This window comes from Lactuca sativa, chromosome 4 (genome assembly GCF_002870075.4).
Source record: "Lactuca sativa cultivar Salinas chromosome 4, Lsat_Salinas_v11, whole genome shotgun sequence".
NCBI classification, from domain to species: Eukaryota; Viridiplantae; Streptophyta; class Magnoliopsida; order Asterales; family Asteraceae; genus Lactuca; species Lactuca sativa.
Genome location: NC_056626.2, coordinates 68,093,368 through 68,158,367, shown reverse-complemented (window position 1 = coordinate 68,158,367; position 65,000 = coordinate 68,093,368). Strand labels below are relative to the sequence as shown.

The 65,000-nt window shown below is 34.7% G+C and overlaps 4 protein-coding genes and 3 long non-coding RNA genes across 11 annotated transcripts; 1 reads left to right on the top strand and 6 right to left on the bottom strand.

The window, feature by feature from the left end:
* Window positions 1-243: 243 nt before the first annotated feature.
* Window positions 244-2,212, bottom strand: LOC111906994 (uncharacterized). Of its 3 annotated transcripts, XM_023902775.3 has the most exons (3): window positions 2,076-2,212; window positions 1,565-1,635; window positions 244-1,491 (listed from the first exon to the last, which is right to left on the bottom strand). In XM_023902775.3, exon 3 carries the CDS (start codon window positions 1,487-1,489, stop codon window positions 407-409), a length of 1,083 nt encoding a protein of 360 aa, XP_023758543.1. In that variant the 5' UTR covers window positions 1,490-1,491; window positions 1,565-1,635; window positions 2,076-2,212; the 3' UTR covers window positions 244-406. The 3 variants fall into 3 exon arrangements, with proteins under 3 accessions (XP_023758543.1, XP_023758542.1, XP_052627323.1); XM_023902774.3 differs by having other exon boundaries at window positions 244-1,635; XM_052771363.1 differs by lacking the exon at window positions 2,076-2,212 and having other exon boundaries at window positions 1,565-2,043.
* An 18,792-nt stretch (window positions 2,213-21,004) lies between these two features.
* On the bottom strand, window positions 21,005-21,546 carry LOC122197648 (uncharacterized). The gene is made up of 2 exons (XR_006191260.2): window positions 21,428-21,546; window positions 21,005-21,270 (listed from the first exon to the last, which is right to left on the bottom strand). It is a non-coding gene; the product is annotated as an uncharacterized LOC122197648 (long non-coding RNA).
* Window positions 21,547-21,570: 24 nt separating this feature from the next.
* Window positions 21,571-22,246, top strand: LOC122197647 (uncharacterized). Its single transcript, XR_006191259.2, has 3 exons — window positions 21,571-21,696; window positions 21,806-21,875; window positions 22,004-22,246. It is a non-coding gene; the product is annotated as an uncharacterized LOC122197647 (long non-coding RNA).
* An 8,795-nt stretch (window positions 22,247-31,041) lies between these two features.
* Window positions 31,042-32,297, bottom strand: LOC128133840 (uncharacterized). Its single transcript, XR_008232126.1, has 2 exons — window positions 32,101-32,297; window positions 31,042-31,505 (listed from the first exon to the last, which is right to left on the bottom strand). It is a non-coding gene; the product is annotated as an uncharacterized LOC128133840 (long non-coding RNA).
* A 14,117-nt stretch (window positions 32,298-46,414) lies between these two features.
* Window positions 46,415-47,290, bottom strand: LOC111906983 (uncharacterized). Its single transcript, XM_023902765.1, has 2 exons — window positions 46,875-47,290; window positions 46,415-46,787 (listed from the first exon to the last, which is right to left on the bottom strand). Exons 1-2 carry the CDS (start codon window positions 47,288-47,290, stop codon window positions 46,415-46,417), a joined length of 789 nt encoding a protein of 262 aa, XP_023758533.1.
* Window positions 47,291-49,961: 2,671 nt separating this feature from the next.
* On the bottom strand, window positions 49,962-52,027 carry LOC111906990 (uncharacterized). Its single transcript, XM_023902768.3, has 2 exons — window positions 51,895-52,027; window positions 49,962-51,277 (listed from the first exon to the last, which is right to left on the bottom strand). The coding sequence occupies exon 2, from the start codon at window positions 51,273-51,275 to the stop codon at window positions 50,205-50,207; it is 1,071 nt and encodes a 356-aa protein (XP_023758536.1). The 5' UTR covers window positions 51,276-51,277; window positions 51,895-52,027; the 3' UTR covers window positions 49,962-50,204.
* A 1,526-nt stretch (window positions 52,028-53,553) lies between these two features.
* Window positions 53,554-55,941, bottom strand: LOC111906995 (uncharacterized). 3 transcript variants are annotated; one of them, XM_023902779.3, is made up of 4 exons: window positions 55,713-55,941; window positions 55,359-55,570; window positions 54,662-54,770; window positions 53,554-54,589 (listed from the first exon to the last, which is right to left on the bottom strand). In XM_023902779.3, exons 3-4 carry the CDS (start codon window positions 54,766-54,768, stop codon window positions 53,671-53,673), a joined length of 1,026 nt encoding a protein of 341 aa, XP_023758547.1. In that variant the 5' UTR covers window positions 54,769-54,770; window positions 55,359-55,570; window positions 55,713-55,941; the 3' UTR covers window positions 53,554-53,670. The 3 variants fall into 3 exon arrangements, with proteins under 3 accessions (XP_023758547.1, XP_023758546.1, XP_023758545.1); XM_023902778.2 differs by having other exon boundaries at window positions 53,554-54,770; window positions 55,685-55,941; XM_023902777.2 differs by having other exon boundaries at window positions 53,554-54,770.
* Between the last annotated feature and the right edge of the window lie 9,059 nt (window positions 55,942-65,000).

Here is a 65,000-nt window from a genome sequence, read left to right as displayed (position 1 = left end):
CATCCCTACATAAAACATAAGTAGGTTACCCTTTCTAAAAAAGTACATTTCTTTTTCCAAATTCAAAGATAAAACCAACTAAATATACAAGTAATCCCAAAGCATCATCTGGATGTTTTAAAAAAAAAAAAAAAAAAAAAAAAAAAAAAAAAAAACACAACTAACATGGTCTTTCTTTTATCATGTCAACTAGCAACAGTGTTGCAATTTAAAATTTGAATTTTGCAAGTTTTTAATCCACCGTTTCACACACATCAAATGGAGATATAAATGATAGTTGTGCCCACATGAAACAAAAGGGTGAGCAAGAACCAAACTGTCCAACAATAAACTGCAAAATGCATGTCTTGAAAATATTCAACATATGCAAAAGATAAAAACGAGCTAATTATTAAAATGTCTAGCACTAATTAATGTGATCAACATTCACACACTCATGGGGGAAGTACCACATGTTTGCACCAAAAAACCCGCCTTTCTGACTTTCATCAGTAATGTAACGCATGCATTCATAATCATATGAATATCTCTTATATTTTGACGGGGGTTGAGCAGCCGAAGCCCATGACTCTGGTTTAATTGCAGCACCACCATTCCAAGTGCTAAGAAAGAAAGCATATTCTTCAATTGTCTTTTTTTCTGGCAACACCCATTCCATTTTGCCAAAATCTAGTTCCTCAACATTACATGAATCTTGTGAACTTTGATCCATCACATACAGGTTTTCACCCGAACTTATAAACACCAGATGAGAGACATATAGCTTTGAGATATTCTTCATTTCAAGAAATGTCAATTTGGGCTCTGGATTGAGTGTCATTTCACACACACGATATTTGTTGTTTTTGTTTATGGTATATACCTTCCCCTTGAAAGTATGTAAATCAAGGATGGGGTAAGACGAGGGGATATGATTCCATGCTCCTTTACCAGATACAGAAAACCACAAGTTAAAGGAATTCTTATGTGACACCACAAACACCCAATCGTTTAATGAAGATGAAAAGACAAGGGTAGCCTTGACTATATATAGATTTGGTAAACAGAAAGCAGGGAAATTAAGTTCATGCCTTGTGATAGGATTCACAAGCCAAAAGTCTTTGGTTTTCCTCCCAAACAAGATCAAATAACCACAGGTTAATCCAACACACTTCCTGCCAACACAATGGGGAATGATGGTTTTCAGCTTTCTTCCTTCAAAGTCCTCCAGGCAACAGAAGCCATGGGAGGAGAGAAGCATAGACATGGGTGGTTTGGATGCCATAAAACTCTTCCTGTTACAAAGTGCAAATGACCTCCATGACTTGCAAACTCTACTGAATGAAAGAAAATCAAAGATTCCCAGTTGCATCATAACTAAAAAAAGCACATCATTGCTGAGGTGTGACCAAGGTCCCACACCACCATTGTCATAAGTCTTCAACCTCTTCTTCCTGCTAGATGATGATGCTTCACCATCATCATGATTCTGGTTTCTTGTCTTCGTCATTCCTGCAATGATAAAACTTAAATACTACCTGGAAACTGTAAAATTGTTATTTATAAGCTAAAAACGGTATTACACATTCTTGACAAGGTTACAACCACAACATCTCTCCGCACCTATGGCCATGCTTCTTGTAATCAAAACCTTACCTGAAACCAAAATACCAAACTCAATCAAACCCTAGATGATCTAACAAACTTATTAAAATCAATTTATTTGTGCGAGTTATGACCCAATTACCAAGATAAAAAAAACATTAAATGAAATGAAACGATCTTAAGAAACTGAGCTAAACATGATATCCAAGATCAAGATTGACGGACATGTACTTCGCACAACCTTTCTTGTGAGCTGTGACATTGATGAAAGATTAAAAAGGAACGAAAGCAGTGTTAACTTTTTTTTTATTAAACAATATTAGAAAACATACTTCAATAACTTCTCTAAACATTTACGCTCTGATTTAATCGATTCAAGAAGAGCTATGAACGAGAACTGAGTCGCATGGATATAAACTATTAAACCCTAGATGATCAAGCAATCAACTAAGCGAAACTGAAAGTAAAACATGTTTGACAAAAAAATTTACTCTGATTGAAGGCGATAAACAATTTCGGGAATCTGCTTGAGTTTATGTAGGATTATGATTTAAGACATCTCTATTCCCGTGTGCTAATTCTCTTCGCTACTCGTTAACTGCTGATGGGTATCGATATTCGATAATAAGCCCCAATTTCTACAAACATTTGGGCCACACGCTTTTCGTTGTTTGAGCCACACGCTTTTACTTTTTCTGTTTTGTTTTCACTAGTGAAATCTTTAAAATCGATCACATAAACATAAAACAAGGTATTGTTATCCTATTTCAGTAGTCAAGCTAGTTTATATAAATCATTTTCAAGGTCTATTAGAAGAAAGAAATCAAGGATACTCTCATATCTATTGTCATTGTGGCTTGTACATTGTTTCTCATTATATATTGCCTTTCGGTGAAAAAAAAAAGTTATTTCATAATCATAAAAATGTGAAATAATGTTGTATCCCAAAGAAATCTTGTGTAATTTGTTGTTAAGTTCACATCTTGGAGACATTTTTGTCTGTTTATGTTTATTCTTCATTAAAAACAAGTTATTAACAACTAATTTCATGTAGCATAACCTTATATGAAAAGACAAACATTCACCTTCTAGACATCTATACCATAAGCTTATATACAATGGTGTTGTTTGCCTTAAACTTATATACAATGGTATATGTTAATTGGCATAGTTGCAATTTGAAAGGAATTTTTTTTTTTTTTTGTTAATCATGAAATTTAAAATTTGCATGTTGTTAATCCACCGATTTGCACACTTAAAAGGGTGATATAAATGATGGTCGTACAGCATGAAACAAAAGTGATTAAACAATAAGTTGCAAGATGCATGTCTTGATATGCAAAGAAAAAAACAGAGATAAATAGTGCTCTAACATGTCTCTCACTTATTTATGAGATTAATATCCAAACAATCATGAGGGAAGTACCACATCCTTGAAGAAAAGAACCTACCTTTTTTATATTTCTCAACGAAGCAATCATATATGTTGTATTTTGAAAACAAACCCTAGATAATCCAACAAAGTAATTATAATCATTGTATCTGTGCATATTATGATAGATCATATGTGCTATGGCCTATGAGTCATGACCCAATTACCCAAGTAAAAAAAAAACAAAGTAATGTATTGTATTAAACAGAAAAGGACCAAGAAACAAATTTAAGAAGACTATTTCATGATATAGGTTTGTATATCAATAAATATCTTATCTACAAAGACAATGTTGCTATTTTTATCAGCCAATATTAGAAAACAAAAACATAAAGAGAATTAATTACTCACTTACAAAATTTGTAAACAAAAGCAAAGTCAATTACTCAATTACAATAGCAGAAAAAGTTGTGGAGAATCAAATGAAGGGCAATTAAAGGATCAATTAACCTTGAACCAGAAAAACTATAATAATTTTTTTGCCAACAAGCACCAAGCAACTCAGAAGGAACAAGATTACAAGAATCGAGTGATACTTAAGAGAATCTAGAATGAGCAAAACAATAACCCACATGTCAAACGGATCAAATACCAGAATTTACCCAAAAATAAATGATCAATTAACAAAGAAAGGGGAGATGAAATCCATATAATAAAGTTTAAAAACAAAAAGCCATCAAGTGTTAATTTGTATAGTAACATACTTCAAGAACTTAATACACATTTAGGTCATGAACGAGTTCGAATGGCATAGATACAATACAAACAATTAAACCCTCTATATAATCAAGTAATTAACCAAGCGAAGCTGAAATTATAAAACTGAAAAGTAAAAATATTTTATTACCCGATTGCGGAGGCAAGCGAATTCAGAATAGGCTTGAGTTTATAAGCTTAGGAATTAATCGGTAGAAATAAAACTCCAAGACCAAGCATATCGTTGCTTCCATAAATCATAGTCGAGCAGTAGTTTTGGTAATGCATATCGATAATGGGCCCCAATTTGTGCTGAAACATAAAATAACTTTGGGCCCTACTCTTTATGTCTTTAAAAGGTCTTTTGGTTTTGGTAGAATTACGTTGATATCCATAGAAAGTTTAAATATTATTTTTATGTCTTTATAATTTTTAAAATTATATATATATATATATATATATATATATATATATATATATATATATATATATATATATATATATATATATATATAGTTAGTGTTAGGTTTAAATGTTTTTTACATCTATTGTGTGTTAGAATAGATCAATAAGAATTTAGTAAAAATTAAATTATTATTTAATCAAATAAACACATATATTAAATGATTTCCATAATTATATGTATATTAAATGATATCAATCATTATAATTCTTTTTTTCTAGAAAATAATTAAATTCATCATTAATGTCATCAATAATATTCTTTTAGAATGATGTAGGAGTTTATGTTTTTTTTAGAACTCACTCACTTAAAATACAACAAAGTTGTCTGGTACATGAAGAATGAGAGTGTATTCTACTAGAATACACTCCCATTCTGCTATAATAAACTTTAATTCTGCTAGAATACACTCTCGTTCACCATGTTTCATGCAACTTTGTTGTATTTTGAGTGGGTGGTCCTGAAACAAAACGCGAACCCATACATGAAAACCTAGATGCGAATTCATTCTGAAAAATATTATTGTTGACATTAATAGTGAATTTAATTATTTTCCATAAAAATGAATTATAATTATGGATATCATTTAATATACATATAATTATGGATATCATTTAATATTTATCTTTATTTGATTAAATAATAATTTAATTTTTACTAAATTCTTATTGGTCTATTCAAGAACACAACAAATGTGTTGGATATTCACATGATTATATGTTCCTACAAAATATTATTGTCCAAAATAAATATTACAAATATCAATTAATGATTACTATTTTGGGCAATGTGACAAAATGTAAATTGTATGCCTTTAGGGCTTTTCTTGTTATCAAAATTTGTCCCCAAGTGCAGGAAACAATAATGTACTTTACTATTTCTTGCATTTAAGCATCATTTACCACAAATAAGTTGAATTAAGTTTCTATTTTATGCATTTAGTGCCTTTTAGTTAAAAAAAACAAGAAATAGCAGCATACCGTAATTGATTTGACTTGAAAAAACATAAATTACTCTTTTACTATACAAGTCATTTTATGTCCCCAGGTGCAAGAAACTTGTAGAAAAAGAGTCGACACTGGTTGAGATGGATGCAGCTTCAAGTAGTAAAGTTGCAAGGCTTAAAGTTGTCATGGAGACTACCAAAGGAGAACATACTCACTTGTTCTTTTTATTGTTTTGTTTTGTTTTTCTATAATAAATATTATACAATATTATCAATTTATTACATTTATTTACCATTGGAATTATTATTTGTATTTGACATATTATATTTTTTACAATGAATTATCTTTCTTGTGTATGGTATTTTATTTGTATTACAAAACTTTAAATGTGCTATTTAATTTGAAAATAAGTAAATCTATTGAAAAAATATATTTTTTTCAAAACATTTAAAATTACGACATGCAAAAATGTGTGTCGTCTTTTGTCACCCCCAAACCAGAATGGTGGAAACGTCTGAGGGTGGATGACTTCATGAACAATATCATAACTTAATGAATAATAGTGATCAAAGCAACACACCCATCATAAGTATAATTGGGGAAATTACAATGCATCCAACTAAGGTTGTTTGTTTCAATTCCAATTACATTACGACCAAAAATGAATAGTGTGACGCTGTAACATCCTTCCTCACAACCTTGTAATTACCTTGATTAACGATTCCATGAGAATACAAGTAGTTTTGAAAAAGTATCAACAATTAAGTTAGTGAGTTCATAAGAGTTTTGTATGCAAAAAATCTGCAACTTTTCCTTGTAAAATGATAGTGTATGTTTCCAGAAAATTTAATATTTTCTTAAAAATGAGTTGTAGTCTTAAAACCCCATGACCAAAAATATATAAGTATTATTGTACTTGAAAATAGTATTATGTAGTTTTATTATTATATAAAACCATTTGAACGTATGTTGGCCCCGTAAACCAAATGTATTGTTAATCCCCTATGTGAGTTATTACAACCATGCTAAAACCATAGTTGGCCTGCTGCGACGTTCTTCAGGCCAGGGGCGCACCTTTTTTAGGGCCAGGAGGGGTTGTGCCCCCCCCCCCCTGAATTTTGGGCTAGAAGTGAGTATACATGTGTAATTTTTGGAATTATAGGCCCAGCAACGTGAGTTTTGGGTTGTGGCCCCTCCTGAGTCCTGAGTAATCCAATGTTTGTTCAATTGTTTGCCAAGAAGCGATCCAAGACCAAGAGAGAGACCTCGATCGTTCAGTAAAGCTTCCGCCTTCCCCCCAATCTCCCAGGGCCCGTCCTCAATCTTCGCTCAATCGCGACTCCACCAAATCCAAGCTAGTCGTCGCCACTCACCTGCTCGTCGCTGCTGGACGCTGGCTGCTGCGGACCTGCGGTGCTGCTATAGTGCTACCTGCTGCTACCGGCTAACCTGCTGTTCTTCAATCTGCACGATTGCGCAGCTGCAATTCTGCTGCAATCCCCAATTCCCTTCCTCAGGTATGCTTTCAACTTTGAGTTTTCAAGTTTCAATTTGGTTGCTGACCTGCTATTCAGCATGTTCTTGATTTCTTTCCTGTTGCAATTGTTTAGTTGTTGGATACTAAATTTGATCTTAAAAGAATCGAACATCCAATTATTGGTTGAACATATATAATTAGGAATAGAAGTAGGAATTTATGAAACAATTAAAGTTAGTATCATTTAAAAAAGAAGGGAAATTAACACCACCTTCCAGTTTCAAGTCCTTATTTACAGCCTGCAACTTATTTCAGTTGGCTCTGTTTTGTTGGCTTTTATTAATATGTTTGCATGTGTGAGCATATTAACATGTATAATTAGGAATAGAACTTCGATTCTTTTATTCACATACCTATTACTAATTGTCATTAGAAAGTTGGAATTTTTCTGACTTTTTTGCCTGTTTTGTTGCTATTGTCTAGAAGTCGGTAATTGATGAATTCAAAGACCTTAAAGGTCGTCGGGCTGAGTTGTAATTCTTTTTCTAGTTATTTTTTGTGTTTATTTGCAAAAAGAAATTTGGTTTTTTTTTGTATGTAAGAACGTTAATTTTAGTTTATAACACTTTCTGCAAATTGCCCCCCCCCCCCCCCAAAAAAAAAAAAAAATTGTTCAAGCTCCGCCCCTGCTTCAAGCATCAAAATGTTAGAAAATTGTCACCCAGACCTGTTGGTCTAGCTGTAGCTAACAGCTTAGGTGCGAGATTGTTAGTCTTGTATAGATCTATACACAAATGTCACGCTCTCTTACCGATATTCTGGTTATAATTCAGGACTTTAGTGTGTAGTCTAGTAGGTACAGTGAAGACTATGTCTCACAAAATTGTATTAACAGATTTACGTATAGTGTAATGAAAACCCTTTTGTAAGTGGAAATATTATCTTTCCATAGTAATTACATAGTGTCAAATAATTATACATTTAATAATTGTTTGTTCGCCCCAAAAATGGTAAAATAGTGCTAATGACCTATAAACTATACCCATTATAGTTTATCAAAAATGTTTTGTTGTGTCCGTATATATATATATATATATATATATATATATATATATATATATATATATATAGGTTAGCATGTTTAGATGTTTTTAAAGATTATATCATATAATTTTACATCTAACACAAGTAGGGCTGGCAATTCTCGACACGACACGCGACACGACCCGCGACACGACACGAAATAAACGGGTTTGGGTTGAATTTTTCAACACGCCAACCCGCCAACCTGCCAACACGTTTATTAAACGGGTGATATATGGGTTTCTCAAAAAATAAATGGGTTGACACGCCAACCCGTTTATATTTTTAATTTAAAAAAATATTTTTTATTTTTAAATGTATTTATATTTTGACTTGTGGTCCTGCCTCATAAGGTCGTAAGTAAGTTTGTAACCAATTGATTTTCCTCATTTTTTCCCTAAATCAAATGGCGTATCGACATATGGCTGTATAAGCGATTGAGGCATTGAACATGTTTCTATGAATGTTTTTAATTTTCATTTGGATGTTTAAGACTTTAAGACTTAAGTAGTTAAGTGTCTAAAATTTAGATATATTTGCATCAACCATCAAGAATTTATTCATGTTTAATTGTTAATTTTATTTATGGAATCTGACCCACGAACCCAAATCTAACCCACAAACCCGCCAACCTGTGAACCCATATAAATAAATGGGTTCGTGGGTCATATATGGGTTTATGTTCCAAACCCTCCAACCCGCGACACGCCAACCCGAACACGACACGATTGTCAGGCCTAAACACAAGTATAAGAACATTTAGTATTATAAAACCAAATTTTCTAGTTTTCGGCTTTTTTAACGTCTCTAACCAGTAAACATTTAGTTGTAAACATTGTAAAATTTATTTTTACCCTTTTGTGGATATTAAATCAAACTAACCTTATATTTTTAAAATAATATACTTTAGGTCAAATCTCACAAAAATGGTACCATAACCTAATCATAACCATTTTTGCTAGAAAACCCCTATTTTTGCATGAAAATGGTGGGTTTTTAGATCTTTTTATAAAATCAAATATTTGGTATTTTCAACTAGTTTCATAAATAACACTCATGGATGGGGAGAATCCCCACCCAAAAACTCTCTCTATCTTTCTCCCTCTCTCTCTCTCTAAAGTCTACATAGTGCACTAATATACTGGTGGAGGGAATATGCTTTCCATATAAAATAAATCACTCATCATTGTAGAGAATTTTTATGCTCCAACACAAATCAGGTCATAAAATGTGGAATACTGGTGGATACGGTGCGAGCATGTCGGTCCCTTCCCTTTCGAACTGGAAGTACCTGAAATCATAAACATAAAACTGTACGCATAAAGCTTAGTGAGTTCCCTAAAGTACCCCATACCACACATACATAACAATATAAAACTATGATGGGTCTATTTCACCCCTTTACCGAACTCTTTTAACCGATACTGGCATTATTTCACCCCTTTGGTCTCATTCAACAAGTACTGGATCTATTTCACCCCTTCATTCTCTTTCAACCAGTAATGGGTCTATTTCACCCCTACAACTAAGCATACAATCATATCAGCAAGTGTCTCAAAGAAAACAAGCACATACAGGAAAAACAACAAGTATCACAAAGACAACTATCATCCTACAATCATAATTCAGTGGACCAGAATTGGTGCCTTCGACCCACGAGTACAGTGAAGAAACTCATCTCAATCGATAATAGACGATAGCTAACTGCTATTGCTCTCATTGTTGGAAAACAGTGCTATACCCCACCTAGACAATCATACAAGGTAAACCCTTAGTCTACCTTTTAAAACTACAAGTTGGCTAAAAGTCAATTCAAGTCAAAAGTCAACGCCTAAATTCAATGGTAAAAGAAGTCAACACGCCATAGTCCTCCACGGCATGGGCACAAACTGACAAAATAGCAGATTTGACCCCAGTCACCACGGCGTGGCAACCTGATGCCACGTTGTGGGAACTGGGTTCCAAACAACTTAATGGATTAAGCTGTTTTATTCAACCCCATGAGCTTCAAAGGTCAGATCTAATTAAAACCATGGTCTAGAAGGATAAAGTTTCTAACTTTACCCATTAAGACCATCCAAAAAGTTGCAAAACACAAACCTTAAGTTCCACAAGGCATGAACTTAAACATTAAGCACTCATTCCTTTAAGTCCGAAGTCCATCTTTTCCAAAAGTGTTTCTAACACTAAAACCAACATAAAAGTGGGTGCTTTATGGACATGCATGTCCAATACATTTCTTGAACCCATATTAGGTCAAAATGAGACTTTAAGACCTAAATCTCATGCATGACTTCAAAATACAAGCAAACTTCAAATCCAAGCCATAAACTACACCAAATGTCCAAAAGATTCATAAAGCTGCAAACTTTATTAGATCCCACAATTCTAATTAACTAGAACAAGAAGATTATGGGAAAAAGCTCAAGATGTAGCACCCTAACATGATAAAAATTGAGTCTAGGACACTTACAAAGGTACAGAAGAGTGCCAAGGTGAAGAATGGAAACTTGCTTTCTGGATCTTTAGCTCACTACTTCCTCCTTCATCCTTCAATAGCTTCCAAGAACACCAAAAGAGCTTCAATAATTGAGGAAATAGATTAGAGTTTCTTCAAGGATTAAGGAGGCTGATGGAGGCTGAGGATGAGCTAACCCTAGCCTCCTTATTCCTTTAAATACGGAGTAAACCCAGAAAATCAGGATTTTTGCCATCAGGTTGCTGCCACGTCGTAGCCACATGTTGTCATATCATGGCGGCTAAACGAAACGCGCGTTTTAATCCAGACCTGCCATGTCATGGTGGTCCTTCACCACGTCATGGAAACCCTAAACAAACCAAAAAATTTAATGCAGAGTACCTTAAAATTCGGATGTTACAGTAGTAATACGTGATCCCTTATTGTTAAGAAAGTTTGTTTTTATTTTGTTCTGTGTATCTTGAGCAATATTGTCGCTTTCTAGAATTCGAACCATGAGCTCATCAGAGAATGTACTATAAATCCAGTGCAAGACGAGGGCATCAATTTCACCCATTGAAGGTAAGTGGGATAAGTTTCCTTCGATGATGGGGTGCCATCGATATGATCAAGAACTTTGTAGGCTTTGGCGTGAAGACGAAACAGTTTTGTCCATGAAGAGTACGTGATATTGACACCATCCAGATTTTGTATCTTGGTTTGGATGTTTGATAAAGTGTGTGTTGGATGTAATTTTATGGCCTTTACTTCACTCGAACCGACATCATCTTTGCCCATGATCATGATAGCTTCTTGATAGAAACATGTGTGAAGCAAATGAGACAAAGCCATAGCTTTGGATGAAAGGTTAGCCGTCGATTCTAGGGTTTATGAATTTGATACCATAAAGTGATTGTCACACCCCAAAACCAGAACGACGGAAACGTTCGGGGGTAGAGGACGTCATATACAGTATCACAACATAGAATAATAGTAAACAAGCAAACAACATCATCCATTTCATTAATAATATAATTTAATACAAGTGTGTTCTGTATAGTTTATATGACACCAAAAATGTAAATCAAAATATAAGATGAGTCTTGAATGTGCTCCATCTTCTCAAAAGCTGGCATCGGTACCTGTCTACTGATGACATGAGAATACAAGTTATTTTGAAAGAGTTTATTAGCTCTAAAGCTGGAGAGTTCATAAGTATTTTAGTGTCATTGTTTGTATCAAAATGTTTATAACAGTGTTTGAAATATGAGTTTGTAAACGTTTGTAGTAAAAGTATGTGAATGTTTGTAAATGTTTGTAACTCCTAGAAAATCCTATATTTTCTACTAAAAGTAGCCTTCTACCAAGGCACGACTGTTTTGTATGTTTGTTTCTTGTAAAAGTGTATAATTTTCCCAAGTGTAACTATCATTATCAAAATATAGTTTATACATTATCGTTTATGTGAAGTGATCACAAAGTGATTGCAAAGGGGAAATTAATATAGTATTGTAGTGTTGTATTATAATAACTATTGTTGTACTAACTACCTTAAACCGGATTTTTTCAAGGTATTATGTGATTGATGGTACCATACTATCAACTATAAACACAACGATGTAAGACGTCGAAAGTAATGACATTTGACACCTGTAGATCTGCAGGTCCCACTTTAGCTAGCAACAAGGTGTAGGATAGTCAATCCAGTATAGATCTATACGCAAACTCATGCTCTCTCTCCAGGAGATTCTGACTACAAATCGGGCCATGGCAGTGATGACATGCCCCGAAATAGTGGTTCACATTTATGTTATAGTATACTTGTATATATAATGCATGTACTAGTGTAGTGGATGTATTGTTTCTCATCATAGTATTGTTGTATAGTTTCTCATCATAGTATAGTTGTATAGTTTCTCATAATAGTATCATTGTATAGTTTCTCATCATAGTATAGTTGTATAGTTTATCATAATAGTATTGTTATATAGTTTCTCATCATAGTATAGTTGTATAGTTTCTCATCATAGTATAGTTGTATAGTTTCTCATAATAGTAAGTATTGACTCATGAATGAACTGACTCTTTGTATGCTTCATTGAACTAGAAGTAATGAGTAGTATAACCCTAAACTATACCTATTATAGTTTACTAGTAGAATCGTTTGTATGACTTAATGTATTGAACTGAGATAAAAGTCTTTATATCTACACATATATACATAATATATAACTAAGGATCCAACGACACTCGGACAAACAACAGGGTACTCTAAGTCCACAACCAAACAAGGAACAGGAAATAAAGTGAGTTGGCAGTCCTAAGTCCCTCAATCCTTACTTATATAACTATATATGTATTAGACATGGTTTTAACAATATATAAGTTTGAAAGTTGTAACAGAAAGGTTTGATACATAAAAGTGAATTTGATAAAGAGTTTAACATGTAAAAGAGTTTGATAAGCAGTTTGAAGTAATTTTTTTGATAAAACAGTTAAAAGTATACTAAATCCATTGTTTGATAGTTATTAATCACATGTGATTGATATAATAACTATGATGTTAAACTTGTATTCCCCCATAAAAGCATTTAAAATCATTAAAAAGGTTGATTGAGGGGTATGAACTCACCTATAGTGAGTGGTTTGGATGAAAGTGCTGGATAAGGTGCTAGGTGTCAAGTGAAGACTTGAACACACACACACTGATCCTATTTAACATATAAAGACACATATATGTATCTAATTAGTGATTATAACACTAATTAAGCAAGTAAAGACACCCTAGAACACTAGGGTTTGCGCCCCTTATGGGTTTACGGCCGTAAACCCATGGCGCCTTGTACCAAATCTATGTTTAAGGTCCTTAGCTAAAAGGGAAGGTGTTCTAGGCCAAGTTCCAAGCCTTAGGAAGGAATGTAGGGCAACTTTGCACCCTCTATTAGAGTTTACGGCCAAGGGAGATTGCATTGGCCGTAAACTCCCTTGGTTGTTTGATTTTTGATGTTTTCAAGCCCCTAACTCATGATACTAACTTATAAATATGTAAAGGGGTTAAGGACTTACAGTTTGAAGGCTAAGAAAGGGAGTTTTCGTGTGACAACCCGAAATTTTCATTCTGAACAAACCATATCAAGCCAATAGAAGTTAGAACAGTTTTAGTAAAATTCCAAACTTTGGGTATAAGTTTGAGTTTTTCGGGATTTTACACTTAAGGAGATATCAGGAGAGTGGTTGCACTAGGGTTTTGTGCAACACTGTTATTTCAATACTCTAGGATATTAGAGTTCATTCCGGGAATAAAAATATTTTCTGCCAAAAGATCCCAGGACTATATATAGAAATCTGAACCAAAATAATTCATTAGTTACATTTCCAATTAGAGAAGAGCCAAAATTCTCTCTCACGGATCTTCGGATTTTTATCCCAAATTGTGAGTACTTCGATCTAGTTATATTATATAGCTTAGATTGTGTTTAGAAACATCAAAATCATGCCAAAACCCCAAGATTTGGGAGTTTACCGCCCAAGAACACTTGGGGAGTAAACTCCATTTTAAGGGCCAAAAGTGTCCCAATGTCCCTCAAATCCTTGGAACTCAAACTAGAAGCCACCATTGCATGTTTAGGACACAAAATCAATTAGAAACAAAGGGTGAAAGTGAGTTCACGGCCAAGGAAGTTCTTGGGCCGTGAACTCCATTTTTATGTGCCAAAGTGCCCTAAAAACCCTCCTTAAGCTAAGAGACTAAATTGGACATGTACCTAAATGAGTTTAGGACTAGCTAACACACTTAGAACACCAAGAGTAAGGTGTTCACGGCCCAAAAGGTTCTAGGGCCGTGAACTCCATAAAATGGTGCCAAATGGTGTCATAAACTCTTCTAAAGCCTAGTACAAAAGCCTAGTTTTATTCCTAGTGAAATTAAGGACTTGAAAACACCATAAACATCCTCCCAAGGGAGATTACGGCCGTAATCTCCAATGGATATGGTCCCAGGGCCGTAAAATCCTAAAAGGAGTTATATTATGCCCTAAACTCTTCCATAGACCAAGCCATTAAGTAGAAATGCTTATTTGGGGCCTTATAGAGCATCAAACATCAAATGGACACATAAGTATGAGTTCACGGCCGTAAACTCATGAGTTTACGACCATAAACTCATTTAGTAGTGTCTTTAGGGTCGTGAACTCCCTTATGGAGTTTTCCTTGAGCCCTACACACAATAGCTTCCCTTACAAACACTTAGATGCAATCCTAGAGGCTAATAACACTTGATAAAGGTGTTTAGCCTGTCCTAGGGTGTCTTGACTTGTTTATTAGTTGTTTATAGACTAATTTGTTACATATATGTGAAATTATATGTTAACTAGGATCATAGAGTGTGTTCAAGACTTCACTTGACACCTAGCGGTCCTACCTCTTCAGTTCATCCGTATCACCCACAACAGGTGAGTTCATACCCCTTAATCAATGTTTTAACTATTTTAAATGTTTTATGGGGGGGGGGGGGGTACAAGTAGAATCATGCTACTTATTATATCAATCACATGTGATTAATAAGCAGCATTTAAATGATTTACTACTCATTAGCCGTTTTACCAAACAGTTTCCTTCAAATGATTTTCATAAACATTTTATATGTTTTAAAACTCCTTATTACACTGTACATTTTACTCTGTATGTTTTATTTCAAACTTATTTACAATTGTGTTGCAAACAAATGTTTCTTTATACTAAATTGTTTTATCAAACCCATGCCTTCAAACCGTTTTATAGATCGACACCAAGTCGATCTGTTCTTAGATAATAATTATGTTCAAAGGTTTTACAAAACTTATTTTATGCTTTTATGTTATAAATTGCATGCCTCTATATGTATAGTTATATAAGTAATGTTTAAAAGACTTATGAAGGCTATCCACCTTGTTTCCTTTTCCTCGATTTGGATGTGGTCTGATAGGATATCGGGTACCCGTCCGAAGGTCGTTTAAATATTAGTTATATATCATGTGTACATATATAGTCATAAAGGTTCTTCCAGTTCATTCAATACCCTTGGGTAGCAAGGGTATACGCCCATGTTCATACGTACCAGTTATATTACTAGTAAGCTACCATAGGGGTAGTTTAGGAAGATACTAGAACTATTATTAGAACAGGATATAATACAATGATTCAGTTCATTCATGAGTCAATACTTGCTAGATAGAGAGAACATACGTTACAGCTAGCACACGCAGAACATTACAGTACATTACTATACTATTACATAGATATGTTTTACATGATTACGCTTACATGAGTACGTTTACATATATTCGTTTACATGAGTGCGGTTACATATACTTTGATAGGACAGACATCATTAGGTGTTATAGCATAGAACAAGTTCAGGATCTAACTATACCGATGAATCGCAACGCATTGTGATAGTTATATCGGGTATACATGATCATAGTAATGTGGATGTTCACGGCATGCATATATGCATGGGCGTGTAAAGGTCTCAAAATCCCTTTGACAGGGGAGCGTTTAGCCTGGGATCTAGCCATCACATTATGCCTTATCCCTCAAATAAGGCAATAGGAGTACATAGGCAGTCACTTATTACAAATACTGCAGTACTTACGAGATTACCCTAGACTTAAGGTAATTAGTACGGTCGTAGTTCGACACACACCATAGTACTATTTCATTTTCCCATTACATTCACTTCGTGAACTTTCACACGACGCACGGTAATGTAGAAACTATATTTTTGGTTAATGATAGTCAGACTTGGGAAAATACACATTCTCACAAGAGACACACACAGACACTAGATGCCTTGGTAGAAGGCTACATATAGATCAGTTAAGTCTTGGTAGAAGACTCCCTATTATAACAGTAGGAATCATAGGGATTTCTAGGGTTTCTCAAATGTTTACAGTTGTTCTACAAACATTTTCATACTTATACGAGCTTTCTTTCAAAACAATGTCAAGTCTTTAATTACAAGTTTTACAAATTAAGACACATTAATACTTATGATCTCACCAGCTTTAAAGCTGATACTCTCTTTCAAAATAACTTGTATCCTCAGGTCAACCATAGACATGTACCGATGCAAGGTTCAGGAAGATGGTGCTCGATCAAGACGCATCTTTCATTTTGATTTATGCTTTAGTATATATCATAATTTGACAGAACACAATTGTATAATAATTATATTATTAATGCAATGGATGATGTTGTTGCTTGTTTACTACTTTTCATTGTTGTGATACTGTACATGACGTCCTCCGCCCCAAAACGTTTCCGCCGTTCTTGGTTTTGGGGGTGTGACATTTCGGCCCAAAACACACAAGTGTTCTTGGTGTTCTTGAGGATCTTGAAGATCTAAGCATAAAAGATGGAATTGTGGGTGGATTCAAAGATGAATCAAGTAGAAGTGAGGTAATCAACACAAAGATGGAAGAGTTTGCTTACATTAGTGAAGATTGGAAGAAAACTTGAAGATCCTTGGGAGATATTTTCGAATTCTCTAGCTTAGAAGGTGAAGAATGGAAGGAAAATGACCAAAAGTCATATATATGCAAGGGGTTCATGGCCACATGGAGTTTACAGCCGTAAACCCATGTGTCTGGCTGTGAACTCCTCTTTTGATGGTCCAAGGCTAGTTTGACAGGTTACAAGTTCAACTCACACACTCATTCACTTGATCCTTTGATGTATTAAAGCTCAGAATGCTCAAACGGACACCGAATGTGCTAAAAGTTAGCAGAAGTAAGTTTGACTAGATTGAAATGTAGGGTTTGTATAAATAGAAATTTCGGGTTGTCACAGTGATAAATACGATCGGGTCTCCAAATATTGTGGAGGTAGGATACAATCGGATCTCCAAATATTGTGGGGGTAGAATAGGAAATAATACAAGAAAATCTTGACAACTATACATCATCTAAATTATATCCTAGAATATAATCGACTAATAAATTTGTGGGTATGTCACGAGCTAAGATATTTTCGGGTATTTGAGAGATTTTATGGGGTTCAAAAGAATATTTTTCAATCTTTAATTTGTAGAAAAGTCTTCTTAGGCATTTGGAAACATTGCACATGTACGTTATATATATATATATATATATATATATATATATATATATATATATATATATATATATATATATATATATATATTGGGGAGGGTTCAATTGAGAAAAAAAATGTTGAGAATGAGGGAATCATTCTCAGCCAATCATTTATTTTTGCCGCAAAAGCCTCCAACGTACCGGCGGAAATGAGAAACGAATGCACATGTGTTTTCCAAAATAACATATTTTCTTAAACTTTGCTAATCATTACCTTAATATATACAAAAACATAGTTTTTTTTCGTTTTTTTTTTTTTAATTTTTATAAGCTATTTTTATCAAAAAATGATTTTAAATATACCAAAATTCATGATTTTTTATTCTTTACAAATAGACATCCATATTGATATAGTTTTAAGATAAAATAAAAAAATTTATTTTTTTTATATTTTCAGCTATCGTTATTCGTAAATGAATAACAATGCATCAGGTTTTATTACAGTACATTCGTTATTCACTTATGAATAAAAAGTATGATTTTTTTTTTTTTTACAATTTAAGTATCATTCATATATGAATATAGCATATAATAAACATAATATATTTATATTTTAATATTGTACGATGAATTCACTTGTAAATATTAACATAGTATATTCACTTGTGAATATTAGATGGTATATTCACTTATAAGTATTAAATGATATTTCATATGTGAATATTACATAGTATTACATGGTATATCACATGTGAATATTACAGAGTATATTCACTTGTGAATATTAGATGATATATTCACTTATGAATATTACACAGTATATTCACATATGAATATTACAAGGTATATTCACTAATGAATATTGAAGGTATTTTGACAAATATATATAATTTTTATATGTTATTCACATATGAATAACATACAAACTTGCATATTTGTTTTGTGTTTTCAATAATCATATACTGATTCAGGTGAGAAAACATATTTATATGTGAATATAACGTGGTAATTTAGTTTATGCATTTCATCAAACAGTTGGAGTGCAAACAAGTTAACTATTTTAAAAATGTTAAAAACATCAAGTTATCAATTCCAAATCATCATATACTTCCAATTTCGACTTCAGATGCGACATCCTATCTCTGATCGATTTCTCAATTTGATTTTGATTTCCGAAAATCCGATTGGGAACCTGTGAGTACCGATTCTAAGTCCCTCAATGTCGACTGTGACTGCGAGTCCAGAACTCCGATTCCAATTTCATGAACATCGAAGAAATTCCGGTTTAGTTGAAGAAATCTGGATGATTATTGAGGTTAGAGGAAAAATTTTGATGATGAACGAACAGTTATCGAATTCTCTATAGTTACGTATTTGAGATTGAAGGTTATTACGATATTTACAAGTTTGCCACCGTGTCTTTTATGCTTAGATTAAATGAGTGGCTGGGAATGATTCCCCCATTTTCAACTTTTTTTATTTTCTCAATTGAACCCACCTCTATATATATATATATATATATATATATATATATATATATATATATATATATATATATATATATATATATATATATATATATATATATATATATATATATATATATATATATATATATATATATATATATTACCTGGCAAAAGAGTTAAAGTTAGTGTGAAACCTTGGTCTTTTAATCATTATAAATTGTAAAGTCCTGGCCTCCCTTTCGTTCTAAAATTAGGAGGATTGGGAGGAAATATTTGGAAGAAAAGTGATTATCTTTTGGAACGGCAAATCTAAAATATTCCTAATAAATTGCCGGGGTTGTGTTGTTTCTCATTATATATTGTCTTTCAAAGTCAACACAAGTTATGTCATGATCATAAAAATGTTGAATCATGTTGTATTCCAAAGAAGTTTTGCCTAATTTGTTGTTAGGTTTACAACTTGGAGACTTGTTCATGGATTTTGGATGCTTATTCTTCACTGAAAACAGCTTCTCAATAACTAATTTCATCATAAATTAGCAATCACCTTACAAGGCAAACGTAACCATACACGCATACCATAAGGTTGCAATGGTGTTGTTGCATTGACCTTACTTTTAAAATTTCATCAAAAAATGGTTTTGCATATTGTTCAATATTGACTACTTGAGAGCTATATACAAAAAACTAAAACTTTAAAATGAAATTATAATTAGTTCCTACTTCAACAAGTTTAGAGATATTACATTCTTCCATATAAATATAAAAAGCACAACCTATAAAATTTAAATTATTTAAACAATAAATTGATAGGTGCATGTGAGCATGTCTTGAAAATCTTCTAACATAAGCAAAGATAATAATAATAATAATAATAATAATAATAATAATAATAATAATAATAATAATAATCAGCAAAGATAAGAGTGCTACCAAGTCTATCACCCGATTATAGAATCAACATTCAAACAACGATGGGGGAAGTACCACATATGTGAAATAAAGAACCTGCTTTTTCGACATTTATCACGGAAGAAATCATCTCTCTTGTATTGTGATCGACCGGGGAACAACCCACAACTCTGGTTTGCCTCATGTCGCTACGAAAGAAAGCATATTCTCCTATTGTCTTTTCTTTTGGTGACACCCATTTCATTTCGTCACAATCAAGTTCATGAACCCTATCATGATCACTTGGAGAGCAATCCATCACAAAAAGCTTTTCATCCAAGCTTACAAGCCATGGAGACAATACCTTTGGAAAATTCTTGATTGCAAGTAAATCAATTTGGGCTCTGGAAAACATGTAAATCAGTGATGGAGAAAGTGGAGGGGACATGATTCCATGCGCCTTTACCCTCTATACAAAACCATATTTTATAACGGCTGTAGTCATCTAACACCACAAACACCCGCCTATTTATTACTTGTAAAAAGACGATATGATAGCATTGCATAAATAATGATAATCTAAACAGGGGAAAGCAGGGAAATGAAGGTAACGCCTTGTGATAGGATTCACAAGCCAGAAGTCATGGGTTATCTCCATGTAAAAGACCAAGTAACCACAAGTTAATCCAACACATGTCTTTTAGCAGAATGGGGAAGGTGGGTTTTGATTCTTCTTCCTTCAAAGTCCTCTAGATAGCAGTAGCACTCTCTCATATATGAAGAATTAGAGATACATGATATGGACATGGGTGGTATGGATGCCATAGACTTCTTCTTGTTAGCGAATGTGAATGACCTCCATGACTTGCAAACTCCACCGAATGCAACAAAATCAATGACCGGCAGTTTCATCATAACTAAAAACAGTACATCATGGATGAGCTCTGACCATGGGACCAAACCACCATTGTCATAAGTCTTGAACCTCTTCTTCCTGCTACATGATGATGCATTATCATCACGATTCTGGTTTCTAGAGACAATCCTTGTCTACACTTGCTAAAGAAAAGTAACTCTTGGTAAATGTGAATTTTGCTTAAGATATAAGAGTTATAAAAATGGGATAAGCATACACATATATGCATACACTACCCTTCTTAAATAGTCAAAGTTTACCATATGTTGCAAGAAAAATACAAGACAACCACAAGAAATATTAAAATACACACACACATGTATATATAAAATATTAAGGAAGTCCTAGATGACTCAAAGTGGAAATTAGCTGTTCTAGAAGAGATGAATGCTCCTAAAAAATAGTACTTGGAAATTGTAAAATTGTTCTTTATAAACAAAAAAGAGATACACTTTGTCAACAAGAGTACAACTACCGCAAGGCCATGGTTTAGGAAACGAAAAATCATCAAGGTGAGAATCTGTATAGTAGCATACTTCACTAAATCAATAAACATTTTGGCTCTGATTTACTCAACTACATAAAGCAGAAGAATCACTACTTCAAGAAAGATATGAACGAGTACTAAATCACATAGATATACGCAATTAAACCCTGATGATCAAGTAATCAATCAAGCGAAACTGAAAGTCAAAATATTTGACAAAAAATTTACCCGATTGACGGCGGTAAGATGATTTCGGTAGAAGAATCGGCTTGCCTCATCTGATGATGATATCTCCTGCTAAATTATCTAATTTAGAATTTGAAATTTATATAATATTAGATATTATAAATTTATATACATATGTAAAAAAAACCATCGAACTTATGAGCAGAGGACTTTTGTAATTAATGATTTGGCTACACTATTTTAAGGAGATGGACAGTTTTGGTACCTGCCTTGCTCCCACAGGTCACTACATCGGATCAGCTTTTTCCACACAGCTCTTCCCCGCCTCACAAGCGTATGACACGTATCTATTTTGACTTGAAGAAGAGGCTTTCGTGCAGAGCGTCACCACCGGCGATGCGGTTGTTCCTCCGGTATCTGCCACCAAGAAAACAGGTGACATCAATTATCTTGGCACAAACCATGATCGGGGCTTCTCTCGCATCTTCCCCAATTCCGCCGATGCACCCTTCCCCCTTGTCTACTGAAATCAAGGTTAGTGTGCGTCTTCTCTATCTGAACCGCTCTCCAAATCAATCGCAGACAAGCGTAAACATCGGAAGGTTTGTCTTTTCTCTGAAATTCAAATCGTCAATGATCTCAGTGATGGAGCGGCCGAATGATGGATGGAAATAGTTGGAGTAACACCGCCGGAAAACGTATCAGATGTCGAGGTAAGTTCTTCTACTCATGCTTCAACAACTTAAAAGGATAGAAAAACTATTTCAAAATCTGAAACGTCATTCATGTTTTCATGAGTATGAACGCAACGTTTGTCTAAATTTTTTATTTCGCACCCCAGGTATTCGATGGAGTGTCCCTATGTAGAAAAAGCCCTAGCTGGATCAATCTTCCGGTTTGGTTCTCCTCTTTCGAAGAAATTCCTGTTCTCATTAGACTAGAAACCATTTAATGTGATTTTTAACTATTCAATTATGGATATTTGTTGATTATTTGGAGTAAAACGCCTATGAAACTTTATAAAAAAAAAATTAAAAAAAGGAATAGCCGAAATAGGGTTACCATTCATTTATGGGATGCGTAGTTTACGTGATCATTTGGATGTATGTTTCTATCTTTCTCAAAACTTGGTATTCTCAGAGTAAGCATTACTCTTTTTCTTTTTGTTAAAAAACTTATCTTTACAGTAGTTACAAGTATCTGCCTTTGCCAACTGTTACATGTTTTCATGGGAGATTTACTCCATCTCTTTAGACAATGAATTACGAATTTGGGACATCATCCAACATCAGACTATCTCATCTGCTTGTTATTGACTACAATTTGTTTGCTTTAGTATTTTTTTCTTCCATTTCCCGAATATAATATTTTCTGTATTCAATACTTAATGAAAAAAAAAAAACCGGCTTAATATTTTCTATAGCTTTAATGTAGGGTACATAGTGCAAACACCTGTGATTATAAGTGTTTCAACCAATCCGTCAATTGGAAGTAACAGTGTTATGCTGTAATTGTTACCTTATTTCACATCATTTAGTTTCAAGAGTGAACTTTCTTGTGTCTTTTTCGGGGTAATAATTGTTTGCTAATATGTTTTAAGAGTGTTTATTGTCGTGCTTCTGCATGTATATGGGAACAAAGTAAAAGACAAGAGACCTTTGATAACAAAAAAGGAAGTCAGGTTGGTGTCGATTAATTTGAAGGTAGCAGATCAGCTTTGTTTGAAGTTGAGAAGTGAGATTAGTATGGACCTGACATGTCAGCTTAATTAACATGCAAATAGCAATTAGGTTACTTTAAAGTTCACAATCAAAAGGTAGAATCTGGCTCTGTGTCTTCAAGTAATTGATTTTATTTATTTATTTATTTATTTTTGTAATTGTTGTTTTCCTCTGTGGTGCCATACTACACTTGAATTCTAGTTATTAGTTTAAAACAAATAAACTTTTAAGAGTTACAAAACTTACAAATGTGAAACATCTATTATAAATATATAATCATTATAAATATACAATTTGAAGAATTTTCCATATCTTTTGTCTAATGAAAGTGGCGGTAGCGGTGGCGGGGTGGTGATCATGGCGGCAACGACAGTGGAAAAAAAGGTTATATTTTTGTCTTCTGGAAAAAGAGGTCAAAAAGTTTTTTTTTCATATCGTCTGAAAAACAAACGGTCTTTCACCCCACAAAAATAAGATGCCCAAAAAGACATTTTGTTTACAAAAAAAAACTCGAAACTGAAACAAAAAATTGAAAAATACCGAAACCCAGCCGACAAAATGTAGACACAAAGACCACGAGATTAGACCGAACCAGAAAAACCCCCGACTCAAGACCGTCCGAAAAACGATCGGACCATTTCGAAACCAACCTGATGCCGGTCCAGGACCTCCAATGTGCATCTCTACAAACAACTAAGGACAAGTTCCCCATAGTTCGGGGAGTAATCGGTATCTCTTTTACTTTCTATGTTTTCACCAATTTGAAATTAATCAAATGTTTGTTTAAATCGTTTACGAAATATATTAGAACGAAAAATAATCAAAGGATAATTTCATCCTATCTGCTGTCATTGCTGCTTGTATGTTGCTTCTCTTTATATAATGGGTTTCAAAGTGAAAAAGGTTATACCGTAATCATACAAATTTGAAATAATGTTGTAACTTTTGCCTAATTTGTTGTTAAATTCAAAACTTGGAGATATTTTTTGTGCATTTTGAATGTGAAGAACGTTCTTCACCGGAAACAAATTATGAATATATCTAATTTCATGTTGCATAACCTTATATGACAAACCAAACATAACCTAACACTAGTAGTATGCAGACACTGTTGTATATCAAACTAAAAGACACGCAAGGAAACCGACAAATAATATTGTGAATTATATGTCGATTAGTTGCGAATAATAAATTCAATTATTATTATTAAATTTATCAAGTTTCGTCCAGAAACCAGATCTATCCTTCTCGACTAGATCTGATTATAAGAAAGGTAGAAGAAGACTGTCATGTTATTGGACGAATTAAACACAAGACAGAAAAGTAAAACCGACCTGTTGATAGCTGACTTGATCTTGAAGCAACTGCACGGATCAGATTCCTGTCCTTAAAGGTTTTTACTTCGCTTGTATAGGCTGTAAGCAACAGAGTAAAACCCCAGGATTTAATGCAGCTAGATCGATATTCCAACAGCACTGGAAATCGACAAACACAAAGTGACTGCTCGGAAACTAGAAGAAAAAACGCAGAGAGAGGGAGAGAGCTTTGAGAATTCGTGTGTGTTCTGAATGGCTCTAGGGGGCTATATTTATAGGTATCGAAACCCTAGAAGGCATAAAACGAGCCCCCACAGGCCGGCCCCAGAAACCCTAGGGCGACGACTTGCTCTCTAAGCAAGCCATTTCCTGATCCTTCTAGAATGCCCCGATGACTTATCCTTCACGAAGTCAACGTCGGTCAACCATTTGACCGGGTCGGTCAAACCGGCTTGACCCGAACTCACCAAAAACAAAAGCTCCTCAACTCCCAGCGACCGATGCGTCGTGCAAAGTGCGCCTAAATCGTGCCATTTCGCGCACTCGCGGCGTCGGCTAGTGCTAGGCTAGGCTAGGCACGCGAGTGGGCTTGGCCCAATCCTTTGATCCACTAAAGCCTTTGAAGGCTTACCAAAGGAATAGGCTTATAAACCCTCAAAAGTTTCTTCTCTCCACCAATGTGGGATACAAAGGAAATTGCCAACTTGCAATTCCTTTATATATAAATTTCCAACAATCCCCCACCAAGTTGGTAAATTTCCTTTCACTCAGACAGATGATGTCACTCGGGTGTCATGAAGATTAAACCCTAGTTTAATGAGAACAAACAAGAAGAGACCGATTCAATGGTATCCTTATAGGTTTAAACCATGAACCTCAATGACCTCTCCGGTTTACCCCCACACACCACAAGTCATATTTGTGTTCTCCCTGAGCGCTATTATGGTTATGCGCTATAAATCCTTTTCATGACCCTTTAGAAGATAAACCACTAATCTTCACTTGAGGCGGCACCACCTCTAGATCATATAGGCATAGTTTTACAATATCTTCGTTGCTTAGATGTCTCCAAAACTACGTTAAGAGTCGTAACTCAACCTCGTTCTCGGCAACGACGCACTATCCTACCTCACATGGATCTATCATGAATGATAGTACCTTCTATCGTTAGTGATTTCGTTGTTACCCTTTAAACTTGAAAATTAGGAGCACTAATGTCAAGTTGGGTTTCCATCACTAAACGATTCTATTGTGGTTTTAGACCCATGAATCTCGTGGTAGATGTAACCATATCTCTCGTCAGAGGTTTGGTAAACGGATCTGCCAAGTTCCTACTTATCTTGACATAGACAACCTTGATGGTACCACTTTCAATTAGTTGTCTCACAAAATTGTGACGCAGACCTACATGTCTTGACTTCCCATTATATACCGCATTATATACTTTAGACAGTGTGGCCTCACTGTCACAGTACATGGGTATTGAAGGCATCGGAATATCCCACAAACGTATATCCATAAGTAGATCTCGAATCCACTCTGCCTCTTTGCCTGCTGCTGCTAAGGCAATTAGCTCAGCTTCCATCGTTGAATGAGCTATGCATGTCTGTTTCTTGCTCGCCCAAGAAATAGCACCACCAGCTAGAGTATAAATCCAACCACTTGTGGATTTTGAATCACTGGTGTGATCAATCCAGCTGGCATCAGAATAACCTTCAAGTATTCCATTAAATGACGAATATGTCAATTCAAAAGTACTTGTCCTTTTCAGGTATCCTAGTACTCTACCCACTGCTTTCCAATGCTCCGTCCCTGGATTAACTGTATACTGACTCAACTTGCTTACAGCGAATGCGATGTCAGGTCGAGTGCAGTGAGTAGCATACATCATGCTCCCAACTGCACTAGCATATTCTAGTTGGGCCACAGCTCGACCAGAATTCACCTTAAGTTTCACACTTGAATCAAAAGGAGTGTTAAATTCCTTAATGTTCAAATGTTGAAACTTTGTCAGAATTTTCTCTATGTAATGAGATTGACTCAGAGAAATCTGACCACCTGTCCTCTTCACCTTGATACCAAGAATAGTATCTACTTCTCCAAGATCTTTCATCTTAAAGTTCGAGGATAGGTATTTCTTCGTCTCAAGAATACCTTCTAGGTGAGTGCCAATGATCAACATATCATCAACATAAAGACATATAACTACTATGTAATCAGATGTATGTTTAGAATAAATACATCTGTCAGCACTATTGTGCTGAAAACCAAAGGCAGTCACAGTGGTGTCAAATCTCTCATGCCACTGTTTAGGAGCTTGTTTCAACCCGTACAAAGACTTAACAAGTCTACATACTTTGTTTTCTTGTCCAGGTATTACGAAACCTTCAGGTTGCTCCAGGTAAATCTCCTCTTTGAGATAACCATTCAGAAAGGTTGTCTTCACATCCATTTGATGAATGTACAATCCCTTCAAAGCTGATATTGCTATGAGAGTTCTAATTGAACTAATTCTAGCAACTGGGGCATAGGTATCAAAATAATCGATCCCTTCTCGCTGCCTATATCCCTTTGCAACCAACCTTGCTTTATAAGCAGATATGGATCCATCAGGATGATATTTCTTCTTGAATATCCATTTGGATCCTATGGGTCTTCTCCCCTTGGGTAGATCAGCTAACTCCCAAGTTCCATTACCCATAATTGAATCCATTTCGTCATTGATTGATTCCTTCCACAGAGGAGCATCCCGAGACGTCATGGCTTCAGTAAAGGTCTTAGGATCATCATCCAAATTAATTGAAAGGATGACCTCTCTCGTCACTTTCTTTTGTGTTCCTTCGACCAAATAAAAATAGAAATCATCTCCAAAGGTTTTCTCAATTCTAGCCCTAGTACTTCTCCTTGGTTCCTCCACAATGAGAGGAGGTGGGAGTATTTCTCGAGAGGTACTTGTAGGTGTTGTATGACTAGAGTTTTCTTCATCCTTAGAAAACTTGTCCTCAAAGAATTCCACATCTCTGGATTCAACAACAACACCAGAATCAATATCTAGTAATCGGTAAGCCTTGCTATTTTGAGCATATCCAATAAATATACTCTTATTAGCTCGTGCTCCCAATTTGGTTCGCTTAGGATCGGGAGTCCGATAATAAGCAACACACCCCCACACTTTCAAATAGTCTAGGTTAGGCTTTCTACCTTTCCACAACTCATAAGGGCTTGTAGGAATCACACGACTAGTGATCCTGTTATAAACATAACAAGCAGTTAGTAGTGCTTCCCCCCACAGATTGTTTGGTTGACCCGATTAGTTCAACATACAGTTGACCATCTCACAAAGAGTTCGGTTCTTTCTTTCAGCTAAACCATTCTGTTGAGGGGTGTATGGTGATGTTCTCTCATGTTTGATTCCATTCTCTTTGCAGAATGTGTCAAACTCTTGGTTGAAATATTCTCCGCCTCTGTCCGAGCGAAGAATTTTGATGTGTCTTTCAAGTTGATTTTCGACCTCAGCCTTATATCGTTTAAATGCATCAAAAGCTTCATCTTTTGATCTCAGCAAATAAACATGTAGATATCTACTGAAGTCATCACAAAATGTGATGAAATACCTTTTTCCTCCTCGAGTAAGGATTCCATTTAACTCACATATATCAGAATGAATCAACTCAAGTAAAGATGTGTTTCTCTTAACTGATGGAAATGGTTTCTTAGTGAACTTTGATTTTACACATGTTTCACATTTTTCAAAATCTTTTGTGTCATATTTTAACATACCTTTAGATTGCATTTTTTCAATGTTTTTAACATTAGTGTGAGCTAAACGTTTATGCCATAAAGAAATTAAACAAACAATATAACCAGAAAAGTTCACTTCATTCACATTAGCAACCAATCCATCAATTACATCATTACCAACACCCGACACACTAGCAACACTAGAAACACCACACTCAACACTAGGAACACTCACATTACCCTCATCACTAAGACACAAGCGATACATTCCCGAAGTATTGTTCGCCCTCCCAACATGTCTTCTGCCTTTAGTGATCACAATTTTGCCTCTCTCAAGCACCATCTTGAACCCACCCTTGTCAAACTTGTCCGCAGAAACCAAACCCTTCGAGATGGTAGGAACATGAAGAACATCTCGAAGAGTCACCCATTCACCACGTGTGAACTTCAACCGAACATCACCCTTTCCTAGAACTTCAGCTCTGTGGCCGTCAGCACAGACGACAACCGTCCCTTGTGGCATGGGGTGGTAGGTGCTAAAGCTTTCTCGATGCCCACAAACATGCACAGTGGCTCCAGTGTCCACGAACCAACCTCGAGCACAGATTGCTCGAGTAAGAGAGGAGATCATGAAAATCTCTCCAAGGTTCACACTAGCCACCATGTCAGTCACCTTCTCGACTGCGTGTGCAACCGGTACTGATTTGCGATCTTTGCATTCTCTTGCATAGTGCCCAATCTCTCCGCAGACGTGGCAAGGACCGGCCCTTTTTGGCTTTGAGTTAGGATTCTGATGACCCGGTTTCTTGAAGCTTTGTTTCTTGGGTCCAAAGTTCTTCTTGTTCTGTCCCCCAGATTTGCCTTTGTGGCTAGAACTCCCAGCTGACACTTGATGCACACTTTGTCCAACTTTACCTTTCTTGTCCCTGATGCGAGTTTCCTCCTCAATGCGGAGGTGTTTCATCAGATCATCCAAGGAGTAGTCCTCAGACTTGTGCATCATTCTCTTAGAGAAATCTTTCCACGAGGTGGCAGTTTTGCGATGATCGCACCAACCTGAAAGAGTTCTGGAAGAGAGATGGTGAGTGCGTTCAACTTGTTGACCATGACTTGGAGTTCATGCACTTGCTCCATAATCGATTTGTCATCAACCATTTGAAACTCAAGGTACTTGGACACAAGGTACTTGTTAGTACCTTCCTCGTGTGCCTTGTACTTAAGTTCCAACGCATTCCATAGCTCTTTTGGATCTTTGACCGGCGAGTAAAGATCATAGAGCCGATCAGATAGGGAATTCTTGATGTGACCCACACACAATTCCTCGGATTCTCTACGTAGAATCCTTTGCTTTTCCAGTTCTGTAATGACCGCTAGGTCCACAGATTCCCCCTCCTTGGGAATTGGATTTTCAGGAATTGGTGCCAGTTTTGGGTCCAACACAAAGGAGAGCTTCAAGACATGAAGCATGAACTTGACCTTTTCGGCCCAACGGGTGTAGTTCTGACCATCGAATTGGTCAAGTTTGGCAAACTCTTGGTTCATGAAGTGGAGGCTAGCAGTAGTGTCCATTAGTCTGTTGATATATCACAAATAAAAATCTTTAAGATTGTTGTATATCAAACTAAAAGACACGCAAGGAAACCGACAAATAATATTGTGAATTATATGTCGATTAGTTGCGAATAATAAATTCAATTATTATTATTAAATTTACCAAGTTTCGTCCAGAAACCAGATCTATCCTTCTCAACTAGATCTGATGATAAAAAAGGTAGAAGAAGACTGTCATGTTATTGGACGAATTAAACACAAGACAGAAAAGTAAAACCGACCTGTTGATAGCTGACTTGATCTTGAAGCAACTGCACGGATCAGATTCCTGTCCTTAAAGGTTTTTACTTCGCTTGTATAGGCTGTAAGCAACAGAGTAAAACCCCAGGATTTAATGCAGCTAGATCGATATTCCAACAGCACTGGAAATCGACAAACACAAAGCGACTACTTGGAAACTAGAAGAAAAAACGCAGAGAGAGGGAGAGAGCTTTGAGAATTCGTGTGTGTTCTGAATGGCTCCTAGGGGGCTATATTTATAGGTATCGAAACCCTAGAAGGCATACCCAGAAACCCTAGGGCGACGACTTACTCTCTAAGCAAATCGGCTTGACCCGAACTCACCAAAAACAAAAGCACCTCAGCTACCGATGCGTCGTGCAAAGTGCAAAGTGCGCCTAAATCGCGTCATTTCGCGCACTCGCGGCGTCGGCTAGTGCTAGGCTAGGCTAGGCGCGCGCGTGGGCTTGGCCCAATCCTTTGATCCACTAAAGCCTTTGAAGGCTTACCAAAGGAATAGGCTTATAAACCCTCAAAAGTTTCTTCTCTCCACCAATGTGGGATACAAAGGAAATTGCCAACTTGCAATTCCTTTATATATAAATTTCCAACAGACACATGTCGATAAAATAGTCAAAAACATGCAAAGATAAAACCAAAGATAAAGGCTAAAGAGTGGTAACAAGTATATCACCCATCTATAAGATCAACAGGGGGAAGTACCACGTGCTTGTTGAAAAGAAGCTGCCTTTTTGACATTTTTGATCAGTAGTAGTGTGACAGAAGCAATCATATCTCGTTAACTGTGACCGAGGACCAACCCACAACTCTGGTCTAAATAAAACACCATACTTCCAATCACTACAAAAGAATGAATATTCTCCTATTGTCTTTTCTTTTGGTGACACCCATTTCATTACGCCAAAATCCAGTTCCTCAATCGGATCTTTTAAACCGTGATCCATCACATAAAGGTTTTCATCCGAACTTACAAACACCGGATTCGCTACTTTTGACTTTGGAAAATTCTTGGTTTTGAGTAATGTCAATTTGGGCTTTGGATTGAGTCTCAATTCATACACACGCCAAGTGGTGTTTAGGGCATATATCTTCCCCTTGAAAACGTGTAAATCAAGGATGTGGTAAGTGGAGGAGACACGACTCCATGCTCCTTTACCCTCTATTGAAAACCATATATTGAAGTTGAATCTATCTATAACTACAAACACCCACCTATTTATTGTATTTGAAAAGACAAGGATACACTTGAATAGGACAAGATTTTCTAAAATAGGGATAGCAGGGAAATGTAGTTGATCCATTGTGATAGGATTCACAAGCTAGTAGTCATCGGTTTTCCAACTTAACAAGATCAAGTAACCACAAGTTAATCCAATACATTTAGTGTCAGCAGAATGGGGAAGGAGGGTTTTGAATTTTCTTCCTTCAATATCCTCCGGGTGGCAGTAGCACTCTTTCGTATAAGGATGATTAGAGATCCTTATCAACATGGGTGGTCTGGATGCCAAAAACCTGAGTGCAAATGATCTCCATGACTTGCAAACTCCACTCAATGCAACAAAATCAACGACATTCAGTTGCATCATAACTAACAACAACACATCATGGTTAAGCCCTGACCAAGGTGTTGCACCATTGTTGTCACAAATCTCGACCCTCCTCTTCCTGCTAGATGACGATGCATCATCATCATGATTCTGGTTTCTAGCCATTCCTACACTTGCAAGAGAAAAATAACTATTCAAGATCTTGGTAAATGCGAATTCCACATAAGATATAAGAATTATGAAGACAATTACTCAGTTACAAGACTTGAAAAACTTACATTCCTTATATACAATTGGCTAAGTCAATTACTCAATTACAAAAACAGAAAAGCTATAAAGATATAAAGAATTGAATGAGCAGGAGCATCCGAACCAGAAAAACTATACTAAATACTTTTATCCGCAGCAACTCAAAAAAAAAAAGAATTAAATAACACTCAAAAACAGAAATACAGAAACCAATAACCCACATGTCAATCAAATACCCAATTAACCCAAAACTAAATGATCAATTAATAAAAAAAGCGTGAGATAAAATAAATACATAGAATAAGATTAGGAAACCAAAAAATTGAGAAATCAATAAATGAAAACTTTGACTTACAAAAACAGAAAAATCATTACTTGAATAGGAGTAATGAACGAGTACTAAATCGCATAGATATAAACAATAAAACCCAAGACCATGAAGTAATCAGCCAATCAACCAAGCGAAATTGTAATAATGAAACTGAAGTACAAATATTCGACAAAAAAAATTACCTGATTAACGGCTGTGATGGTTTCAGTAGCAGAATCAGTTGAGTTAATAAATTAGGAACTAACGGGTATAAATACTGAAATAGAGCTTCAAGATAACCGTTGCTCCCATAATGATAGCAATCGCTGCGAGTAATTTTGGTGTTGCGTATCCCTAATCCAACGACGATATGGCTTCCGGTTTTTCGAGAAGGACACGAAACAGAATCAGTTCTAAAATAAGACAGGATCGAAAAAACCCGAATCGGCCCGATATTGTTCAAGTCTGGTCCTAAAAAGTAACAGACCCGTGTCTAAATCGGTCCCAAAAAACACTGTTTTAAAAATTTATATACATATAGAATTATATATTTTCTAATCAAGTATTCTTCTTATTAAATTTAAATATATCACTTTTGTTAAATACTAATATATAATTTTTGTGTTAATCATGTATTTGTTAACGAAAAAACTTGACACCAAAAATCTGGAAAACACAAACAAACCGATGCAACCCCAAAACCAAACCAAAGAAGACGCAAATAAAGACCGCATGACCAGATGGAAAAAGACCGAGACCAATCCAAAAAGGATCGGACCAAAAAAGACCGACCCGTGACCGTCTAGGATCGGTCTGGCCAGACCACCAATGTGCATCTCTAACTCAAATTGATCGTCGATCAATCTCAAGTTGATAAATTGTTTAGTGGTACACAATGATACTCTCCAAGGTTGTTTCGTAGGATTAAAATGATTTAGATCTGAATCATGTAGACGCATGAATGGTGCAGAGGCTCCGAATGAATCTATGAAAGAAGAAGAAGAAGATGTTTCATTAGATATAAGAAGACCAATTTACCATTCTGAACTATTTTACGCTTGAGTGATATGTTCATAATTTATAAAGTATATCATATATGATTCAACTTGCTAAATAATATATATATATATATATATATATATATATATATATATATATATATATATATATATATATATATATATATATATATATATATATAGAGAGAGAGAGAGAGAGAGAGAGAGAGAGAGAGAAAATCGTAGAAATCCAAATTAATCATAAATCTATTCAAAATCCAAATTAAAAATAAATCTTTTGCATGTTAAACTTGTATTTTAAACGTTAATTTCCATGCTAAACTTGCACTCCCAAAATAAATCATTTACAAATCAGGCGATTTAAAAATTAATACAAAATTTTGCAATTGCATCTCCATCTTAATTGACTTCCCGACATTGCAAATTGCATATTCTTAAGAGTAAGATGTTGCAACCTTTTGCACCTCAATGATAATCCACCTCAATGATAATCGGAGAAAAGACGGCCAGGAAAGAATCAAGGCAAACAAAGAGAAAAAAAAAGATTAGAGTACATATATATGAGAAAGAGCAACATACACATTCAGAAAACTGATACTTCATACATCCCAAAAATACAAGACAAAATTTTCATTTTTTTAAAATCATTTAACAACCATAATATTATCATCATAAATAAAATCATCAAACATGTATCTCCAAAATCTCATAAAATCTGCCAACATATAACTGTCTCATATAAAATATCAGAGTAAGCTCACAGGCTAATAAAAACTGTGGTGTGTGTCATGCCATCAACTCGAGTCATTCCCTTTGCTAGCTGAAGTACCTGAAACCAAAACTGAAACTGTAAGCACGAAGCTTAATGAGCTTCCCCAAGCTACCACATACCATACAAAACACATATAACAAATAACATAACTCTGGGACTACTCCCGATTGCATCGGGACGAATCCCGACATTGGACTCCTGTCCGGCATCGGGCTCACCCCGGCATCTGATCGCATCGGGCATCGGGCTCACCCGACACATACATAACATAACCATATAATCTGCATTGGGCTTGCCCCGGCATCGGACCGCAGCCCGGAACAAATAACATATAACACATAAACTAACACACACCGGGCTTGCCCCGAAATACACAATACATGGCATAATGACTAATATACACCGGGCTTGCCCCGACATCGGGCTTACCCCGGAACACTTAACACATAACATATAACATAATCACATATACTACATCGGGCTTACCCGACATCGAACCGAAGTCCAGAACACATAACACATAATCATGCATGAATCACAAAGACATCAAGCATACATAACTACTTCTCGGGACCGCCCCGACATCGGACTGAATTCCGAAAACATATAAACTGCATCGAGCTAACCCCCGTATCGGGCTCACCCCGACATACTCTGCTACTTAAACGGACCGACATTAGTACCTTAGACCCGTTCCTACTGGAGGAAAACTCACCTCACACTGCTGAAGTCTCGCTGACAAAACCCTAGCTGTGGGATGATAGATTCCTAAATCTGTCAACATCAAAATAACACCCAATTAATAATTTGGGTTCCATCACATATACTCATAAGTCCATGCTTGGGGTAAAAGACCGCTTAACCCCAATCTTAGCTTGATCCAATCTCGAGGCCCAATCCAAAGGCCCAACAATCAACTATAAGTCAAAGCCCAACATATGGCCCAATTTTCCAAATTAGGCCCAAACCTTTATATGGTCATAATTATAGGCCCAACTACTTAGTCCAGTCCAAACATTTGGCATTCTAATAGCGCAATATCATATAATCATCAAGGCCCAAACTATGGCTCATTTATGGCCTAATTTTCCAAATTGGGCCCAAACCCTCATATGGGCCTTACCCTAAGTCCATTAAATTATTCTAGTCTGTTTGCTTGCTCTTGGATGGTCCATTATTATCCCTATCACCAAGGCCCAATAGGAAGGCCCAACTCAAAGTCCAAGTGAAATTAGGGTTTCACATAAAATGATAATTGGAGTTAAGTGTTTCTTACTTAACCCATTAAGGACATAATCCATTAAGTCCATCACTTTTCTAAATAAATCATATGGTGTGATTGGTCTTAGCACACAATTCCATTCCAATGGCCCAAAAGTGGGTCCCAATAAGTCCAAGGCGCAAATACTCACAATTAGGGTTTTCACCCAAACATGGCTCAATAGGCCCAAAATTAATCTTTAAGCCTATTAGGGTTTTGCTAGTGGGGCACCACCCACTACCACCTCGGGTAGTGGTGGTCAACGATGGTGGTTATGGTTCTTTTCATTACTCTTTTGCTAATTACAATTACAAGCTTTCAATCCACAAATAACCACACACACACTAACTACTCTAACACACACACACACACGGCCACCCTAGTGGTAGCCAGCAGTGGCTCGTGGTGGCGATGGCTTTATTGATCTATCCGGCCAACAAACCCAATCATACATCACTGAAATAACATACATATGCCCTAACTGGTTACAAAACAACCCTAGCCACTCACCTGGTGGTACATGGCGATGGCAGCCACCACCTCACGGTGGTGACAGTGGTCAGTCCTTACGGTTCACGAAATCTCCGGTAGTAGTGAACCTGTGACGACACAATAAGAACAAGGGAGGTGGCGGCGGCACCTTCATGATTCGATTACGCCAGTGGCAACCACGCCAGCGACCTTGTCGTCGTCGAAGGGCAGCAACAGCAGTGCACGTAAGGCGGTGGTTATGGCTTCTGCTGGCGGCTAGGTTGCTCGTGACTGGATGACGGTTGGGCAACTCCGATGATGGCGACTGATCTCCTATGTCCAACTTCATCCTCAACAACCACTGGAGGCGTGGCGGGATTCTCCGACTCCAACATCGATGGTGGCACCGGAGATGGCGGAAATCACGACATTAGTTTCACCGGTCTCCAACCGATACGACTTTACTCTACTGGTCCCGGTGGTCCTTGTCGCTCACAGCGTCGCCCACAGTGGATAGCGACCTGGTCAGATCGGAAAAGAACGAGGAGAGGGAGATAGCGGCTAGGGGGTCAGAAAGTGGTGGAGGCTACTTCATCCGAGAGTAGGGTTAGGGTTTCGGGGGTGGTAACTTTATATACCCGGGTCTCAAAAGTTAATCCCATAATGACACTAACGGCCCCTCACTTCCAGATTTATTTTGAAACCTAGTCCATAATTTACCAATTCGACCCCGCCCTCTTAAATTCCTTTCAAATCAAGCCCAAAACTTACACTTTAGCCCCTGGCCCATAAAATCTTCTCAATTTTAACCCAATAATTACCAAACATACACTTGCTTCTAAAATTCTTCTCAAAACAACTTCGTAACTTACTAAACAACCCCCAACTATCAAATTTCTTCACAAATTAGTCCAGAAATTACATCTTAACTCTAAAACTAACTCCTTGCTACATTATTTCACATTTAAGCTATTATTCTTTTTATAAATCTTTATCAATTTATTTATCTACTAAACAAGGTGTTACATCATGTTTTACAAACCTTATAAATATACATGAATTGGCTTGAAGGATTTTTAGTGAAATGTCAAGAAAATAAAGTGGGCAAATTAGTCAAATCACTTTATTGACTAAAATAGGCTCTATAACAATGACATCATAAGTTTGACAATACACTTTTATCTAATGATTTTGGAATATATAAGTGTGATATGGGGAGGATATCGGTTCCAGAACCTAAAACCAAAATCAAATCTTCATTTACAGTGACCGATAGCCAAATCAAATAGGAAGGTATGGTACTGGTATCGGTATCGTATTTTTGGTTCCAAACCAAAGAGAACCGAATTTTAAAGTACATTTCCATTTTCGTGAATTGACTTGAGTTGTTGGTTGGAAAAGTTTTGGAAGGAAGAAAGAAATTGATTCGTATGGGTGTTGCGTGCATAGTTTTTGGAATGGTTTAGCTTCATGTTTTGAAATGTTTATTGACAATTTCCAAAATTACCCTTCCATACACGATGAGGTGTAGGAAGAGGATCATTCCTTGGGCAATAAGGAATTCTAAGAGGATGCTTAGATTTCAAGCAAACCAGTTGCTTTGGGAACAAGTAAGTTTTATTTACGTCAATTTGTAATCAAGTAGGATTCTAATTGTTAGCTATATATATTTTAGTTAGACGAGAGTTATAGAGAGTTGATTGTAGAAAAGTTTTAAGATAGTTTCGTTGTTATAATTATAAGTATAACTCTTGTTTCTTTGTGTTCGTATTTTCATGTTTTGCCAATTATTTACAATAATTAGTATCAGAGCTAGATAATATCAGAGTGATCTGCTAATCATGGCGGTACCAATGGATCCAGGAATGCCCATAACAAATGAAGGTCTATCATTGTCGCTCCATGTTATGATGTTGTCCGCAACAAATTACACCATATGGGCAATCCACTGAAGGTGATCTTAAACGCACATCAATTTTGGGATGTCTTCGATCCAGGAGCGAATGACCCGTAGAAGAATAACATCGTTATTGCAGCTCTCTTCCAAGAAATTCCCGAAGACCTTATTTTGCAAGTTAGAGTGATATTTGGGATGCCATTAAAACTCGTCGCCTTGCCACAAATAGGATAAGAAAATCACGGTTACAAACTCTCATCACCGAGTTGTATAACTTACAGATGAAGGAATCAAGCACTAACGATTAATTTGCAAGCCAATTGTCAGGCATCTCATTGAAATTTCCATCCCTTAGTGAAACCCTAAGCGAAAGCAAACTCATCAATAAATTCCTTACCAGTTTGCCGAAAAGATTCATTCATATTGTTGCTTCGATTGAACAAGTTCTTGATCTCAAAATAGTTGGATTCGAAGATGTAGTCGGTTATTTAAAAGCTTATGAAAAACACATTAATGAAGTTGAACCGGAGAGTGATCAAATAAAATTGATGTTTCACAAAACCGAAACATCAAACTGCGGCTCGTACTCGAAACGAGGAGGAAGAGGTGGCCGAGGAGCAGGGAATGGTGGTCGTAGAGGTGGAGGCTGCGAGAATAATTCACACCAATAGCAAAATCATTTCGTTACACCGTCAACGGAAACTCCGATAAATCAAAAGGTAAGAATAAAGACCGATCTAAAGTACAATGTTATAGATGGGATAAATTTGGTCATTTTTATTCACAATGTCCCAAACGAAAAGCAAAACAAAACGAGGCTCATATGGCCGAAGGGGAAGAACATGAACCACTTTGTTTATGCACAAGACTCTTTATGAAACTGTACTCCTAAATAGAGATCGCGTAATACCAAGCAGATACGAATCAAAAGATACTGACATAGACATGTGGTATCCAGATAATGGAGCTAGTAACCATATGACAGGAAACCTATCGTTTTTCACAGAAATCAACAAACGAATAGGAGGAAGAGTCAAGTTAGGTGATGATCCATTTGTCGAGATTCAAGGAAAAGGGTCTATACTCTTTGAAGGAGAAAGTGGCAAACAAGAACTACTTACCTATGTTTATTATATTCCAAAACTTAAAGTAAAGATAATAAGTTTGGGCCAAGCAACGGAAAGCGGATGTGAAGTCTCCATGAAGAACGACTATTTACTATTATCTGATAGTCAAAACTCACTCCTATTCAAAGTGAAGAGATCGCTAAATAGGCTTTACAAAGCTAAAATTACAATTGGGAAACTAGTATGTCTACATAGCCGACTTAGCAATAAAGGATGGTTATGGCATGCTAGACTTGGGCATACCAATTTCGATACAATCACTACAGTGAGCAAAAAGGAGTTAGTAACGGGTTTACAACAAATCATGGGAAGCAATCAATTATGTGAGTCATGCCTGGTTGGAAAACAAACCCAAAAACCGTTCCCCAAGAGTTCCAAGTATCGAGCTAACAAGACGCTTGAACTTATCCATAGGGATCTATGTGGACCGATCTTTCCACCAATAAACATCGGGAATACGTACATTTTTGTGTTAATAGATGACTACTCACATTTTATGTGGTACTATTTAATGAAGGAAACAAGTGGTGTAATAAAGTACTTCAAGAAATTCATGATGATGGTAGAAAACAGAACTAGAAATACTATGCGTTTACTCCGAACGGATAGAGGCAGCGAATTTACATCTCATGAGTTTGGAAATCTTTGTGAAGATCATGGAATGATAAGGCACATTACGGATCCATACACATACTACAAAATGGTGTGTAGAAAAATGAAACCACACCCTTCTCGAGATGACCCGAAGCATGTTAAAAGCAAAGCAAGTTCCTAACTATTTTTGGGGTGAAGCCGTACATCACGTAACACATAATAAATCGAATCACGACAAGGTCGTTAATTAATATGACTACATACAAGTTATACTATAATCAAAAACCAAATAATGCACATCTATTAGTATTTGGTTGTGTTTCCTACTCAAATATTGTAGACCCACATATGAAGAAGCTCGATGATCACTCCAAAAAAATAATGCACTTTAGAATGGAACCAGGAACCATAGCATATTGACTCTGTAACGACCCATCTCCGGTATGATGATTCCATAGTATTTAATTAGAAGTTTGCAAGAGGGACTCGGTGAGTTCATAGCCTGACTCGCCGAGTAGGGATGGGTTTTCGAGCACGTGTTAGTCGGCGACTCGGCGAGTCTGCCTGCCTAGAAGAAACCCTAAATCCCCGGGTTGCTCACTATTTAAACCACCTTATAGCCCCCAATCTCGCCTCCTTCACCCTCAGAGAGCTGTGAGAAAACCCTAATCCATCCTTGAGTGATCTAAGTGTTCTTGTGTGAAATTTTGAAGGCTTGAAGAAGAGGAAGAAGAAAGGAGCAAGGAAAGGAAGTGTAAGAGCAAAGATCCAAGGGCAACCCAGAGTTCATTGACGTATTATTCGGATTTCCTCCCCTTTTATGCTTTAAACCTCCATTAGAACTCTTCTAGAGCTAGTTTGATGCTTTTCTCAAGCCTTATGATTGTATGGATGCCTTAGTAGATCGAGATATCCTTTGATCTGTTCATTTAGGGGTTGTAGAGCCCGGATCTATTGCCTTTTTGAAGATACCTTGCATGAAAACCCTAGATCTAGCCTTTATTATGCTTTTTGAGCCATTTTATCTTCATGAATGCATATGGACACGTAAAGATAGAATCTTTACGTGCTAATCGAGTTAAGGGAGTCCAGATCTATAAGTTTTATACACTGGATTCAAGCAGAATCGAGTTTGGAGTTGCTGCATGCAAGCGACTCGGCGAGTCGGAAGAATGACTCGGCGAGTCAAGTCGCGAGTCCCCGATTTTTTCCCTTTTTGAGTGATGCCGAGTGGGACCAGTGAGTGGTAGAGTGGACTCAGCGAGTTGAGGTTAGACTCAGTAATGGAGGGACTTAGCGCGTTGTTCATACAACTCGGCGAGTCCAAGGCAATCTTCTTAGCTCGAAGATCAACTCGTCGAGTTGTTCATATGACTCGGCGAGTCGGATGCAGATTGCCTGAGTTTTGATTCGAAAGGGAACTCGTCGAGTTGATGCCATACTCGACGAGTAGCAGCGAGTAAGGGTGAGAAATGAGAATAGGAACTCGGTGAGTTGGCGGCCCAACTCGGCGAGTCAGGTCAACTATGGGTTGACTTTGATCAGGAGAGTTGACTTTGACCAAGGGTAAAAGAGTCATTTTACCCCAGTACAGTGATTAGCATTTGATTGAGTGTGTTATGGATTTGTAGCCGGGGAGATACCGGAGCAGCAGTAGTTAGCTTCCAGAGCCATACACACGGCAGCCAGTTCACGAGGTGAGTTTCCTTCCAGTAGGAACAGGGTCTAAGGCCACAATGCCGGCCCGTTCAGTTAGCAGTAGTTTCAGGACTCCAGTCCAATGCAGTAGTTAGTATGTTTGACGCCTTCGTGGCTCAGACAGGATGTATGTGTTTATGCTAGTTGAGATGTTATGCTATGCTATGTTCAGTCAGTCAGCTTCGGACTTCGGTCCGATGGAGGGGACAAGGTCCCAGTCAGTTAGCTTCGGACTTCGGTCCGATGGAGGGGACAAGGTCCCAGTCAGTCAGCTTCGGACTTCGGTCCGATGAAGGGGACAAGGTCCCAGTCAGTCAGCTTCAGACTTCGGTCCGATGGAGGGGAAAAGGTCCCAGTCAGTTAGCTTCAGACTTCGGTCCGATGGAGGGGACAAGGTCCCAGTCAGTCAGCTTCGGACTTCGGTCCGATGGAGGGGGCAAGGCCCCAGTATGTGCTTTATATGTTATTGTATGGTATGTGGTAGTTTGGGGGAGCTCACTAAGCTTCGTGCTTACAGTTTCAGTTTTGGTTTCAGGTACTTCCGCAAGCAAAGGGAAGAGCTCGGGATGATGGCATCGCACACACCACAGCTTCAGTTTTATTCCTGGGAGTTGATCCAGTTTCTTGATTATGATATGTTTCAGTTATGATACAGTTTTCCTCGCAGTATTTTTATTATGGTTGAGAAACATAGTGTGTGTGGTTTTATGATATGATACTCACATTTATGGTTTTTGGTTATATTGAAAAATGAAATTTTTGGGTCGTTTCAGACTCTATGATTCAGTAACCAAAAAAAAATGTAGTATCATGAGACGTTGTTTTTGACAAAAATTCAAGTTGGAACTGGGAAGAAAAAGGAGATTCTACAATGAATCATGGAATGTTTTGGGTGCATTGGCCAAGTCTCGTTGACACCAGAGATAGATCAGTTACTCACACACCACATCAAGGCGGCGTCAAATTAGGTGGTAATAACGACAAAAGTGACGGTGGTGAGGTGATTTCGCAACAGGGTCCCACAATCAATGAAGTTGTCGAGCATTATAAGCCTCAAACATTGTGATGTTCAAATTGGGTGAGTCGAACACCACAGAGATATGATGACTTCGAGATGATTTTTTATGCTGAAAATTTCGATCTATTACTTGCAATTAATAAAGATGAGTCATCAAATTACCAAGAAGCCAAAGATAATCCAATGTGAATGAAGGCAATGAAAGAAGAAATTTACCCGATTAAAAAAATTGAATGTGGAAATTGGTTCCAAAACCAAGTCACACAACCATTATTGGATTAAAGTGGGTGTTTAAATTCAAGAGAGATGCAAATGGATCAATAAGTAAGTACAAGTCAATAATTATGCAAAAGGATATCTACAATAACCAGGCGTTAACTTTGAAGAGGTATTTGCACGAGTTGCACACATCGAGTCTATACGAATACTAATTGCTCTCGCAGCTTCAAAAGGTGAGAATTACATCATCTTGATGTAAAATCTGCATTCTTACATGGTGAGCTACAAGAAGAAGTATATGTCCATCAACCAAAAGGCTTTGAAAAAGGAAGTGCAAAATAGGTTTACAAGCTTATAAAAGCTTTACTAGACGAATTCATGCGCGTTGCGCAGCGAAGATTAAAAATATATTGTTAAAATATTGAGAATATATGTGTAAAATGGTTATGTTATTGACATTAACTTTGAGATAATATTTCTACACTAATGTGTGTGTGTAAATATATATATATATATATATATATATATATATATATATATATATATATATATATATATATATATATATAATCTCAATATATTTTGAACAATAATATTCATTTACATCAACCCACATTCCTCATTAATAGAATTAAATATAATTATATATTTAGTGTTATTTTTAACAATTATTATTATTGATTAATTATAATTTTACTTATGCGATCATTTTCTAATTTCAATAACGATAATCATTTAAAATATAATTTATTTATAGCTAAATGTAATTTATAATTTGATGTTATTATCATTTAAAATTGTTATTTAATAATTTTAAGCCATTTATTATTAATAATAAGTTAAATAAGACTTTTAAGAAACACTTGATATTATTATTAAAATATGAAACATACACTAAATAATAAAGTGATATGATAGACAATTTGCATGGATAATATGACATGTCCATGTAATTTGATTTTATTATTTATAATTATTTCTTATTAATTTTAAAACCACTTGTTATTATTAACAAGTGAACGAAACTTTTAAAAAGCACTTATTATTATAATTAAAATGTTAAACATATACTAAAATATAAAGTGATAAGATAGACGATTTACATTTTAAAAAACACTTACATGGATAATATGACATATCCATGATTTTTAATTAATTATTTTTTTGAAACAACATGAATATACAAACATGTATACAATAGTTAATTAAATATTATATATATATATATATATATATATATATATATCAAGGTTGTAAAAATCGTTCGGCGATAGCTCGACGGTCGACTGGGGTCAAGCGATTAATCGGTTTGGCGGGGATTAATCGGGGACCATAAATTACTAATAAAACTATTTTAAAACTTAATATATCCTAAGAAAAAATAGTATTTGAAAATTTAAAATTTTGAAATTTTGAAATATTTGGTATAATATTTGAAAATTTGAATATTTAAACATTTAAAATTCTAAAGTTTTGAAAATTTTGGTGTAATATTTGAAATTTTGAAAATTTGAATTTTTTGAAATCTTCCCGCCAAGGGTCGTCGAGGACCGCCTAGCCTGAGTTTGACTGATATTGACCATTTTCCACCAAGCACCCTAATTGTAATCAGTTGCAGACCGCCTAGCGCCTAGGCGGCCGCCTAGGCCGATATTTACAACACTGATATATATATATATATATATATATATATATATATATATATATATATATATATATATATATATATATGGGTTAGGTTATTTTGTTTTCACTATCTATTGTGTGCATGTATGACTGATTTTGGACCAATCATTTTAGTTATTTTAAGAAAGTAATTAATGCATATTACATGTTGAAGATATAATGGGTATTAATTACATCTTCAGCATTTAATATGCATTAATTACTTTCTTAAAACAACTAAAATGATTGGTCCAGAATCAATCATACGGGCACACAATAGATAGTGAAAACATTTGAACCTAACTCTATATATATATATATATATATATATATATATATATATATATATATATATATATATATATACAGAGAGAGAGAGGTTCAAATGTTTTCACTATCTATTGTGTGCCCGTATGATTGATTCTGGACCAATCATTTTAGTTATTTTAAGAAAGTAATTAATGCATATTAAATGCTGAAGATGTAATTAATACCTATTATATCTTCAACATGTAATATGCATTAATTACTTTCTTAAAATAACTAAAATGATTGGTCCAAAATCAGTCATACGGGCACACAATAGATAGTGAAAACAAAATAACCTAACCCTATATATATATATATATATATATATATATATATATATATCACGTTCCATAACATATGACGATAACATGAATCTAATCTAATTTACATTAAAATTTCAACTACAACATATAATGATATTTTTAGAAGAATACTTAAATCAAGAAAATACAAAAAAGAATTAGTATATAACAAACTTACAAATTAAAAAGTTCAACATAATAGCATGGCTCATAAAATTGTTCAAAGCCTTCAAACCAACACAAAAAACTTTAAACTTGTTTTCTTTGTGAATTTTGTATGTGATTTGTATTTGTGTGTCTACTAAAAAAGATTGACATTTTTATAGTAAAGTATCCATTAATTGTTTATTAAATATATTATATAGGTTATAAAACTTTTGAATTGTTAATCATTATTAAGAGACTTTTGAGTGGTATTCATTAAAATAGAAGGTTTCAAATGCATGAGGTGTTTGCAAATTTTTATGCGGGTTTCAAATGTATGAGGTTCAAGAAAATATGCTAACTTTATAAGTATGTATGATATGGTTTAAGACAAGCACCTTGCACATAGAATATGAAGTTTGATGGGATACTAAAGAATGTGAAGTTCCAAATGTGCATTCAAGAACAAGCCATGTATCGAAGAAGTATTGATCATTGTTGGAATATATGTTTACGATCTTGTCATCATCGGATCAAGCACCAAAATTATATCAAAGTTCAAACATGCAATGGCTACAAAGTTTGATATGAACGATTTAGGAAAGAGAGATACAAAGAATATATTGTAGCAAAGTTTTGAGATAGTTTCTTTGTTGTAATAAGTATAATTATCGTTTCTTCATGTTCTTATTTTTGTGTTTTGCCAATTATTTACAACAATGTTTTGAAATAGTTTTGTTCGTGTCTACAACCCAAATGTTTTTTTTTGTTTGGAATGGTTTAATTTCTTGCTTTCGAATGGGTTTGTTCATGTCTATAATTCAAATGTTTTTTTGAAAAATAAATAATCTTTCAGCCCGCAAGCATAACAAGCCAAAAAAGACTTTTCGCCAAAAAAACAAACACCACCTTAATGTATGATTCTGGTGTTAATCAGGCATTTATTTACGAAAAAACTCGAGACCGTAACAAAAAAAAAAAAAAAAAAAAAAAAAAAACTGAAAAATACCAAAACCCAACCGAAAAATATAGACGCAAAGACCGAACGACTAGACTGAACCAAAAAAAACCCAGGCTCAAGACCGTCTGTTAGAAAAAAAGAAATAATTGTTTCGAGACCGGTCCCAAAAAGATCGGATCATTTCGAAACCAACCTGATGCCGGTCCGGAACCTCCAATGTGCATCTCTACAATCAATTAAGGACAAATTCCCCATAGTTCAGGGAGTAATCGCTTAATCGGTATCTTCTTTTACTTTCTATGTTTCACCAATTTAAAATTAATCAAATGTTTTTTAAATCGTTTACAATATATTAGAACAAAAAATAATCAAAGGATACTTTAATCCTATCTGCTGTCATTGCTTGCTTGTATGTTGCTTCTCCCTATATAATGGCTTAATGTTGCATCCTAAAGAAATTTTGCCTAATTTGTGCATTTTGAATGTTTGTTCTTCACCTGAAACAAATTATGAATAACTAATTTCATGTTGCGTAACCTTATTTGACAAGCCAAAACATAACCTTACACGCATACCATAAGAAGGTTACAGTAGTGTTGTTTGCCTTAACAATTTCATCAAGAAATCGTTTTGCATATTATTCAGTACCACTACATGAGTGCAATTTGCAACAAAAGAATTAGTCGTACAACCAAAATTTGAGATTGTAAATTTGTTCGCTAAATAAAATTAAAATCCTTCTCTTGTTTATAGTAGTATATACATCTTAAATTTCAAATAATAACTTGAACGAGGCAATGTCTTAGAAATAGTCAACACATGCAAAAGATAAAAACAAAGATAAAGACTAAAGAGTGGCAACAAGTATATCAGTCACCCATCTATGCTATCAACATTCAAACAACTATGGGGGAAGTACCACATCCTTGAAGAAACGAAGATGCCTTTTGCACATTTCTGATCAGTGGTAGTGTGACGACAGAAGCAATCATATCTCTTTAACTGTGACCGAGGGCCAATCCACAACTCTGGGTTAAATACACTACCATACTTCCAATCACTACAAAAAAAATGAATATTCTCCTATTGTCTTTTCTTTTGGTGACACCCATTTCATTACGCCAAAATCTAGTTCCTCAATCGGATCTTTTAAACCGTGATCCATCACATAAAGGTTCTCATCCGAACTTACAAAAACCGGATTCCCTACTTTTGACTTTGGAAAATTCTTGATTTTGAGTAATGTCAATTTGGGCTTTGGATTGAGTTTCATTTCATACACACGCCAGGTGTTGCTTCGGGCATATATCTTCCCCTTGAAAGCGTGTAAATCAAGGATGGGGTAAGTGGAGGAGACATGATTCCATGCTCCTTTACCCTCTACTGAAAACCATATATTGAAGTAGAGTTTATCTATAACTAGAAACACCCACCTATTTATTATATTTGAAAAGACAAGGATACACTTTAATAGAACAAGATTTTTTAAATTGGGGATAGCAGGGAAATGTAGTTCATGCCTTGTGATAGGATTCACAAGCCAGTAGTCATTGGTTATAAAACTTAACAAGATCAAGTAACCACAAGTTAATCCCACACACCTCCTGCCAACAGAATGGGGAAGGAGGGTTTTGAAGTTTCTTCCATCAAAGTCCTTCAGGTGGCAGTAGCACGAATTCATACAAGAAGTATCAGAGATGGACATCAACATGGGTGGTCTGGATGCCATAAACCTCTTCCTGAGTGCAAATGACCTCCATGACTTGCAAACTCCACTAAGTGCAACAAAATCAACGAAACTCAGTTGCATCATAACTAAAAACAACACATCATGGTTAAGTTCTGACCAAGGCCCCACACCACTGTTGTCACAAGTCTTGATCCTCTTCTTCCTGTTAGATGTTGATGCATCATCATCATTCTGGTTTCTAGCCATTCCTACACTTACTAAAGAAAAATAACTATTCAGGATGTTGGTAAATGCGAATTCCACATAAGATATAAGAATTATGAAGACAATTACTCAATTACAAGACTTGAAAAACTTACATTCCTTATATACAATTGGCTAAGTCAATTACTCAATTACAAAAGCAGAAAAGCTATAAAGAATTGAATGAGCAGGAGCACCCGAACCAGAAAAACTATACTAAATAGTTTTATCCGCAGCAACTCAAAAAAAAAAAAAAAAAGGAATTAAATAACACTCAGAAACAGAAATAATGAAACCAATAACCGACATGTCAATCAAATACCAAATTTACCCAAAACTAAATGATCAATTAATAAAAAAGCGTGAGATAAAATGCATAGAATAAGATTCGGAAACCAAAAAATTGAGAAATCAATTAACATGAAAACTTTGACTTACAAAAACAGAAAAATCATTACTTAAATAAGAGTAATGAACGAGCACTAAATCGCATAGATATAAACAATAAAACCGTAGAGACTCAAGTAATCAACCAAGCGAATTTTTAATAATGAAACTGAAGTACAAATATTCGACAAAAAAAAAAAAAAAAAAAATACCTGATTGACGGCACTGAATGGTTTCGGTAGCAGAATCAGTTGAGTTAATAATTTAGGAACTAATGGGTATAAATACTGAATTAGAGCTCCAGTAAAACCGTTGCTTCCATAATGATAGCAATCGCTGCGAGTAATTTTGGTGTAGCTTATCCCTAATCCAACGACGATATGGCTTCCGGTTCTCCTCGAAAAAGGACACGAAACCGAATCAGTTCTAAAATAAGACAGGATCAAAAAAGCTTCAATAGGTCCGATATTGTTTGGACGGGTTCTAAAAAATAATAGAGTAATAGACTGTTCCCAAATCGGTCCAAAAAAAACAAAAAAAACAAGAAAAACAAACAAACAAACCAGCAGTCTGTTTTAACAATTTACATAAATATAACTTGATATTTTTTTAATGGGATAACACACTAAAAGGATAACATAGTTTATAGTACTAAAAAAAGACCGACCTATGAGGCTATGACCATGCTCCTGTGGTGTTAATCACATATTTATCAAAGAAAAAACTCGAAGCCAAAACCAAAACACTTGAAAGTACAAAAACGGAACCAATAAAACCCTTATACCAAACCAAAAAAGACGCATGCATGGCCATACGAAAAAAGATTGAAACTAATCCGAAAATGATTAGGCTGAAAAAGACCGACCTGTGACCGTCTGGTATCAGTCTGGGGTGCCAATGTGCATCTCTAACTCAAATTGATCATCGATCAATCTCAAGTTGACAAATTGTTTAGTGGTACACAGTGATACTCTCTAGGGTTGTTTCGTAGGATCAAACTGATTTCTGAATCATGCAGACGCATGAATGGTGTAGAAGTTATGAATAAATCTGCATACGAAATAAAACAAGATATTTCATTAGATATACGAATGACCGTATTGAATGATAAAAATAATCATTTTACCATTCTGAACTATTTTACTCAATTCTTAACTATTTTACTTGAGTGATATGTTCATATTTTATAAAATATAAAACATATCGTATATGAACCAACTTGCTGAATAATTAAAAAAATATATAGAAAATCATCAAATCCAAATTAATCATTAATCTATTCAAAATACGAATTAAACATAAATCTTTTGCATGTTAAACTTTTACTCCCAAAACTTGTATTCTAAACGTTAATTTGTTAACTTGCACTTCCAAAATAAATCATTTACAAATCAGGTTATTTAAAAATTAATACAAACTTTTGTAATTGCATCGCCATCTTCTTCGACTCCAATTGTTGCAAATTGCATATTCTCAATAGTAAGATGTTGCAACCTTTTTCAACACAATGATAATCGGAGAAAAGACGATTAGGAAAGAATTAATGCAATCACTAAACAAAGAGAGGAAAAAAAAGATAAGAGTATGTGTGGGAAAGAGCAACATCCACATTCAGATATTTCATGTGTTACAAACCTTAGAAATATACATGAATTAGCTTGAAGTATTTATTGTGAAATTTCAAGAAACTAAATTAAAGTGTGTAAATTAGTCAAATCAAATAGGAAGGTATGGTGGCTGTATCGGTACCGTTTTTTTCGGTTCCAAAACCAAAGAGAACTGAATTTTAAAGTACATTGCCATTTTCGTGAAATGCATTGAGTTGTTGCTTGGAAAAGTTTTGGAAGGGAGAAAGAAATTGATTCGTATGGGTGTTGTGTGCATTGTTTTTGGAATGGTTTAGCTTCATGTTTTGAAATAATTTTGTGTCGTGTCTACAATCAAAATGTTTTTTTGTTTGGAATGGTTTAGCTTCATGCTTTGGAATGGCTTTGTTCATGTCTACAATTCAAATGTCTTTGTTTGGAATGGTTTTGGAATGATTTAGCCTCATGTTTAAAATGTAAAATCTATTTAATAAATAAAATCAAAATTCTTCTCTGGTTTAAACTAGGGTATACATCCTAATTATTAAATCATTTAAAATGAAATTAGCACAAATTTAAAAATTACTAATGAAATTATAGATGAGATGTAGATTGACTACTCTTGTCAATATAAAAATTGGAGCACTACCATCAAATATCCATAAAATTGAATTTGAACTATGCACGATACATGAGGAACACATCAGTTGAATAAGCTCACAAATCACAATACATTGAAGGGAACTAAAATAGGACTACTAATATGTTTTTTTTATATATATTAATTAGAAGAGTTGCAATCTAAAATTTAAATTTTGCAAGTTTTTAATCAACCGTTTCACACACATCAAATGGAGATATAAATGATAGGTGTGCCCACATGAAACAAAAGGGTGAGCAAGAACGCAAAGTATTTAAACAATAAGTTGCAAGATGTCTATCGCTCACGAACAAAGATTAATATTCAAACAATCACGAGGGAAGTACCACATGCTTGAAGAAAAGAACCTGCCTTTTTGACATTTCTCAGTAATGTTATGAAAGATCTCATATCTTTTGTATTGTGACAGAGAGTCAGCCCATGACTCTGGTATTATATCAGTCCCATACGCCATATCGCTACAAAAGAAAGCATATTTTTCTGTTGTCTTTTCTTTTAGTGACACCCATTTCATTTCACGAAAATCCATTTCCTCAAACGGAACTTTTAAACTATAACCATCCACCACATAAAGGTTTTCATCCGAGCTTACAAGCAACGGATAGATGAAGTGTCTCTTTGGAAAACTCTTGATTTCAAGTAATGTCAATTTGGGCTCTGGACCAAGTCTCATTTCACACAAACCCCACCACTTGTTTAGGGTATACATCTTACCTTGGAAAACATGTAAATCAATAATGGGGATAGCACAGGAGACATGATTCCATGCATCTGTACCAACTATTGAAAACCATATTAGACGGGAGAATCTCTGAATAAGAACAAACAACCACCCAGATAGGGAAGGTGAAAAGATCAGGATAGCTCTGAATGGATTAAGATTTGGCGAACAGGGGACAACAGGGAAATGAAGTTCATGCTTCGTGATAGGATTCACAAGCCAGTAATCGTTGGTTTTCAAAGATAACATCACCAAGTAACCACAAGTTAATCCGATACATTTAGTGTCAGTGGAATGGGGAAGTAGGGTTTTGCGCTTTCCTCCTTTAAAATCCTTTAGGTAGAAGTAGCACTCTTTCATATTTGCATCATTAGAGATCCACATCAACATGGGTGGTTTCAATGCCATAAACCTTTTCATGTTACAAAGTGCAAATGACCTCCATGACTTACAAACTCCACTGAATGAAACAAAATCAAAGATTCCCAATTGCATTGTAACTAAAAAAAGCATATCATGGCTAAGTTCTGACCAATGTGACACACCATGATTGTCACAAGTATTGAACCTTTTCTTCCTGCTAGATGAATCATCATGATTCTGGTTTCTAGTCGTACTCCTTGTCTTTGCCATTCCTACAATTGCGAAACAAAATTTAACTATTCAAGATCTTGGTAAATGCGAATTCTACATATGATATATGAGTTATGAAAACAGGACAAGCATACACTTAAAACCTTACATGAAACAAAAGTACCAAACTCAAACAAACCCTAGATAATCCAAGTTATTAAAATCATTGTCTATGTGCATATTATTGCATATCATCATCTGTGCTATGAGTCATGACCCAATTAAACCTTTTCTGTGACATTGATGAAATAGTTTAATAGGAATTAAAGCAATGTTACTGTTTCTTATCAGACATTATTTGAAAACAAAAACATGAAAGACAATTACTCAATTACTACAGTTGTAAACGAAAATCAAAGTTAGCTTTGAATAGAAAAAGTTACATTCCTAATAGGAGAAAAAGATGTGGAGAATCAAATGAGGGGCAATTAAAGGATCAATTAACCTCTTAACCAGAAAAACTATAAACATTTAGGCCCTGATATACTCAATTACAAAAGCAGAAAAATCATCATTTCACGAAGAGCTATGAACGAGTTCGAATCACAGATATAAACAATTAAACTACATAATCAAGTAATCAACGAAGCGAAGATGAAAAAATAAAACAAAAAATTACCCGATTGATGGCTGTAAACAATTTCGGGAATCGGTTAGAGTCTAGAAATAGAACTTCAAGATTTTCGGTACTTCCATAATCATAGCAATCCCTCGGTAGTTCTTCCTGTAATGCGTATTGATAATGGGCCCCCATTTTGTGCTGAAAAATAAAAGCCTTTGGGTGGCCTTGCATAAAATTGAAATATTTTATATATCAATGTCGAAGTTCATTAATTTTTGGGATATGATATTTGTTTATATGATATTAAAATATAGTTAATTAATAAGTTGTTTGTTAATGTTTGACAAAATTTGTCTAATATAAAATGATTAATGATTTTTTCACATATTATTGATTTATATAGTTTTTTGTATACAAATGTTTATATTTTTATCATATATAATATCTAAACTAAACAACTAATGTGCCCATCAACTATTAACCAGTAAACAATAATTAACAAGATGCTGCTAAGTTACATAATTGACAAACAATAAAGTATTAATAGCAACCTTAAAATATGGGAAGTGATTTGTACATTATATTTTTTCTTCATAAACAAAAATTTATGTTTGAGAGATTTGTACAAATCCTATTAATTAAACATAAATTGTTGTGTCGATAAAAATCTAGTTTGTGCACCTATAGTTCATGCTACATAATCATAATCTTGACACTTACAATTGGAGAACAATCGAACATGATAATGAAATTTATGGATTTCAATATATATAAAATACATATGTGTTTGTGTATAGATATATAACACATGCATTTATGATGTGTAATCTCCACATTGAATTGGAATCCGAGTTCCTAAATTTGGTTACACAATATCTCAAAACAAAAATGTGCATAAATCGTAATGGTAAAGTGGCATTTTTTTGGACGTAAAGACCTTAGTGGATGTATTTTTTATAAGAAACCCTTGAGATGAAATGGTTCAATTCTTGGGGGACAAAGAAGGTACATATAATTGACATTATTATTATTCAGGAACATTATGATTGTAAATATGCAGATTTATGAGAGCGTGATGCAATACTATACATGTAAGCATATGTAAGTTTTAATTGCTATATGCATATACCTATATATATTTAATGTACTTAGTAAGATAAGCCTTGATTTTTTTATCATTACAAAGTTTTTATGAAACCTTTTCCTCCCCTTCTTCCCAAGAATTGGGAGAAAATATTTGGAAAAAAAAATTGCCATGCTTGGGTTCTCAAAGTGCCGTGTTTGGTAAAGCTCTAGGGAAAATCAAACAACTAAACGACGACAAGTTCCCCATAATTTGGGGACTAACGGGTATCTTTCTTTTGCGTTCTCTGTTTTCTCTTGTCACTAGAGAAATCTTCAATACGACTACATGTCTAATTTAGTGATATTTGCAGCAAAAAAGTTACTTGTACAGCTATAATTTAAGATTCTACAATTTATTTGATAAATAAAATCAAAATCCTTCGCTTGTTTAAAGTAGGGTATACAGAAAAGTAAAACTTTTAAAGTGAAATTACAATTAAGTACATATTTTTATAGATATAGAAAGTTTACACTCGTCAATATAAGTCAATTGGCATAGTTAAATTTGAAAGTACTCGTTTTCGTGTTCTTCGATTACCGTGATATTTGAATTTTGCAAGTTTTATATCCACCATTTGAATTTCACACACATAAAAGGGAGATATGGTCTATTTTTATACAATAAGTTGCAACAACATGCATGTCTTGAAAGAAGCTAAGATAAGCAAATACAAAAAACAAGTAACAAGTCTATAATAGTCTCTATGATCACTCATTTATATGATCAACATTCAAACAACGATCAGGGAAGTACCACTTGTCTACAGCAAAAAACCTATGTTTTTGACTTTTATCACTAGTGTCAATGAAGCGTTCATATCTCTCATATTTCAACAGAGGGTCAACAGAGTCAACCCATGACTCCGGTTTAATAGCAGCATCATACCTCCACACACTAAGAAAGAAAGCAAGTTCTCCAATTGCCCTTTCTTTTTGTGTCACCCATTTCATTTCATCAAGATCTAATAGCTGAACCATGTTGGAATATTCTAGAAAGATATCCATCACATAAAGTTTTTCATCCCAACTTACAAACCCAGGATATAAGAACTGTGGCTTCAACATATCCTTGATTTTGAGTAATGTCAATTTAGGGTTTGGAGTGAGTACCATTTCACATACAACACCATACACGTCTATCGTATATATCTTCCCCTTGAAAGCATGCAAATCAAGGATGTAGGAAGTAGAGACATGATTCCATGCAGCTTTACCCGATATAGAAAAGCATATTTCACGCTGGGATTGATTTAACACAACAAACACCCACCCATTTATTGTACGTGAAAAGACGAGGATAGCCTTGACTCCATTTGGAAAAAGAGGGGCATTGAAAGGAACACATGGGAAATGAAGTTGATGCCTTGTGATAGGATTCACAAGCCACAAGTCTTTGGTTTCCTCCCCTAACAAGATTAAGTAGCCACAAGTTAAGCCGATACAAGTCCTTCCAGATGAATTGGGAATCATGGTTTTGAACTTTCTTCCTTCAAAGTCCTCTAGGAAGCAGTAGCACTCTTTCTTCTTATAAGAAGGATCAGAGATGGACATCAACATCGGTGGTTTGGATGCCATAAAAATCTTCTTATTATTGAGTGCGAGTGACCTCCATGACTTGCAAACTCCACTGAATGCAACAAAATCAATGACTCCAAGTTGCATCATAACTAAAAAAAGTAAATCATGGTTAAGTTCTAACCAAGGTGCCACACCACCATGGTCATAAGTCTTGAACCTCTTCTTCCTGCTAGATGATGATGTATCATCATGATTCTGCTTTCTGGTCATACTCCTTGTCTTAGCCATTCCTATACTTAGCAAAAGTAAAATAAATACTTCTATGCATATACACAAACACTACCTAAAATGTGGCAAGAAAAAGATGAAATAAGTAGAAATATGAAAAGGATCCTACCCCACACGCCATTCAACCTTTTTCTGACATTGATGGAAAGATTAAAAAAAATGAAAGCAGTGTTACTGTTTTTACTAGAAAATATTTTTAAAGAAGAGCGTGAAGGCAATTACTCAATTACATAATCTGTAAACGAAAGCAGCTTTTGACTTAAATAACTCGATTAATCGATTACAAAAGCAGATAAAGCTGTGAAAAAATTAGAGGAACTAAAGAAAACAAGAATCAAATGATATTAAAGAATCAAGAATGAAAATACCAATAACCCACGTATCAAACGGATCAAAGTGCAAGTTTCTACAGTAACATACTTCAAGAAGTCAATAAACATTTAAGTTCTGATTTACTCCATTACAAAAACAGAAAATCATTACTTCGAGAAGAGTTATAAACGAATCGCATAGATATAAACTATTAAAATTTAGATAATCAAGTAATCAACCAAGTGCAATTGAAATAATAAAACTGACAAAAAAGTTACCTTATTGAAAGCAGTGAACGATTTTGGTAGAAGAATCGGCTTTGAGTTTATAGGTTTAAGAATTAATCGGTAGATAGAACTCCAAGATAACTGTTGCTTTCGTGATAGCAATCGCTGCGAGTAATTTCCATGTTGTTTAACCCCTAATTCGATGACGATATCTCCTCTAGTTTGATTCTCTACAAGTTAATTGCTAATGCCGTAATGCGTATCTGTTTTCAAACCAAATAATTGGAACAAATTGAACATCAACTTTTTGTTTAACAAAATCAACCAAAAACTCAATTGATTAAGAACTTAACAAACAATATAACTAAAATCCTTACAAGAACAGTATCATGACAAGAAACTTACGCCTTAAATCAAGAGCAACTTCTAACGCCTCTTATCAAAGGATCCAAGAACTCAGATTACACAACCAGAAGATTGATCTTAATGCAAGAACAGCGAAAGAGGGCAATCAGAGAGAAAACCCTCAAATGTGAGAGTTGTGGATCAAGAACTCAGATTACACACTCTAATAAAGGATCCAAGAACTCAGATTATATGAATTTAGCAAGTCTCTTCTAATTTTTACAGTATATTTTCCATTCTCCCGTACAACAACGCGTATTTCTTCAAAATACTGCTCCACTTGACAGCTTCAGTCCTCCAACTCTTTCCTGATTCACTTTTAACCCAAAAACGTTTAGACTTCACACTTTATAACCTGAAAACAAAAGCAGCGTCTAAGAACCAAAAACTTATTTTTTCCAAAGCAAAATTGAATAATCCAAGAGCATTTTGACAGTATCCATAAAAAGCCCAATTCTGACAAAACAAAAAAGTTAGGCCCTTTTTGGGCCCAAACTTCAGATCATCTGGGCCGTGTATAAACTATAAAGCTCAAATAGATCAATCTCAACGTAGTGGTAGACAAAAATTATCTTCTTGCTCTCTCATAATGATTGAAAATTATGGATTTCGATATATAAAAATTTAAAAGTACATATGTAAGTCGGAAGGTTAGTGAATATATGTGGTTTCTTACAACTATATCAAAGACATTATTGAAGTATAATAAATATACCATAAAATAATATTATATAAATATGTTTATCGGATTGAAGAAATACATGTGTTAAAACATAAAACCTATAAAACTAACGATTATTGATAGTTTAGATTATATAAATGAGGGATACTTATACTTTATATAATGATTGTCGATGGTGTACATCTATTTTAAGTTTTATAAACAAACTATGAATTAGATACAACTAGAAAATAAATATATAATCTAGGACTGAAATTATAGTGTCTACGTTTGTCGTTATGAAAAAATATATAAAAAACTATCCATATGGTATTATAGTACCATCTTTAACCATGCTCCTTTTTTTATTAAAAAAACTAGGTTACAATCCGTAGAAATCACGCGTAAAAGTTTTATAAAATTTTATTAAATTAATAAGATTTAAATTTTTATAGACTTTTTGTATTGATGATTTAAAATTTTATTAAATTAATAAGATTTAGCCATGTCATTTTTATTGGATCCATGTCATATTTTAAATAGTTTAGCATTGTACTTTGGTGTTTAAGCCATATAATTTTCAAATCTAGCTTTAAATGACAGCATGATCTAAGGGAAGCTCAAATATAAATATAGCAACAGATTTGAAAACATAATGTACCCTTTTTTAAAATTGTTGTATAATTTGAAATAAAAGTATATTTCTATTTTGACCTAACATAACGTGCGGAGGAAATGACAATACAATATTATTATGTGAAATAGTTGTAGCTTTATTGGTAAAAACGAAGTACATTGCTGGCAACATACCAAAATTAAGCTTACAAGTAAAGAGTATATAGCATTTCCATATATATTTAGTAAGTATTTTGCTAACTTATACACCCTGTACCAGGTAAGATGATTTTCTTAATCTAGCTTATATATTAACCAAGTTAATGGCATACTGTCAACGCTTTTAGGCCAACATTAAAAGCAAAAATCAAGAAAGCGAGGAAACTAAACCCAAAACATATAAAAATAAGTTTCATATATCAAACCAAGCAAAATTCGGTGAATCATATTCAATAATCTAGAAAGCTTTCAACTACTATACCGTCCTTATAGCAAAACACATATGAATCACTAAAGATTATCACACAAGCAAATAATCAAACACATGGCGTGCAGGAAGATATTCATCTTATCAGACATCAAAACAAAAACACTAACCGATACTCAAGTTGCACAGATATCTAGATTCATGCATTCAGAATTCGCAACTGCATACAATCAAGTTCACTTAAAAAGGCTATCTTGCTTCATATAGAACCCCACACCACAAAAACACATAAAATAGTCAAATGAAGTTGATATCACTCTGCCTGCCAAAAAAAACATAAGAACAAAAAAATATAAAAATATACCTTTAAATAAATAGCTTATAGATGTGCAAGCGGATTATTGATTGTGTCACACACACACACCGACACACCCGCACATACACAAAACATAAATAGGCACGTCAAACAGAAAAAAAAAACATACCTAATGAAGACTGATGAAACATGAATCGAAAATGGGAGTGATGAATCGACAATGAAATAGTCTTGAAATCGATGGCGTTGGAGTTGTATTTACAATCCCATACAAAAATTACATAACCTTACAACACCAGATGGGGAAGAGAGGGAAAAGTATAGGATTCTTTCACAAAAATGGAAGGCTCGCCTGGATTTGCTTAATTTAATTTCGGCGGATGTGGTGACTATTGTTGGATTAGTGTCTAAGTCCATAACTATTTTGGTATGTACTTGACCCGATGGTGCATGGTCCTTTTGGGTTGCCTTCACCAAAGCAACTTGATTGGAGAAATAACTAGAGAGAGAGGTTATTACGATTTATTAATATGTTATAAGAATAATATATTAAAGGAGAAATCATATTTGTTTAATTAATAATGGTCAATAATTAATTAAGAATTAATTTTGTGATCAAATGTAATTAATTAAACTAGAGGGGCTGAATTGTAATTATGTGATAGTTGCAAAATAGGGCAATGGTTATCCTTGTTAAAGGATGGACGAATTCAAGGATAAGGATATCCTTAAAATCGTCCAAGGTCCAAGAGATAGGGATTTTCAAGGCTTATCTTATTGTTGCTTGATGGGCAAGTAACTAGATAAGGATAAAGACTGAAACCCTAATCCCAACCCTATATAAAGACCCCTAAGGCCTTAGGATTTAGTGCACTTGATCCCTAGAGCATCTAAGGACGAATTTCTACCTCTCTCCTCTCTCTTTATACCTTCTCCACTTGCTTATGGTGTTTGTAAGCCATTAGAGGAGTGACACTTGTGACTCTAAGCCTTCCAAAGTCAATTCAAGGAGGAATTGGGATTGTTATTGCTACATGACAATCAAGGTAATATCATAAACCTAATTATATGTTAATATCGAATTCCATATGCTAGAATTAGGGTTTATAGTCTTGGATTCAAAGCATGTACAATAGAGAAACCTAGATCCAAGCATTAGGGTTTGTATGAGCACATAGGATGTCTTATGACCAAAACCCATCAACTATACGCTGCTAAAAAAAACATAGAAAATAAGAGAAAGAATGAGAATGAGCTATGATCTATTGACGATTTCAAATGTTATAAATTGAGATTGACAATGGAAACGATTACCTGCATTTGCTAGAATTTTGCTTATCAATCCAAAAATCTTGAGAGGCTGATTTCTTGATTTTAAGTTATTGGAACCGATATGCATAGGTGGAGGGTATAAAAGTAATTTAACTTATATTAAGAATGAGTGGAGGATTTTCCATGTGGCAAAAAAGAGTGTTAATCTTAATGTATTGAAAATTTATGTGAAAGACAGTAATTGTAATGACATTATCATGTGGTTCGAATAAGTCAACGATACTCTTAATCTCGTGTTTAATTAAAAATTCATCATATTCAATTTGAAAATTTTGTTTGTATCTTTCTTGAGAGGACATAATTTCAATGGGTAGTATTGGACATGACTGCTAACAAGGAAGAACTTCGACCTAAAGCCAAAAGGAAAAAAATAAATGAGAAAGTCTTTATACAGCATCCAATAACCTTGTCATTGATTATTCTACTATAAACATATTATAGCATTCTACTTTATATGATACAGTTTTTTTATTAAATTGCTATTTACCGCTAAATTACACCCGATGTTCATGGTTTAAACATATTGTAGTTGATATTCACATGCAATTGTTTCTGAACGATAATTTTGTTTCCAATTACAGTTATATATATATATATATATATATATATATATATTTATATATAAAACACTACATAAAATAGCAATGTACTTTCACAAATACTGATTTCTACATTTTTTGTACGTAATACATATGAAAGTTGGATGCTAAAGGCCTATTTTTTGTTGTGTCTTTCTATTGTGTTATGCATCCAAGTACTTTCCATAAAACTCAAAAGTGGACAACAAACATTTTAACATATGCATACAATAGCAAGGTACTTTCAAAAATTTAGATATCTGGATATTTTATATCCAATAAATATAAAAGTTTGATGCTAAAAAGCTATTTTATGCATATATTCCAGCTATTTGTAAAATGTGACCATTTTGCCCCTGTACTGTTATCATACTCATGAGATCTAAAAGACCATTATAAGTTTGGAACAAAAATTAAGAAAAGTTACAGATTTTGGGTTACCTATATTCAAATTTGAAGTAGAATTGATTAATTGCAAAAATTAAAGAAATCTGATTTTTTTCCTGAAAGTACACACATATTTTTTGCAATTTATACAAATTTATTTGTCAAGTTTTTGTTATTCTGGAAAATAGTTTGAAACACAGCACAACAGAAACACACTAAACCCACATAACAACATTCATTAAGCATATTTAATCTTTTGAATTAAGAAATAGAATGATAAATATACTGCATATAAAAAATTGTGGTGAATGAACAATCTTAGTATAAAGAAACTAACTTGTTTCCTGTTGTATAATATGCAGATGCGAAGAAACATATTTTGGAGGAAGTCGGACGATGCAGGAGGAGGGTTTCTTTGAATTCGTGTAAGTTGAAAATATATGCATACAATATAAATTATAAATAGGAACATATATCATTTAACCATATATTTAGGGATTTGATTATAGTATTTGAATTTGAAATCTTCATACAGCTGAGATTTTATAAAAATATTTGAAGTTGAATTTGAAATACAACCGTTTCGTAAGTTATTGAATGAAATAGAAGAATCAATATGGTAAGCAATAAAGTCTTTCTTTTTATGAATCGGTTATGTTTTTTAAGAATCTGATCACATTAAAAAAGGATATTAGTTACAGATATCATATTCCGTTTCCATATCTCATGCATATCATTTAAAATCGTAGGTTTTCTTTGATATTTAAAAAACAAGGGTAGAAGGGTAATTTTACATTTGACTAAAGATGCATTGAGAGGATTGACACGTGTGATATAGTTTCGTTTATTAAGAATGGAGATGGAGATATAAAAATATTGTAAATAATTATTAATCACCAACTCTTCTATTTTTTACCCCAACAAAAATCTAAATATATTCCTTTCTTCTTAACTTTTATATGTTTTTATAGTTAACACTTCTATTTATTATATTTTTCAAATATATCTCAAAATTTTGTTACAATAAATATAAGCAAACAGATAATTTGAATATAAATAATTCAAATTTAATGTGATGTAACTAAATTAACTCAAAATTGAAACAAATTAAATAGATTAGATATATTTAAAACTTAAACTTGACGACCAAAATATGAAAAGTGAAACTTCGATACAGTTTTCTGCAAATGAATTGTGATACTACAAAATTGGAGTAAAATTATTCATAAAACTATATCTCATGTAAAAATAGCTAGAGTTAAGTATGGAGATGGTTTACACTATTTTCTTAAAACATTGTTTGAGGCATTTTATGCATTTTTAGCACATTTATTTTGTATTTTAGTATAGCACTACAAGAAAGGTGAGCATTAGCGGTGACGACTGTCTCCGCGAAAGATAGGGCTTGTCGACGCTAAAGGTATTAGCGGTGACGTGTTGCTATAAAAAGGTAGCCACTAATGCTTCGTCGCAAATGCACTATTAGTCGCCGCTAATACTAATTTGTCGCCGCTATTGGTGTGTCGCCGCTAATAGTCACACGTCGCCACCAATATGACATCGCCGCTAAAACAATTGTTATTTTATTTTCATTTTTTTATTTAACATTAAAATTATAAAAAACAATATAACATTTATAAAGCTGGTACAATTTTACAGAAATATTAACCCAAAATATTAATCCTTACACAATCAATCCAAAATATTAATCCATACACAACCAATCTAAAATATTCTTCCAAACAAAGTGCAACGTATCCAAAATATGCTTCCAAACAAAACATTTCATAAAATCCTAAAAAAATAGTTACTCGTCCTCATCACTCCCATCATTTCCTTTATTATTATTTGATGGTGGCAATGAGCGAAATCACTCTTCTAATGCAGCAGAACAGACCAGGTCCTTTACTATCGTTCGCGACATTTCCAACTACAAAGAAAACAAAATATATTACCAACATATCATAATGCATTATACTTTCCAAAAATTACCAAAATAAAAAATACCAACATATCTAACTATAACCAACATATCATTACAACATTCTACTTTCCAAATACACTTAAACATACATCATTATAACATTCTACTTTCCATTATAGCAGTTTACCTTCTAAAATATTGCCAAAAAAACAACATAACAAACTATAACCAAACTACATGATACACAATATTACATATGCATTATAACATTGTATTTTTTTTCATTTTTCCATTATAGCATTGTACTTTCCAAAAATTATCAAACTACAAAATATCAACATATCAAACCATAACCAATATATCATTATAGCATTCTACTTTCCATTATAGCAGTGTACTATATACTAAATAAATAATTACCAACATATCATTATAACATCCTACTTTTTTCCATTTTTCCATTACAACATTATACTTTTCAACTTAAACTAACAATTACATGTGATTATGGTGGTTCTTGTGTCATCGGTTGTTCTTGATCGTACATAGACACAACGGTTGGAGGCTTACGCCCAATGTCTTTGATATGTCCACATCGAACACCCAATATTCTTTCAAAACATTTTCTTCTATCACTTGGTGTTAGACCGCTTGCTATAGAAAAAAGCTTGAGTTTATTGATTGATCTCTTGGAGTAAAGCATTCTGTATTTTCAAAAAATGATAAACATCATAAAAATTAGATTACTAAATACCCTTGATGATATAAAAACTTATATGAAAATACAAATTAACCACTTACGAATTGTTGTTCGATTGCAGGACTATAAAATACCCATTGGCGATTGGAATTAGCCTTACGAAATGCTTCGATTCGAGTGATATCATATTTAAAATTAAAAATTAGATTAATTATACTTTAAATAAACAGTTAAATATAACATAACTTACTTCTTTGAAACATGCATTAATGTACGAGCTCAACCCCCCTCTGTTTACAACTAGTTGTTTTGCACGAACTTCTTTGTTTGACGCCGAACGCCTTACAAACGTAACATCTGGATTCCCAGGTATATTATTTTACTTATTTATTTGAGAGGTTTGTTAAGTGACTCGACGAGTTGGTGCCTCAACTCGTCGAGTAGATTCGTGATTTGTGATGTGGATTAATGAGCCGACTCGACGATTCGGTGTGCCGACTCGCCGAGTCAGTGCTGCTGGAGGAAACCCTAAATTCTCGGGATTGTGGCCTATTTAAGGACACTTATAGCCTCCATTTTGTCTCACCAGTACCCTTGCACCCTTGAGAGAAACCCTAGCGTCCATAGTGAGCTTGAGTGGTGAGGATAGCTAATCTTGTGATCATTTTGGCTCATTTCCTTGAAGATGAAGGAAGGTTTATCAAAGAGAAAGAAGGGAAGGCCAGTGGATCTGCTTCTTCTTCATCTCAAGCTTCAGATTAAGGTAAAAAGCTTTTACCTTTTCTTGTAGGATGGTTAGATCTCATGCTCTTGAGACTTAGGGCTTATAACACCTTCTTGTTGGGGCTATGGATGCATTAAGCCCCTTTTTGAGTGTAGACTTCAGATCTGGACCTTGTGAGGTCCAGAGAGTCCAAAAGTTCAGTAAAATAGTTGGCCAATTGAATATTTTTGAGTTTTGGGGGCATTAATGGAGTGGTGATGGCATATAGAGCAATATATGCCATGCATGGCCATCAAGATAGGAACTTTACGTGATTATTGAACCTTGGGGGTGTAGATCCAGTGTTTGGGGAGGTCTCATGCCTTAAAAACAACTGAATGAGTAAAGAGTCTGAATGGACTTGCCGAGTCAAGGAGTCGACTCGACGAGTCGGATGGGGATGTCCCGAGGTTTTTGGTCGTGCAGCAACTCGACGAGTTGACGGGTCAACTCGGCGAGTTTAGCTAGACTGTTAAGTGATTCTGTAGGTGACGAGCAGACCCGCCGAGTCCCATGAGTGCACTTGATGAGTATGGTCAACATGGACTGTTGACTTGGGTCCAACCTCTGTTGACTTAGGATTTGGTCAACCTTGTCTTGGGAAAACCCTGGAGGGGTAAATTGGTCTTTTCTTATTGAGAGAGAGAGAGAGAAAGATAACTTAGTGAATATATGATTTAAAGAGTTAATTAGATATAATTACTTTATGTGATTAGGAGGAGGCTACATTGGTGATTCGTGTACGCGAGTATTCATTCACTTACTTATTTACGAAGTGAGACTTCTCACTATACTTTACCAGGTGTGGTAGTTTGTGTAACTAAGATATGTTATGTGCATTGTGATATCCTGCCTTATTTCTTGTGATTTATGCCAAGTATTTTTATGTTGAGCTTATCGAGCTGGGACTGGAGGGTCCCACTGAGATACATTGACTGGAGGTTCTTATAGAGTTATGGCATCGAGTGGCTAGCGAGTTGTGTATGGTATTTTGGGGAACTCACTAAGCTTTTGCTTACCATGTTACGTGTTATGTGTTTCAGGTACTTCCGATGATCGCGAGAAGGCACCGGAGTGATTGTATACACCCACTGGAGAATGTTTTATGTTTTGAGGATCCTGGATTTTATTCAAACAATTATAAATGTGTGTTTCTTGATAATCTGACAATTGGGGATTTGTGAAATGTGTTAATGAAATCATGTGATTATAAAATGAAAATTTTGTTTGAAAATTTACGGTGTTACAATAAATTCGGACGTTTGAAAATGTTCGACTACCTTTACGCAAATTTCAGGTGATATACCCTTGGGGGAGGGGGTTGTTTAATGCAATTGGGATATCTTCAGGCCCCCCGATTTGCTTAAAATAAGAATGGGCTTTACTTTTTCTATCTCTATAAAATTTTGCAAGACTCGAATCAATGCTCTGCAACAATTGAGCACACTCCGAATCCAAGTTAACCTTATCCAAATCAAACTTATTCTTCAAATATAAAAAAATTTAGTTAATTAAATAACAATCACAACTAAACTTAAAATATTATCCAAGTTACATTTAGATGATCGATTGTTGCATTCCTTAA

Excerpts from the sequence above, each read along its gene's own strand:
- LOC111906994 (XM_023902774.3), bottom strand. The coding sequence starts at position 1,489 with ATGACGAAGACAAGAAACCAGAATCATGATGATGGTGAAGCATCATCA.
- LOC111906983 (XM_023902765.1), bottom strand. The coding sequence starts at position 47,290 with ATGGCTAGAAACCAGAATGATGATGATGCATCAACATCTAACAGGAAG. Across the intron at positions 46,788-46,874 it reads CTTGTGAATCCTATCACAAG|GTGGGTGTTTCTAGTTATAG; the intron begins GCATGAACTACA and ends TATAATAAATAG.
- LOC111906990 (XM_023902768.3), bottom strand. The coding sequence starts at position 51,275 with ATGGCAAAGACAAGGAGTACGACTAGAAACCAGAATCATGATGATTCA.
- LOC111906995 (XM_023902778.2), bottom strand. The coding sequence starts at position 54,768 with ATGGCTAAGACAAGGAGTATGACCAGAAAGCAGAATCATGATGATACA.